Source organism: Lontra canadensis, unplaced genomic scaffold, assembly GCF_010015895.1.
Source record: "Lontra canadensis isolate GAN:19392208 unplaced genomic scaffold, GSC_riverotter_1.0 scaffold71, whole genome shotgun sequence".
NCBI classification, from domain to species: domain Eukaryota; kingdom Metazoa; phylum Chordata; class Mammalia; order Carnivora; family Mustelidae; genus Lontra; species Lontra canadensis.
Window position 1 is genome coordinate 449891 of NW_022631065.1, and position 70559 is coordinate 520449.

General features: G+C 47.9%; 3 protein-coding genes across 5 annotated transcripts in view; 1 reads left to right on the top strand and 2 right to left on the bottom strand.

Annotated features, from left to right (window-relative positions):
• Positions 1-5875: 5875 nt before the first annotated feature.
• THNSL2 (threonine synthase like 2) lies at positions 5876-19855 on the bottom strand. Of its 2 annotated transcripts, none has more exons than XM_032880606.1 (9): positions 19795-19854; positions 17652-17886; positions 16151-16345; positions 15555-15707; positions 12471-12701; positions 9320-9468; positions 9092-9217; positions 6580-6731; positions 5876-6168 (listed from the first exon to the last, which is right to left on the bottom strand). In XM_032880606.1, the coding sequence occupies exons 2-9, from the start codon at positions 17872-17874 to the stop codon at positions 5958-5960; spliced, it is 1440 nt and encodes a 479-aa protein (XP_032736497.1). In that variant the 5' UTR covers positions 17875-17886; positions 19795-19854; the 3' UTR covers positions 5876-5957. The 2 variants fall into 2 exon arrangements, with proteins under 2 accessions (XP_032736497.1, XP_032736498.1); XM_032880607.1 differs by lacking the exon at positions 5876-6168 and adding an exon at positions 6320-6471 and having other exon boundaries at positions 19795-19855.
• A 28827-nt stretch (positions 19856-48682) lies between these two features.
• On the top strand, positions 48683-53593 carry FABP1 (fatty acid binding protein 1). Its single transcript, XM_032880608.1, has 4 exons — positions 48683-48848; positions 50455-50627; positions 51938-52030; positions 53473-53593. Exons 1-4 carry the CDS (start codon positions 48782-48784, stop codon positions 53521-53523), a joined length of 384 nt encoding a protein of 127 aa, XP_032736499.1. The 5' UTR covers positions 48683-48781; the 3' UTR covers positions 53524-53593.
• A 6922-nt stretch (positions 53594-60515) lies between these two features.
• SMYD1 (SET and MYND domain containing 1) overlaps positions 60516-70559 on the bottom strand; it is a 39048-nt gene continuing 29004 nt past the window's right edge. For both annotated transcript variants that reach the window (XM_032880610.1, XM_032880609.1), the window contains 4 exons: positions 65773-65865; positions 63493-63656; positions 62287-62455; positions 60516-60981 (listed from right to left, as the gene is read on the bottom strand). In XM_032880610.1, the coding sequence (XP_032736501.1) occupies positions 60823-60981; positions 62287-62455; positions 63493-63656; positions 65773-65865 (585 nt within the window). In that variant the 3' untranslated portion in view covers positions 60516-60822. The remainder of the gene's footprint in view (positions 60982-62286; positions 62456-63492; positions 63657-65772; positions 65866-70559) is intronic.

Below are 70559 nucleotides of genomic sequence, written 5' to 3' on the forward strand. Positions count from 1 at the left end.
AGATTTTATTTATTTATTTGAGAGAGAGAAAGCACAAGCAGGGGGAGCAACAGAGGGAGAGGGAGAAGCAGGTTTCCTGGGGGGTAGGTAGCCCAGGGCTGGAGTCAGTCCCAGGACCCTGGGATCATGACCTGAGCCAAAGGCAGACACTTAACCAACTGAGTCACCCAGGTGTCCCCTGTTCTTGCTGTTTGAGAATTCTCAGCCAGTGGTGTGGTTTGTTGGTGTATGCTCTTGTGTGTGTCCAGCCACCTTAAAATTAAGTCTTACGCAGAATTCCAGTGTCTGCATTTGCCTATGTGTATTTACAATCACAGGTGACAATACTATCTTGATTGTCACATGTCAGTGAGGCAGCACTGACCACGTGATAAAGACATACAGAGTTGGTGCCAAGCAAAGGCTGTATGACATCACAACGTGCTGTGCTTGGGATGTTTCCAGCTGGTTGGAAACGAGGAAGGGTGGAAGAAGGAAGTTATTCCATCACAAACAGAGGATAAATCCTACTCAAGGACTTCAGGGCCCCAGTCTCGTGGCTCGGGAGGCTTGAGCAGGACATGAGATGCCTCACATACATTCCGCAGATTACTTTGAACCTGGATTTCGTTTGTAGATTTGTTCTCCTTTAATTTGAATTTTTATTTCTGTTTATCTTTGTATGGGAGTTATCAGTATAAGGAGTTCACAGGTAGTTTTATGTTTGTACATGTTTGAGTAGCATTATTACAAAACAAAAACTACTTAAAACATTGGAAGCATCTGCCATCTTTTTTTTTTTTCCACAGGAGAGAGGTCCCAATATTAAATCTGAGAATGAACTAAAACAAAAAACACCTCTGCCCCCACCCCCACCTGACCTTCAGGGTTTCTGATTCCTAGAGAACAAAGTCAGACCTGCATGCCCCTAGGGGTGGGGCTGGGGCTGGGGCTGGGGTCATCACCTTTGGAGGGAGAGGGCCTGGGGGGGTGTTCTGCTGCCCTCTGCTGGCCATGTGAATCCCTGGCTGGGGGATCACCCTGGGCTTGGAGAATTGGGAGGGATTTTTTTGGTCCGAGATTGGGGTGAAAGGGGGCAAAAATGACCTTTATTTGCAGGAACATGGCACAGAGCTGAGCCCCAACCCTTGCGATCCCTCAAGACCTAAACTGAATCCATTCCACAAGCAAACACTGTCTCTTCTTGGGGACCAGGCTTGGGTAAGGGATGGTGGATGGAAGACAGTGATTCAAGTGACCCCAGGAGTTGAAGGGGAAGCGGGAGAGGTGACACTCCATGGGTCTCCCTGGTGGCCACACCAGGAGAAGGCTCTATTTGTTTCACCCTGGCCTGAAGGACCCAGAGCTTTGTCTGGGTTCTTAGTTTTGTACCTGTTATGGGAACTTTGCCTTGGTTACTTAGATCCTAAGCATTCATTCAGAGGCAAGGAGGTCCCTCCACCTTCTTATAAAAGGTTTTTGTGATGACCAAACTATTGAGGAGGAGAAGGAAACAGTCTGAATCAAGGAGGACTGCCTTGGCACCTAGAAGACCTCTTCTCCCCCAGCCCTCCGTCTCCTCCCGTCGTTTTTCCTCTTCTGGGTCCTGCAGCCCTCCAGCCAGTTCTGTTCCCTTCAGCCTTTCACTGAGGCCATACTCAGGAAGGCTAGGTTTGGGGGCTAGGTCTGTTTGATGGAGTACTGGACAGCAGTCTTCCAGAAATGTTTATGTCTCTAGCGAGCAGGTCCCTAAACCCGTCGTTGCAACACTGTGGCTCACCGCTGGAGTAGGACCTGGTAGAGGGGGCCCAGGAGGGCTGCCGGGCTCCTGCATTCAAGAACCGGTCACTCACAGCCCTGGGGTGTGGGGGTGGTCACAAATCTTTATCCTACGTGGGTCAACCCCAGCCCCATCTTTTCCTACTCCTTCTCTCTCCCTTGGAACCCAACATAGGGCCTAACTCCTGGTAGGTTGAAGGGTGGTTCTGGGCAGAAGCTTTCTTGAGCAGGACAGAGAGACGTCATCCTTCTCCTCTTTCAGGAGGCTAATGGCCCAGCCCTCCTTGTGTCGCTCACCATTTGTTCATTTGGGGACCCAGAAAACTCAACATAGTCTTCCCAACTCCATCCCTCTGGGTCTTCCCAGTGGGGCCCGCCAGGCGGAGGGCCTCTCTGGCGACAGCTGAAAAACCCCTCAGAACCTCTGTCACCCACTTTCATCCTGGGACAACACCCACCCCACTCAGCAGACCACTTGCTCCCAGCCTTCCCCCAGTGAGGAACCCACTCCACCAGTGGGAACCGGAGCCAGGGGCAAGCCTCCTGCGAAGGTTCTGTCTCCCTGCTTCCTCCCCAGAGCACTGGCCATCTTCAGAGTCACCCATCTCCCCATCTAACCTTCAGATGACTGCAGACTCTGATTTCAAAAGAACACAGAGGGCTTTCTGCCCAAAATGCCTCTCCCTGGCTCACACGATGTTTGAGCTGACAGACCCTACACCCAGCCTCACATCTCTCCTCCACCACTCACTAGCTGGTGTGACCTTCTGCAAGTGACTTAACCTCTCTGAGTTTCATTTCCTCATCTCTACAACAGAGATCCTAATAGTACTTTCTCATACAGTCCTCGTCTGCATCAAAAGAGTCAATGTCTGGGAAGTGCTCGAAAAGGGCTCCGCCGGTCATTGGTGCTCAAGAGAGGGCATCCTTCCATCACCATCATCTTTGCAAATTAGCAAGCCTTGTCAAGGAGCGAGCAGAGCTACGACTGACCAATCCGTGCCCTTGAGCCGCAGAATGAGGCTCGCAGAGCCTGCTGCCACGCACATAGGCTGACGAGAGCATCTCCAACCCAGTGCCCAGAGCTATGCCAGCCTCACGGGGCCGCAGACGAACACTGTACTCCAGGAAGAGGCAGTCTTGTGGCAAGATAAGACTAATTCACAAAGCAATTAGTAAAAAATACAAGATAGCTTAAAAGTACTAAATTGTTCGGTGCAGACTATAATTGTCTTAATAAGAAGAAACATTTGTGTAGCATTTTAGCATTTACCTAGCACTTGGAAATACATTATCTCATGTAATCCTCAAAACAAACCAGCCAGGTAAGGACTGGAATTAGCCCACAAGGAACCAGAGGCTCACAAAGGTGAAAAGGCTTGTAATCGTGCGGCCAGTAAGTGGTAGACTCAGGAAGGAGCACTTTGGCTTGTTCTAACTTCACTGGTTCCCGTGGGATGCGTGTGTGTGTATGGGTGTGTGTGCATGTGTATGTAATTGTGTGTTGGGATAGCCAGGTTGAATGTTCATGGAGTGGGTGCTTCTTTGGATTTTCCATTCAGAGTTGCCCTGCTCCTCCATTGGCCCCCAAGATCTCCGGTGGCCAGGATATCCTGCAGTTCATGTTTTGCCTCTGTTAGCACTGTGTTCAGTGGCATTATTCTGGGTCCCTTCTTCCAAGTGTGGTGACCTCTCAGAGTTGGAGGTCTCTGAGCCATCCAGAGGGCAGGGATTTTGGGGTCCCTATGACCCCAGCACGGCCCCAAGGCCCTCAGAAATACAGGAGCCAAAGGTATTGAGCTAGTGGCTCAGGCCAGCCCACACTGCGCCTGGGAGCCGGAGCCAGTACCATTAGACAGACCCGCCAAGCAGGGCTGCAGCAGGCCCCCAGGGCCTCTCAGAGATGCAAAGCCATGCTCCCAAATCCATGTGAAAGGGAGAGTGGAGGAGGACCCAGAAGCAGGACCACAGCCTGGGGAAGGATGGGAAGCGGCGGCCCCCAGACCAGCTGTAGATGACACAGAGTCATGGAAACTGTCCATTGAAACACAGTACCTGGGTTCAAGTCCCAGCCTCTCTGCCCCCTAGTGGTGCCACCCCAGCCAAGTACTCACCTTGGAGTGCCTCGGTTTCTTCATCGGCAAAATGCGGATAATAACCATACCTCTGTCACCGGGGACGGGTTTCAATCAGCCACTTTGTAAAACATTGCCTGGCTCAGAGTAGGTTTGATCAGGCCCATGTGATGACTTCCGGGCACTTTTGCTTCCTTGGCCTTCTTCCTCCATCACAAATGTTAAAAATTCTCCTGTACAAGTATGCTGGTATAAAGCTGGATTGTAGTCATTGTTTTTGATTTCAAAAGAAACGGAAACATTTTCATAGGCCTCTAAATGTATTGTGACTCCTGAGCATCAGACCTATTGTGCCTAGTGGATAAAAGGGGCCCTAGGGCTCCATCCTGTTTGCTAATGTAGATATTACAGTGTCTCTGAAACTGCCTGGTGCTTTGGCCTGTAAGGGCCATTGTCATTCCTTTAGGAATGCTCTGTCCATCCTTCTGTTTTTTTTACAGGAGGATGGCCCTTCCCTCTTTTTACTGAATGCCATGCTTCAATGACAAATTTCCCAGTAGGAGGGTGTCTTCCGGCCTCTGCCTTCTCTCTCTCCCCGGGCATCACAGAGCTGTGGAGCGGCATGTTCTGCTGTGGGAATGACAGGCAGGATCAACGTGGGTGACAGGCTCCTTTAGACCTCAGGGTTTGGGAAGAGGCCTCTGGAGGCAGGATGCCTTCTCCAGGCAGCCCTCAGAGTGGTAGCAACAGCGTCCTCTAGTGGCCCCCAAACTCCCTTCATGCTGTGCCTGTCTCACCTCTCACCGGTGTTCCAAAGTGCCCCTTGCGTCCCCCATTGAGAGCATAAGGATTTTTTTAAAAGATTTTATTTATTTATTTGGCACACAGAGAGAGATCACAAGTAGGCAGAGAGGCAGGCAGAAAGACAGGCAGAAAGAGGGGGAAGCAGGCTCCTCGCCGAGCAGAGAGCCCAACGTGGGACTCGATCCCGGGACTCCAGGATCATGACCCAAGCCTAACCAACTGAGCCACCCAGGCACCCATTATTCAGGGAATTTGTAAGAACATTATTCAGGGTGGCTCAGTGGGTTAAGCCTCTGCCTTCTGCTCAGGTCAAGATCTCAGGGTCCTGGGATGGAGTCTGGTGTCGGGCTCTCTGCTCAGCAGGGAGCCTGCTCCCACCCTCCTTCTGCCTGCTTCTCTGACTACTTGTGATCTCTGTCAAATAAATAAAATCTTAAAAAATAAAAAAAAAAGAACTGCAGGTGTCCACCCCATTCCTAGAGATTTGCATGTGAAGGTGGCCAGAAGTGTGCATTTTTGAGACCCAAGGACCATACATTGAGAACCATCACACAGTTTTTGGGCAGATGGACAATCACAGGGATGCCGCACCCCCAGTTCCTGCTGGTTACAGAATGTGCCAGGCACCAAGCTCAGTTAGGACTGTCAAAGATGGTCCACAAGACAAGCCACTAGAGTATGTGGAGGTTCTTAAAAACCTATCAATGTAGGTTTTTATCATTAATTAGTCCTTTATTCCTATTCTTATTTTAGCATATGGTTTGTGTGGCTTATATATACTTTAGTATACATATGTTGGGAGAACAAATTTTTAAAATGTTTTGGTCAATAGGGGCCAACCCAAAATGTTCCAGCCCATTGTGTTAAACAGGGGTTCTTGTCTTCAAGAAGCTTCAAGATGAGGAGGTAATGTCTAATGTGGAAAACCATAAAACAGGGTAGAAGGGAATAAACGCCTTAGGAAAGCTACTGTTGATGATTTTGCCAGAATCAAGAGCCCTTATGTCCATCCAGGCTGATGAGGGACAACTCCACGGTCGGTCAACAATTTGCAGGAACTACGACTCATCAAAGGACTGTCCCAGAGGCAGGGTGGAAGGCACGGAGAGGGGATAGGGGGCGTCATAGTCTCAGAGGAATGGACAGTATGACTTCTCTGGGGCAGCGTAGTTATGGAGGTACCCACGGAAATGGAGGCACTTCGACTTTATTTAGTGGTGCCATGACACCCGCCCTGGCTTCACAAAACAGGGGACTCTGATACAAGTGCAACAGAGCAACTTGACTCAAATCAAATCCAGCCTGGCTATTCCGGAGCACTCAGGAATGAGCCCTCTGCTGCCAGCTCAGGCCCTCAATGGTGTTCCGAAGCATTAGCGTCCAGTCGTCACCCTTCCGCATCGGGGTGCAGCGCGTCTCCTTGAACTCCAGGGCCAGGATCTCCGTGGGGGTCTCTGGGGTCAGCCCGGCAGCCAGGACAGCTTCTGGGAACTTGGCTGCAGAGGCGGGGGCCAGACAGCACCGGGGAAGGCTATGGGGTGGGGCAGGTGGGAACAGGAGGGCAGGCCAGAGACCAGACAGAGAGATGTGGAAAGGAGGAGGCGAGGAGGGGAGAGAAGGAACAGGAGACGTAGGAATAGGGTGGTGCACAGAGAAGAAAGGAAGAGAAAGAAAGAGGCAGATGTTGGGTACTTTGAACTCATCTCTGCAGACACTGCCAGGGAAACTGCTCCTCTTTGTGGGAGACCCAGCTCAACCACCACTTCTCCGTGGCTGCCCCCCAGAGGGCTGTCACACACCCTCCTCCGGGACCACAGTTCTCAGGGCACAGCTCCTGCTCGTGAAAGCCATTTGTGCAGATTCCTGCCTCCCCTGCTTGGGGAAGAGGAGGGTCCCCCAAAAGCCAGAGTACCCCGGTGACCCAGGCACCCACGGCCCGTACCTGGGCTGCTGCCGGTCAGTCTGCTGGTAATGGTAACTCACGGCCACAGCCGAGTGAGGGCACAGCAGGTACTGGTTCTCTTCCCAACATCGACTCATGGTCCGGGTGATGGCCTCATCCGACACTGACTCAGATGTCATGGCCTCTGAAAGCTGACAGGTCCCAGGGTCAGAGGGGTGGGAATCAGGGTCCAGGAGGCACCCAGGAAAGCGAGCCAAAACACAATACATAACATAGGCAGCCAACACCAGACACTCGGAAAGAATCTCCAGACTAAGTTGCTCAACTTCAGCTCAGAGAAAAATCTGGTTCCCGTGTTTCTCAGTTTTAAGTTGCTTCCCTCAGCTTGGGGGAAGGATCCTTTGAGTTTCAGGCCCATAAATTTAGTTCAGATTAGCTCATGAATTAGCAAGTTTGTATATAGTTTGTATATAGTTTTGTCAAACGGACAAAACACAGAAGGTTAAGGGCATTCAAACATTCCTGGTGCCCTGTCGTTGGTACAAACCCTTCCAGTGGGCGCAATGAGCTCCCACCCAGTCCAGGTCACACCTTCTCCAGGAAGCCTCCCTGCAACCAGCAGATAAAGGCAGACTCCCTTCCCACTGCCCCTTCAGCGGGGAGGGCTGATCGTTCTCTGAAAATTTATTGTGTGCTATCAATGTGCCCATCACCCCGCCTATATATGCGTACAGTAGAGACCACAAGTGCCATAAATCCTTTGTACAGCTACCTGTCCCATTAGGGTTTACGGTGGAGAGAGAATGTGTTTTCTTTATCTTTGTTTATCTCTAGCACGTAGCACGGTTCCTGGTTACAGGAGACATGTTGAATGAATGAAGGAAGGAAGGAAGGAAAGAGTGAGTGACAGCTGTTCTAGCAGATGGACAGTCTTGTAAAGCCAGGGAGAGAATGAAGCAGGGTGGGATCTGGTGACTATGCTCCTGGAGCACCTCATTTACATGAGGAGAATGAACCATTAACCGAGTAAGTTGATCTTTGTGTTATGGTCTGAATGTTTGGGTCCCCCCATCCCGCCCAAATTCATATGTGAAAAACTGAATCCCAGTGTGATGGTATCAGAAGGTGGGACTTTGGGGAGGTCATTGGTGGGGGGGGGGGTGCCCTCGTGAATGGATAGGTGTCTTTATAAGAAGAGGCTGGAGAGCTAGCTGCATGCCTTTCCACCATGCGAGGCTATGACAACACATTGACTGGCCACCGTTTCCATGGAAGTTGCTCCCACCAGAACCCAACCATGCTGGCACCCTGATCTCAGACTTCCGGCGTCTGGAACTGTGAGCGATAGATGTCTACTGGTTATAGCCAACTCAGTCTCTACTTTGTTATAGCAGCACCAATGAAGACAGGGTGTGTGTCACAGGAAACATCCAAATTCCACTCCGGTGTGCATGGCTGGCTAAGCCCAGAGAACTATATCCAGTTCTGGAAACAACCTTTAAGACAGTCATTGGCTAGGTGAAATTTGGTCACATAAGGGACAGCTAAAGGAACAGGGAAGACTCAGCGGAGAAATGGAAATTCTCTTCAAATATGGGAATCACACGGCCTCCCCCATGCAGAGTTCAGTTGAAAGGAGGAGATCCCAGCTCAACATACAGAACTTCGTAACGATGAGAGCTGGTGTGAGGTGCAAGGTCCTGGTCCCTGGACATAGAGTCTGGACGACTTGGTGGGACGTGGTAGAGAAAATTAAAGGCAATGTCAACGTACAAAATCCTTTTTCTTAAGGCAAAATAAGTGGATCATCACCAGGTTGCATTAAAATAAAAGCAACGAGGGCACCTGGGTGGCTCAGTCAGTTAAGGGTCCAACTCTTGAGTTCGGCTCATGTCATGATCTCAGGGTTGTGAGATCAAGCCCTGCTTCAGGCTTCGTGCTGAGTATGGAGCCTGCTTAAGATTCTTTCTCTCCTTCTGCCTCTGTTTTCCCCCAACCCCCGTCCACTCGCACGCACGCTCTATCTCTCAAAAATAAATAAAATAAAATAAGATAAAAGCAACCCTTCCCAACTAGATTCCTATCACTCTGAAGAAATAACATTTCTCCTTTTCCTTTTAAAAAGACAGCTCAAGAGGATAATGTTGCCAATTGTTGCTACTGCTGAAAATCAACAACAATAATAGAAATAATAATAGCTAATGTACCAAGCATGTACCAAGCCCTATATTTCCAGGCAGTATACAAAGTGCTTCATGGGCATTATTTGACTTCAATCTTCAACAGTGGTAGGCATTCTCGTAAGCCCCACTTTACGTATGAGGAAACTGAGGCACAGAGTTTAAGAAACAGGCCCTGTCTCTAAACCAATGCTCTCTACTGCGTCTCCTCGTTAATAAATTAATCCATAGAAAGTGACTGCAGAGGTGCCCGCCTCATCGCAGGTGCTCAAGAAACAGGTGCCCTCTTCCCTTAACCAGATCTCCAAACCCAAGCTGGGTTTCATGGCTGCACCCTTTGCTTTCTCTGTGGTGTGTGGGTGGTGACTGACCTTGTCATGCAGTTCCTTGGGTAGACTCGTGCTTTGGGTCCTTTCAAACTGCTCCATGAGAGCTCTCGTTCCCTGGCTGTCAGAGCCCGACAGCAGCCAGAAGATCCTCTCCATGTTGTAGGGCACCTAGGCAGGAAGGCAAGGTGCCAGGACCTCACGGACCTCAGCCCTTGTCCATCCCACCCAGTCAAAATCTGGGCCAAGCACACACTTTCCCACAGGTCCTACCTGAATGTCCATAGCTGAAGCCAAGGTCAGTTCAACGGCCTTGGACAGAGAGAAGTCTCCCCGCTGCACGGTCCTGTGGATGATGTCATTGTGGTTCACAGCCACGACCAGGCGGATGGGCAGGCCCATCTTCTGAGCAAGGCACCCAGCTTAAGACAGGAGAGGAGAGGACCAAAGCTTTCTCAGACATGATGCCCAAAGTACAAGAAATAAAAGGAAATTTAGATAAATTGGATTTCATCAAAATTAAGAAACTTTGGTGCTCCTTGAAAATTTTGGTTTGTGCTTCAAAAGGGTACTATCAAGAAAATGAAAAGGCAGCTCATGGAATGGGAAAGAATATTTTGCAGATCTTATATCTGATAAAGGACTGGCATACAGAATATGTAAATAACTCTTACAGCTCAATGATAAAAATGCGAATATGCTAATTTAAAAATGGGCAAAAGACCAAGACAAACATTTCTCCAGAAGATATACACATGGCCAGTGAGAACATAAAAGATACTCAACATCGGGGAACTAGAAACCGAAGTCACAGGGACCTACCATTGCATGTCCATTCAGATGGCTAGAATAAAAGCGCTGGTGGGGCTATGGAGAAATTAAAACCCTCACATGTTGCGCTGGGATGGGAATATCAAATGATGGGAATATAATATGGTGCAGCTGCTTTGGAAATGTCTGACCGTTCCTCAAAAAGTTATGACTTTTTTTTTTTCTGTGACCCAGAAATTCTACTCCTAGGGCTATGGAGAAATTAAAACCCTCACATGTTGCGTTGGGATGGGAATATCAAATGATGGGAATACAAAATGGTGCAGCTGCTTTGGAAATGTCTGACCGTTCCTCAAAAAGTTATGACTTTTTTTTTCTGTGACTCAGAAATTCTACTCCTAGGTATACATACTCAAGAGAAATGAAAATACAGGTCCACATGAAAACTTAGACACCAACGTTTACAGCAGCATTGTTTATAATAGTTATGATACTGAAGCAATCCAATAATGTCCAATAATGATAAATGGATTAACAGAGGTGGTGTTTGCGTACAATGGAGTATTATTCAGCCACAGAAAGGAACTAAGTATTGATTACAATGTCAATGAAACTTGAAAACGGTAAGTGAAAGAAGCTAAAAAAGGTCACTTATTGTATGATTAAATTACTATAAAATGTCCGGAATAGCCAAATTGATAGAGACAAAATAGATCAGTGGTTGCCTAGAGCTGGGGAGATGAGGGGAAATGGGGAGTCACTGCTAGAGGGAACACGGTTTCTTTCCAACATGATAGAAATGTTCTGAAACTGACTGTGAGGACGGTTGCACAAATCTGACATATACTAAAAACTATTCAGTTGTACACTTTAAACAGGTGAATTGTATAGTATGTGTATATATATGTGTATGTAAAATTATGAGTTATACTATATAACAATAAAGCTCACACACACACAGAAACAGAAAAGAAGAGGAGATGCCACCGTCCCGATACTCTTCTCCACCTCCATATGTCTCCCCGCCTCCCTTCCTCTTCGCCTCTCTCTCTCACATACATACACACCAGGCATACCTGCTCGCTATCACTTGAGAAAATGAAGGTTCTGGGAAGTTGAAATGACCCACCCCAAGCCTGCTGGGTGGCACACGCACTAGCCCCCGACTCAGCCTCCTAGCAGCGGCCCCTTTGGACACCCTGTCCCTCCAGCGCCCTCGGCCCACCCAGCCAGCAGCTCCTGTTTGCATGGAACAAACAAAGAATTCCTCACCCTGGGAGAGGGAGAGGTAGTCATTTAGGAAGGTTTTACCTACTTCCATGAATGGTTCCTCTCTGGTGGGTCGTTAAGAGGAGTGGGGGATCACTACCCCACCCCAACGTCACTGCCTTTTGCAAAAAGCACTTTCACATTCTTATTTTCCACTTGATCCGCCTGTAAACATCACGCTCTCTGTGTATGGCGGAGGAGAAAGGGACGCTCACCAGGGCCCAGGGGTTTAAATTTCCACAGCCAGTTCCTGATGGAGCAGAGAGGGATGGGAGCACTCTCTGCAAACATCTGTTTCATGCCAGCCACTGTGGTGGGCCCTGGGATGCGTGCAGGTGGCACCATCCACGGGAGGCTGATGCAAATGGGGAGCTCAGTGGGCTTCCCCACCGTGGGTGGTGAAGACGGTCCCAACCCCGTGGGAGTACAAGAAGTCAGGAAACCCCTGGACCACTGAGCTGCTTCTGCGGTCTCACAGAAGCCGTCCTTGGCGCCCATCAGAAGCAATGCCGCCTACAGAACCATCCGAAATGGTCATGCTGGCGAGAAGGCAGCCGTGGAAGCTCACAAGGGGCGCAGACTCTGGAGGAGCGGTCATCCTGGCTGTGTCCCCAACCGGAGTGTAAGCAGGGCCCAGCTGGCTAACTTCCCTGTGCCTCCACTTCCTCTTCATTAAGTGGAGACAGCAGTACCGTCCTCACAGATGCGTGTGAGCATTAAGTAAGTTGACCCGTGAAAAGCACGTGGAGAGGCACCTGATGCATAGGAAGTGCTGGAGACATGCTTATTCTTATTCTAGAAGGTGGTTTTATGGCCACGCAGAGGTACCGCGCAGCACCCTTGCAAAGCTCATGCTCAAACGTGAAGGATCTTACTTGCACTTCAAGGGAGCCCTGAGAGATACGATAAGCTATCCAGTATTGCTTTTACAGCTGAGTGGCTGGGTCTAAGGGACTGCCCCCAGGGCGATTCTCTGGGGTCAGACCTCCTTCCACCTCACGCGGTCTCTGGGTAGGGACTCTGGGGTGGGAACATGTTGTGCTGGCTGCCCTCACAGCAGGCCTCTGGCTGAGGCCGGGAACAAAGTCCGCCTCTCTGGAAGCAGGCCCTGGCAGGCCAGCAGAGCAGCTGAACCTTGACCGCATCTCTCCACACTCTCCTAAGGGGGGTTATAGCCCGTCCTTCCCTCCTGCAGCAAGCAGCGAGCTGTCCTCCCAGGGAGTGATGGGGAGGTTTGCTGGGGGCTTCTCCTGTGTGGTTGCCTGTCACCTTCAGAGGGAGGACTCGAACTGTCTCCTCACAGTTGCAGCCGAAGGGCAGCTGGGAGGACGAGGGCTACGGGCATTTTTCTGGAAAGCCCATCTCTGCCCAGGGGCCTCCTTACCTGCAAGGTTACCGGCAGCCCCTGTTGGCACAACCACCTCCACGGGGGGCAGGGGGTGGGTGTCCAAGGATGGCGCGCACTGGAAATAAGCGAAGAAGTGGTGGGCCATTTGCACGAGGACCCGGGACCAGTTGATGGAATTCAGACTCATCAGATTGTGCTTCTTGACAAAAGCCACGTCAGCAAACACAGCCTTGATTGGCTCATCCAGCTCATCGCTGTTGCCCTCCACTGTCAGGAAAGAGAGAGGAGGGGAGCTATCAGGAGCACGGAGCACCCCCAGTCAGCACTTATCTGCAAGCAGGCCCTCCCGCACTGGGCCCACCCAGCCGGGACCTTCAATTAGCCTTGGTTTCTGCTCTCCCATGTCGTGGCCTGGCTTTTTAGACTTGAAATTAAGCAACTCAAGGAAAGAAACCATGTCTTATATTCTTGAGGTCGTACTTCCAACATTTCTACCATTACATAAAATTAGACATAAACCGTCAACCTTCTGGGATGTTGGGAAAAGGCCTCCTCCTTGGAGTCCGTGCCCGCTAGCCCCACTCTGTAGGAATAAGGAGAGATGGTTTCTGAGGCTATGGTGTGGCAAGAGGCCGATCTTTTCTTTACTCCTTGGTCCTTTACCAGGACTTGGGGGTACAGATTATCTGTTCTCATATGCTCTGCCCTTCTCTCAGTTAGATGAAAGAGAGGCATTCTGCTCTCTGCTCCCACGTGGTAGGTAAGCTGTCATGGACCTTTCCTCCCTGAGCTGGGTGTGGGCACAGTTTAATTTATGGATGAATTACTGGGTCAATTTACAGGTGAGTTGGCTACTAGTCCAACTTGCCCTCCTCAGTCCAGCCCAACTAGGCACCAAGCCAATATTGATCTCTTATCTGACATCTGGGTCTATTTCTCCACCAAACTTGATCCCAACTTGAAAGACAGGGGTAAGATTTACTGCAGGAAGTGCCAGAGTAAGCCCCAAGGTTGTTACTCATTCCACTTTGCACTGTTTATCGGCAATGAGGCTATGGGGCTGACCCCAGATCCACACACCAGCAGGATGTTTGCTGGGGTTCTAGGAAAAGATTCACTGCTCTTAAGACAGAGGCCCAGGAAGAGAGACTTAGTTACCTGAAGTAAGCATCATAAGCCATGAGGGAGATGAGCCTTAGGATTGGGAAGGCAGAGCAGAGAATGCAAATAACCTGGGTCTCTGCTGAGGGACGGCTAAGTCGCTGAACCAACTCTTCAGGAACCCATTCGGGGACTTACACAACTATTCCAGTTATACAAGCTGGAAAATACTCTGTTCGAGCTGGTCAGAGTTAGGTTTTCTGTCACCTCCAGCCAAAAATATCCTAAATAATATATAACTAGCACTTGCTCATTATTCTGTGCTTAAGAAGAACCAAATACAAAATACATATGAAAATTAATGTCTTAAAAAAACCTCAGTGTCCAACGCACAACAATTCAGGTGGCCCATCCCTACTCCCTGAGCTCCCTGGTCTAAGGGAAAAGACATGTCCACTCTTAGCTCCGGAAAAAACATCCATCCTCCTAGAAACCAGGTCAGAAGATTCCAGAAAGGAAAGGAAGGACCTGAACAGGTCTATTTAGGAACAAAACTTAATATATGTAAAGTCCGCTGTCTTATTTTCTTGAAGCTCATAACACGGATAAAACAGAAATGTCCCTTGGGCTCCAGCAAGAAAACATTTATGACATAGGGCACTCATGACCATCCACATTTCTCCTACTATTTTGCAAATGGGCACTGTTCTCTGCTCCATGGTCAATAACGGAGCTTACACACAAGTCCTCGTGTAAAAGCCTTCCAATACCTGGTATAAGGCAAGAAGGGAGTAGGTGGCAGGACAGATGTACAAAATGTTGTTCTCTGCTTCGATTCTAGGCAAAAATAGTCCTAGATCTACAACTAGCAATCATAGTGCTTAGGGTGTAACAGGGACCCTCGGGAGCCCAGATATCACACATCCAAATTTTGTAATGAGTGCGGGAAAATGCAGCTGAATATGGGGAGCGACCAGTGCTAAGGGACATGTAAGATTTTCCAACACCTGCATTAGCTAAACCCAAAACTTTTCACTGGAACATGTAGGTGCTTATTAAAGAAAAGAGGAGAAGGGGCTTTGGGCTTACTTTTGAACTCATGGACAAAGGATCTTCATGCTACCCCCATGAGTAAGGTCTGTCTGCCCTATGCTTTTGCTCCTTGACGAAATCCGTGTTCTATGAAAAGCACCCTCTGAGGGGTCATACCAGGAGCCTGGGTGAGGTGTAGGAGGAATGCCTCCTGCCACCAACTGCTCTCCTGCTAAGTGAGTGACCAAGCCAGGCCAGGCCTCCCGGACAGCTTTCCCAGGGCCACAGTGTACAAAACCTCACCAAGACCCCCTACTCCTCATACCCCCATCCCTGCTTTGGGATTACCTAGGTTCTAACTAGGTGTGAAAAGTGGAAATAAGCACGTACGGCTCTCCTCAAGCTCCCTCTGTCCTTCTAGAGTCTCGATTTCTACAGAACAGATGCCCAGTGGGTACTACTGAGTAGTTTCCCACACCTGCTAACCAAATGCCTGACTGAGTAGTTTCTAGACCATAACGGAGGGCATGAGCTGTTACCATGTAAGGGCACATTCTTTTAAAATTATTATTGAATGTCTTTGTGTCCGCTGAAGTTCAGGGCCCTGGAACAAAACCCAAGTCACTTGGCTTGGGCTGTGGGTCTGGTGGCGGCCTGAATATATGGCACCAGTAGGGTGAACCCACACAGAAATGGCGTTCTTTGGGGTTTGGTGTTCAACCGCCACTTCTTGGGTTATACCATCAGTAGCGGTTTGTGCATTTGTCACCTCCAATAGCTTCTGAAACTGTGTTGTCAAGAGCTTGCCCAGAGCTAAGCCAAGGCATATACCAACCTCATGACTGATGAAGGAAGCGAGGGGCAGAGAAAAGGCAGGAGGAAGGATGGTCAACTCATCAACTGGCCAGTTGTACTCCAGCCCATCTCCCAAAACAGATGCCCTCGAGGTGGCCACGCTTTCCCTGGAGCCTCCATCCCAGCTCTCACCTCTGAACACATGGACGTTCTCCCTCAGCACCGTGGTCATCTGGAGCTCTTGGATCTTCGTGCAGTGACCCTGGGGCAGCAGAACGATGATGTCCACGTTCTTTGCTCCTTGAACACTCTCAATGGCAGCACTTCCTGTGTCCCCAGATGTTCCTGGATAGGAAGAAAAAATAACCCTCCCCTGTACAACAAGGGCAATGGAAAAGGAAAGAAGGGTCCCTAAAGCAACCCCGCCACAGGAGGCAATGTTTACTTCAGATACCTGGAGAGCTGGAACCTCGTACTTAATCTGGGGTCCACTCACCTCCTAGAGACCAGGGGACAGAAACCAAGGCATCTGTGAACTGGGTACCATATAATCTTACATATTTTGGGTACTTAAAATATTATTCTGAGAAGGTTCCATAGCCTCCACCAGACTGACAAAGGGGTCCACGGCACAGGAGAGGGTGACAAACCCTGCTCTAGAAGAACCAGTCACACACGCTCCTCGAGCCATCCATGCGGAGCAACCTATGGTAGACACTAGCACATCAGGGTGCCTACGGGGCTCGGCCCTCATGCCCACGATGCACACCTACAACCACGGTGCACACCTACAACCACGGTGACGTGCTTCTCCTTCTTCTCCAGAAAGTACTGCAGGAACTGTGCTGTGCAGCCCAGGGCCAAGTCCTTAAATGCGTATGTGACCCCATGCCACAGCTCCAACACGTTCAGCCCGTTCCTCAGTCTGGACAGATGGACCACCTCTCTGTGGCGGAATCTGTGGAAGGCTCGGTCGATCAGATCTGTGCAGGGAGAGATGTGGAACAGCAGGGGAAGGCCTGAGCTCGGCCTCAGGTTCTCCGGTTCTCCCCCCAACCCCACCCCGTCTCTCCATGCTTTGAAGGTCAAGTTTCTCTCTCCTGCTACCCAATATGAGAACCGGAAACGTTTACCCCAAAGGAGACTATAGATGAATAGAATTACTGAATCCTAGGCAAAAGTCTGAAAAGACATGAACCACACTGTTTGTAGATTCCTGAGTGATGCCCCCCAGAGAAGAGAAATAGTCTAAGACTTCAATCTTTCACTTCATAAACGTCATCATTTGGATGTCTTGTGGGCATGCACGCCAACTGAGGTTCAATTCAACAACTGTGCAACAAACGGATCCATGTCTCATCTCTTCTAATGTTCCTTCCTAAAGACCAGACGTTGTTTGTTTTTGCTGCACTGAATTTCACACCTGTGATACCAGAGACTGGGGTTGGTTTACCTATAATCCTGCCTAAGGCAGGTCTATCTTGGGTAGTGCTTCTCAAACTTTAACTGACAAACCAATCACCTGGGACCTTAAAATGCAGATCCTGGTTCAGAAGGTCTGAGGAAGGCAGAGAATTCTAATAAGAGCTTGGGCAATGCCAACAGTGCCATTAGACCACATTCCTGAGTGGTCCTCTTCTTCCAGCCCTGAACTCTCACCACCACATTGTGGATTCGTTCCCATGTCTGGCCCATGGACCAGCAGCACTAGTATTATCACTAGCAGTGATATCACTAGCAGCATTATCACTAGCAGCACTAGTATTATAGTATTGGTCGGAATGCAGAGTCTCAGGCCCACCCCAGACCTACTGAATCAAAATCTGCATTTTAACAGGATCCCCAGGGAAATCGATGGGCACATTCCAGCTTGAGAGGAGTTGGTCCAGGACACTCTCCAAGTCCCTTCTGGAATTACCATTCAAAGAAACAGAACAGTCATCTGGGTCCACGTGCTTTATATACAAGTAGGAAACAGCCCAACATTCAAGCATCTCAGGATGTTGGTGAAGTCTCTAGCCTTAAAGAGGTTTTTGAAAAATAAACTAAAGGAAAACATTATCTGCAGATCACCATGGCATTCATCTCATTGGAGATGGACGGTGGAATGGATAAATTCTCTGAGAATATTGCCATTTCTGGGATCCTAGAATCTGGGGAAAAAAACTCCAACATTTGGGAAATAGGACTAGAAACTTTCTAGGGGTTAAGTGATGGATTCGCAGCTCTGGTGGGGGCTGGACTGGCAGGGGAATGAGGTGGGAGAGTAGGGAGGCTGGGGATGCTCACCGTTTAAGACATCTCGTGGAATGAGCTCAGGACCAATGAAGAGGGTGCACAGCTCCTTTACCAGACTGGGGTAGGAGAGCGAACTCCACTGACGCAGGGTCTCTATGCCCAACTGTGGGAGCTCCTCGGGCATGAAGAGACCGCCATCGGGAGCATAGCCAGAGAAGAGGGCCCCTTCAAAGTCGACCCGTGGGGCCATCCCCCTAGTGCTGACATACCACATGATCCTGTTGGCCTGCAGAGGGAACAGTCCCAGAGGCACCTGATCTCCAAGCTCAGTACCCCACAGGAAAAAGCTGAAGTGTACACACACCCTCAGCTACCCCTTGGACCACCACTCATGGGGGTAAGCATCCCAGCCTGAGAGACTGGAGCCCTGTTGAGTCTCAAGCCAGCTTCCTCTGGGACAGTCCAAATCGTGACCTCTCCAGTCAAAATGAGGCCAATTCACTGACCTTGGGAGAGGGGTTGCCAAGTCATGTCAGGAAAGGAGAGAGTTTGGTCCTCACTGTGGAGGAATAAGGGAACTGGGAAAAGATCATAGCAATAAGGCAAGTGCCATTTTGATAGCCCTCTTGATAAACAGAGGACCACCACAGTTGGTCAGGCACCCTTTTGAGAGATAACTGGGTCCACGTCTGTTCAAAAAGTAACCACTTTTGATGGTTATACAGCAATGTTGCCTATAACCTAGTGGTTCCTCACTCTGGTTGTTTGTTAGAATTAACTTGGGAGCTTTTTTTTTTTTTTTTTAAGATTTTATTTATTTGACAGACAGAGATCACAAGTAGGCAGAGGCAGGCAGAGAGAGAGGGAAGCAGGCTCCCTGCTGAGTAGAGAGCCCGATGCGGTACTTGATCCTAGGACCCGGGACCATGACCTGAGCCGAAGGCAGGTACTTTAACCCACTGAGTCACCCAGGCGCCCCAGCTTGGGAGCTTTAAAGAAAGTATTCCTATCTGGGACCCTCCCTGGATCAATGAGATTAGAACCTCTATGTGAGAGGCTCCATTGGTGATGTTACTGTGCAGTGAGGGTTAAGAAGACAGTAACCAACTTGTCCCACTCTTCTCAGGACCTTCCCAGTTTTAGAACTGAAAGTAGCATGTCCCAAGAAAACCCATCAATGCCAAACAAACTAGAATGGTTTGGTCATGTTAGTTGAGAACCAGTGCCCTACCTCTCGGCCTAATCCTAGAATCATTAGAAGCGCAGGCAAGCTACCCTTAAGACTGTCTAGCCAAGGCTAACTGGTCCTGTGTGGGCTCAGGACTCTGACTGGGGTTGTGGGAAGGGGAACATCCAAGGGCGCCCAAGGCCTAACTCTGGTCCCAGTGCCCCCTCAGTTAGGGTCCCAGGAGCCAGGTGCCAGGTCTAGGAGCTGAGCTTAAGCTCTGAATACCTTTCTCTGGCCCCAGGAGCTCTGGTTTTAAAGCCCCAAGGCCAGGAAACATTTCAGGAAGGGCTAGCAGGTAAAGAAATTTTCTGACAAAAAGTGGGGCAGGGCAGGAGGGCCTGAGGGCCTGGAGCTGAGGGCCTGAGCAACTGGCCACTGATCGCACACAGATCCCGTTGGGGGCGGAGGGCCCCCATTGGTCTCAAATAGGTCCCGGCTTAAGGTCCCCGGGCACCAGTCCTCCGGCTAACCAGGCCCTGGGTCAGGGAAGGAGGTTTTGATAAGGGCCGCAGGATAAGGCACGCTCCCGGCCTCTGAAAACACGTTGGACTTCTCAGTTTCGGCTCCCGGGGACTGCAGAAACCCTACAGACCGCGCAAAGCCTCGGAAACCCTGGACCCGCCCCGGTTCCTCCGAGCGTGGGCAGAGCGCCGCCGCTAAGAGGTTACGAAGGGGCGGCGAGGCGGACAAGCCGCGCGGTAAAGTCAACCGCGAGTTCAAGAGCGCAGATAAGCCGCTACCGAGGACCCCCCCGCCCGGCCACCGCGATCGCCGGAAGCCGACGGCGGCAGCGGCCCCGCCGCCGGCCTGTGTGCGGGGAGCTTGGCCGCCGAGACGCAGGCTCCGTGGGGCTCCTCCCCTCCCCTCCCCTCCCCTGCCTTCCCCCCCTCCAAGCCCGGGGAGCGGGCGGCCGGGGCGCGAGGAGCCGGAGGGGCTGCCCGGACCGGGGGTTGCGGGGGCGATTACCGGGTCCGCGGCGCGGGCGGCTGCGGGGGGCGGCCCCGGAGGCGGCTGGCGGGGCCCAGGCGGGGCGGAGCGCGCTGGCCTCGGCGGCGGGGTCGGGCTTCCGCCGGGAGAGGGACGAGGACCGCGGGGCGGTGAGGCTGAGCGCGGGAGGCGGCGGCGCGGGCAGAGGGGCCAGCGGGAGCGCAGCCCTTCACCCCTCACTCGGCACGGGGGTGTGTGTTTTAAGTTGGCACGTGTTTAAGGCACCTCGCTAATCACTGACGGTCGGTCTCTTCACCTTCACTGCCGTCCTGGAACCTTATTTTTCCGATTAGAAGACAGGACAAGATGGAGGGAAGAACCCCTTCTTTGGGCTTCATGCTTCTCACCTGTAAAATCAGGCTTCTGGACGAACTCCTTGCTCCTCAGATCCTAGGGCTGGTACATCCTGAATTCGGAATCCACGGGGATACCGGGCACTGTTTAAGCCCTGACAGTTCTTCGTAGGAAAACACTTCTTAATGAAGTACAAATCTATTCTAGAGTAAAAAATCCTCCTTCCTTCCTTCCTTCCTTCCTTCCTTCCTTTCTTTCTTTTTAAAGAAGCAAGACACTTGGGAAAAATGTCCTCTGGACACAGCAAATGCCTCTGGATTCACATTCATCCTCCTGGGTCCCAACTCCCTTAGGAGGCAAAATTTGAGGAGCTAAACTGGTGTCAGCTAAGGTTTGGTTTCGTGCCTCTCTACTGGACCTGGTCCCTGTAGTGGACCCAACTGGGACTCACGGGGCCAGAAGACGCAGATGACTGCCCTCTCTTCCTCCCATTTATGACATTCTCCTAAACCTGTGGTCTCTGCTTATTGAAGTCACCTCTCTCCAACCTCAGCCCGCATGCGCTCATTGGACATAGGCACCCAAGCCCACATACCTGCTACTGACTGACTCCAGTCTGGATGGCCCTCAGATTCCAGAAAGAGAGTCTGACTATTTAGCGGATGGACTTTTGTCGTAGAGTTCAACCAGAAGCCAGGGAGCCATTCTTAGAGAGGGGTCCAGGCCAGGCAGGACCTCCCAAAGGGTATCTGTTCCTTGTATCAGGTAAACTTTATCACTCAAAGGCCAGGGAGGCTAAGGCTCCTGGAAAAAATGCCCTAAGATGCAGCCATATATGTTCCAATGCTCATCACCAACCAGGATGGAGTCTCAAAAACCCCAGAAGAGGGCTGCCTGGGTGGCTCAGTGGGTTAAGCCTCTGCCTTCAGCTCAGGTCATGATCTCAGGGTCCTGGGGTCGAGTCCCGCATTGGGCTTTCTGCTAGGCAGGCAGCCTGCTTCCTCCTCCCTCTCTCTCTTTCTGCTTGCCTCTCTGTCTACTTGTGATCTCTCTCTGTCAAATAAATAAAATCTTAAAAAAAAAAACACACACAAAAAACAGAAGGACAAAAGTACCTTCCACTGAGTTCTTCCCTCAGGCCCCTTGCCAGACTTACAGAGGTCTCAGGAGTTCATTATTCTGTAAGTAGAAGGGAAGGCCAGAAGTTTTTGTAAACCATCTGACCCCCTCAGAAAGGGGCGGAGCAAAAGGCTTGGGGAAGAAGAGGTTTAATTTACTAGGAATCCCTGCCCAGGACATTCAGAACAACGCAGCTCTGGAAAAGAAAAACTTCTGCATGGCCTACGAGAAGGAGGACAGAATTCGAAGTGCTGAACAGGATAGTAGCAATGTGGAATTCCCTGAGACTTTTACACAGGACCGAAGTTGAGTTTTTATAAGATTAAAAATTGATTTTATGTACTTATTTTGCTTTTTGACCTTACGGATTAGAGTGCTTAGCTGTCTGCGGATTTGAAGCCAACACGCTTCAAAGCAGAGTCCCAGGGCCCCTTGAGGTGCTATTTTCTTCCATGTGTCTCTACAGAGCCAGCTGAGAGAGGCTTCTACAAGACTATGCGCTCAGACGGTTTACTACGGTCTCCCTGCGGTGGGATGTAGGAGCTAGGGGCCAGAGCCCTCTTTAAAGGTTAGAGAGCACACAGGAGCCAGGCTACCAGAGGAGCACATGACCTGCCAGAAGCCCGCCCGCCATTTGTGCAGGCCACAGGCCAGCACTCGGTCTTTTTCTGGAGTTCTGGTAGGGCAAGGGCAGCAAGGCAAAGGGGAGAAAAGAGGGCATTCAGAAACAGGACACGCCTGGTCTCTCAGAGCATTTTGACTTCCTAAACTGATAATCCATTGTTTTACTTAATGTGTCTGGTGGTTGAGGAGATGGGGTGGTTAGTATTTATGCTCACATACTCTCAGTTACCTTCATTACTCCGAGTTCCTGACTCTGGAACAAGGGGTTCAAATAAATAGTCTCAAATTATCAAGAAAAAACTTGACTAGTATCATCCCAACTATTTTTTTTTTTCCCAGAAACAGACAAGTGGATCCTAAAATTTACATGGAAATGCAAGGGACTTAGAATAACCAAAACAATCTTGACAAGAAATTACAAAGTGGAAGACTTATACTTCCTGAGTTTAAAACCTAACTCAAGGCTGTAATAGTCAAGACAGTGTAGAACTGACATCAGAATAGACATACAGATCCATGGAAGAGAGCTGATAGTCTAGAAATAAACCCATGCACGTACTGTCAACTGATTTTTACAAAGGTACCAAGACTCTTCCATGGAGAAAGAAGAGACCCTAAGCAAATGATGATGGGATAATTAGGCATCTACATGCAAATGAGTGACTTTGGACCCCTACCTCATACCATATGCAAAATTTATCAAAATGGACAAAGATGTAAGTGTAAGAACTAAGAAAATAAAACTCTTAGGAGAAAACAATGGAAATCTTCATGACCTTGGATTAGGCAATGGTTTCTTAGACATGGCCCCCAAATCAAAAGCAACAAAAGAAAAAAAGAGAAATTGGGCTTCATAAAAAATTAAAGCTTTGGGGCACCTGGGTGGCTCAGTCGGTTAAGTGTCTGCCCTCAGCTCAGGTCATGACCCCAGGGTCCTGGGATCGAGCTGTGCATCTGCGCATCGGGCTCCCTGCTCGGCAGGAAGCCTGTTTCTCCCTCTCCCACCCTCCCCCTGCTTGTGTTCCCTCTCTCACTGTGTGTCTCTTTCTGTCAAATAAATAAATAAAAATCTTAAAAAAAAATTAAAGCTTTTGTGCATCAGGGGAAACTATTAAACAAGTGAAAAGACAATCTATAGAATAAGAGAACATTGGGGCACCTGGGTGGCTAAGATCTAACTCTTGGTTTTGGCTCAGGTCTTGAGCTCAGGGCTGTGGGATCGAGGCCCACATGGGCTCCGTGTGGAGTTTGCTTGAGATTCCTTCCCTCCCCCTCTGCTTCTCCCCCTGCTCATGCTGCATGCATATTCTCTCTCTCTCTAACATAAATAAATAAATAAATAAATAAATAAATAAATAAATCCTTTAAAAAAAAGAATAGAACAGATTTGTAAATCATAAATCTGATCAGAGTCAAGTATCCAGAACATGTAAGAACCTCCTACCACTCAATAATAAAAAGATAACATAATTTTAAAATGGGCAAAGGACTTAGAGACATCTCTCCACAGAAGAGCTATGAATGGCCAGCAAACCCATAAAAAGATGCTCAACATCATCAGTCATTAGGGAAAGGCACATCAAAACCTGTATGAGATACCACGTCATGGCTACGAGGATGGCTTGTATCAGAAAGATTGTGCTGGTGGAGGTGTGGAATAATTGGAACCTTCATACACGTACCGAGACCCGTTGCTGGGGGGACAGTAAACTGGAGCAGCCGCTTTGGAAAACAATTTGGCCCTTCCTAGGGATGTTAAAGAGTTTCCAGATGACCCATGATGTGCACTCCTCGGGGCATCCCCAAGAGGATCAAAAACATCTTCCTACAAAATCTTGAACACGGATGTACATAGCAGCCTTATTCATAACAGCCCCCAAACAGGAAAAACCCAGAAGTTCACTAACAAATGAATGGATAAACAAAATGTGGTATATCCAAGCGGTGGAATGTTACTTGGCCATAAAAGAAATACTATAGTGTGGATGAACATACTATGGCATGGATGAAACTTGGAAACATTCTGCTAAGTGAAAGAAGCCAGACACAAAACTCCACGTCTTGTATGGTTCTCTTTATATGAAATGTCCAGAACAGGCAAATCCTCAGAGACAGAAAGGAGATGAGTGGCTGTAAGGAGCTGTGTGAGAGGGAAATAAGGAATGACTGCAGATGAGGACAGGGTTTCTTTGGGGGATGATTTACTTGTTCTGGAATTAGTGGTGATGGTTGCACGAATTTGTAATATACTAAAAATACTGAATTCTACACTTGAGAGGGTAAAATTAATACTCTGTGAATTACATTAAAAAGTTGCAAAAAAAAACACCACACATAAAAACTGATTGGCTAGGAATCAAGGCGCATTAACCAAAACAGCTACCCAGAGAGAAAAACTCCCGACGGCCGGAAGGGACAGACTGACTCCTGAGAAGCAGCCCGTTGCTCCCCATGAGAGTACAAAATGAGAGGAGAGTGGTGCTGATTCAGACACGATCCAATTCATCAGTAAACAGCTGTAGAAATCATTTCAGGAAAGGACAACCAAGCCTTTTTCAATGCTAGAAGTTCCTTCTGTGTATTCATTATGTATTCTTTGCTACTGTTCTAAATAAATTTCTTCCATTGCTGAATTTGTTTGGAAGAGCAGTCAATGGTGCATGACTGAGGCAAGTCAGAGATGCCTTTTAACAGCCCGATATCTGGGTTTTACTCCCCAGGTTTTGAGAAACCTGCAGAATCCACTGGGAAAGAGTACACACAGTTCCCTAGCTGCTGTCCCTTCAGGTGCTGCTCTCCGGCCATCGGAGCTGAGTGGGTATTCACAACAGATGTCTGTCCTAAGGGCTGGATGCTGGTTTCTCATGGATGCGTGTCTTCTTCCTTCTCCTGGCCTGTGATAAGCATTTCACGCTCTGCAGGCATGAAAGCATCTATGCCAAGTTCAAAGGTACTTTTGCTCAGGCAAATAGGAAATCCTGCCTACCCAATTATCTCCACTGAAGCAGAACTAAGTAAAAGCCTAGACCCATGTTCCCTTATCTCAAGACCGTTGTCCAGACTGACCCTGTGAGCTCTGCCTATTTCCACAGAATGGTAATAATTGTAAACGGCCTGTACAGTTCAGCGGTCATGGGTATTGTTGGCTGTGAGGTCCTGTGCCAGTTTTCTGTGGACTTGGATACATCACGTCACTGCAGCAGGCTCCTGCTTTGTTCTGGGAGGGGACTTGGCTCCACGCTGCCCGGCACGTGCAGGACCTGCCCTTTGCTCTTCCACTCTCTTAGCCAGGACTCACGTGCCCTAAGAATCTTCACATATATCAGCCCATAGATTCTCCCAGTCCCCACCACTTCATTTCCAGTTTTCAGGGGCTGAGACTCAGCAAGACCGTAGCCTACCGAAGGGCATACCGTTAGAAAGCAGTGCAGCTGGGACTCTCCTTAGGTCTCCTCATTCCACCTCCCATTCCCTTCTCAACCTGGCACAATTATAAGTTGCTTGGAACTTGGAAACGAGTTTTTCCATTAATGAGAAATGATGAAAACCTGGGAAAGATGGCAGTGTAAGAGCAGGCTTACAAACATCCCAGGACAGAAGGCTGTGAGAGGCTTGACCAACATCCACGCTCATCTTCTCCTCTGATGTGGCAAGATGGGCAGCTATGAAACTGACATGTGTCCTCAAACTTCTCTGCCTTGAGAAGTGACCAAGTGACCAAGTTCCAGTCAATGCGATGTAAGATGGAAATCCTGGGAAGGGTTCTAAGACAGCTTTTGTAAGGAATAGACCCAACTAGCAAGGGCACCTGGAACTTAGATGGGTTGCCTGATGTGAAGTCAGAAACCATGAAGGGTCTGAGATGTTACCCTGCTTGGAAGCTAATGTTAGCCTGCCACCCTTGACGTGTATCTATTGATAGGAGATGAGGTTTTCTGGATCAAACAGCTGATCATTCCTGGCAAAAGCAGCTGGAGCAGCATCTTAGACCAGTTCCCCAACCCCCAACCTCCAGGGGAGGACATGGTGAGAACTGGGTTAAACCTGTATATACAGTGGGGTTGGCATCACAGTAGAGGAACCCTGAAATTTGGAGTTTCTTAGGCCATTGGTACAACTGCCCCCTGGGATGACTCATTAATCAAGCCTCTGGGCAAGAGGGAATATATATGGCTAGGTTTATTACCTTGGAATGTAAGAAATGTCTCCAAGATGTAGAAGGAGAGGGCTTTAACTTTCTAAATCTCTCTGGAGGTCCCTATATTTAGGGAGACACTATCTCCAGGTTCCCAGTCCTCTAATAGTCAAACATACCCTTGGTACAGAAAGCCTGGACCAGGCAAAACAAAAAAATGTCCAAAACTGGACATTTCTCAATGAAATGTCCATCGAGAATTTGTTCCCAACACCTCGAGGCTCAGCAGCCACTTTGCACCATAGAGGATGACCCTGGTGGCATCCTTGAGCAGCTGACCCAGACCTGGACTCAACTTGTTTAAACCTTGGTTTCCCAGGGTTTCTAGAAGCTAGAGCCAAACAACACCCTAACTGCTAGTATCTTCTATCACAAACTGATAGGATGAAAGAGAAGCCCAAAAAGAGGGGAGTGGGTGGGCAAGTGAGACAAAGAATCATTATAAAACTAGAGTATGGGAAGATGGCCATTTCATCTTCAATACAACATGCTGTATACAGACCTTTCATCCACCACCCACCCTTCCCTCTCTCCATGGATGGCCCCTTATGGGCTCAGTTGCCAAAAACTCTCAAGTAGGAATACTTCATTTTTCCTTTTCCCTTATCCCCCAGATCCAATCCATCAGCAGACTCTAGGCTGTGTCCTCAGAATTGACCTCCTTGGTCCACGTGCCACTGCCTCCACCTTCTCCCCACCAGCCCACTGGTACCTCTACCCTCCCAACCCACCATCCCCTCTCTTGGCAGTAGGACCACTCCCAGTACACTAGTCATTAAATCCTCAGTAATTCTTGTCACTATTAGAATTTAGTTCTGAGCCCATGTGGCCTGAGAGTATTCTCCAACCTCACCTTGAAATATTCCAACCCTCACCTACTGTGATGACGGGGCAGCACTAAGCTTTCTCCCCTTTAAGAACAAGCCAAGCGTTTTCATATCTCTAGGCATTGCCATTCCCTCTGACAAAATGCTGTTCCCAGTCTCTTCCACGACTGGCTTTTTCTCACACCTGAGGTATTTGCACTCAAGTCCTCTTCTCCCAGAACCCTCCCTGACCACCCTCCCTTTCCCACTATCCTTACTTTCTTTATAGTACTGACCAGATTCTGAAGTTCTCTTGCTTGTTGCTGTTCAATTTCCTGTCCATCTACCCTTGTCTCACTCACCGTTGCATCTACAGATCCTGGGCCCAGCACCACCCACTGAACCTTTTAATCAATGTGGGCTGGGGTACATGTGACAGCCACATCTATTTTCTAGGCGTGAGAGAGTAGATGACCTTCGAGCAACCCTCTCAGAGCTCACCCTTCCCCAGCCACCACCATAGGGCCCCATTCCATTGTCTTTTCTTTTTTTATGTTCAGTTAGACAACCTCTGATCCATCATTAGTTTTTGATGTAGCGTTCAACCATTCATCAGTTGTGTTGTACACGCAATGTACATCACCACACATGCCCTCCTTAATGCCCAGCGCTACTGCATTGTCTTCACAGCACTTCCTCCGTCACATTCTTGAGCTCATTGGCTGTTTTCTCCCCTCTCTATTCTAATGGAAGCTCTCTGAGGACACAGACCTTATGGGCTGGCTCCACCCCTCTATCCCCGGCACCAAGACAATTCCTAGCCTCCCTCCATGTGTGCCTACTGAACGAATGAGTAAGATGCATAGAAAGCAAAATTGACTTGCTTCAGTTGTCAGCCACCTAAATGTCACAGGTTACTCACTTAGCAAAGGCCAGCCTGCCAAAGTTGGCTGGAGCCCGATAAGAAATTCCATAGCTGGTGGCCAAGCTAACCATCCCTGGGACACCATGGTCAGCAAGGACAGGGTGAGAACACGCGTTTGGCAGATGAATACATTGAGAACAAGAGAATCTGCATGGACTGAAGTGGTCTCAAATGTAGAAAAGGAACCGGCAGCTAGCTGTGTAACATTCTTCCTCGGGGGGAGCCAACCAACCCTTTCCTGGGGTTTCAATCTGAGCGTAGACCCTATTCTGAGAATACTTACTCTCACCTGTTGAGAGGGTTAGATCCATAGTTCTTACCCTCCAGGACATATAAATATCATCTAGCCCTATGCTTCTCAAGCTTTAACACCCAAAAGCTTCCCCTGAGGACATTTCTTAAATGTAGATTTTAATTCAGTAGATCTGGGATATGGTGGAGAGTTTGCATTTAACAATTTCCCAGTGAGGGACGCCTTGGGGGCTCAGTTGGTTGAGCAGCTGCCTTCAGCTCAGGTCATGATCCCAGCGTCCTGGGATCGAGTCCCACATCGGGCTCCTTGTTTGGCAGGGAGCCTGCTTCTCCCTCTGCCTCTGCCTGCCACTCTGTCTGCCTGTGCTCGCTCTCGCTCCTCTCTCTCTGACAAATAAATTAAAAAAATCTTTAAAAAAAAAAAAGTTTCTTAACTCTAAAAAAAAAAAAAAAAAAAAAAACTATTTCCCAGTGAGACCAATGTTGCTGGTCTGAGGACCACACTTTGAGTAGCAAGTACCCAGAAAGTTTGTTTAAAATGCAGATTCCTGGGCTCAATTTCCAAACTCCTGCTCCAGAAGGTCAGTAGGAGGGGCTCAGGGATCTCTGTTTTTAACCAGTGGCCCAGGTGATTCTGATTCAACTGGTCTGCTGACACACGTAGAGACGTTTTGTCTTTGACCATGGTCGTAAAAAAAAAACTCAAGGAGAGTGAGGCACTAACAAGCTGCTTTGAAGAAAGGTAGCAAATGGCAGCTGGAGAGATAGCAGAAGGGTCTGGGCCGTAGTAGAGAGGGAGCTCTTTGCGGATACCTTCTCATGGGTGGTGAGGAAGAGCGACACAATATAAAGCTTGCCATGCAATGTTGCAAATCGCCCTTGTTCAGACACCTGAAAATGTCTAGCCCAGAAGCTCAGGCACGGGCCACTGAAACCTTAATACAGAGCATGGCATCATTCATGACAATGGGCCTGGGTTCATATTTAGGGAAAAACTGAGCACCCGTTCCTTTTCACGGGCAGCGAGAAATAGGGGAGTAACTAGTCTAACTCCATCCACTACACACTCCCTTTTGCTCTCTCTGCTCTAACCACAATGGCAGTTCCTCCAAGTAACACATAACACCATCTTGCGTCTTTACACTGGCTTTTCCCTTTGCCCAGAATGCTCTTTCCAGAGAGGCAGGCAGGTTTCTGCTCCATGGTCTCCTAATTAGAAAGGGCTTCCATAATCCCTCAGTCTAAAGCAATGCTTGTTATCCCCCTACCTTGCGTTATTCTTCTGCATAAACTTATCGCCCCCAGACACTGTGGAGGGCCATTGGTTTCTCTTCGCCATAATGGAAGCTCCCAGAAGAGCAGGGACTAACTCTGTTCCATTCTCCCGATTTATCCCCAGGGCTTAGAATAGTGCCTGTCATGTGATACGTGTGTTCAGTAAAATATTCGCTTAAGGAGGAAGGAAGCCATGACCCTGGTGACAGAGATGCCCGGCCCTCTCTGCACACTGATACATTTCCTTCCTCCCGATGCCTCCAGGCCCCAGAGTTCTTACCACCACCCTGCCATGGATGAGGAAAAGCAGTCAACTCTCCTTAATGACTCATGCTACTTTGCGTGTGGTTACATGTGATTTTCCACAAATTTGGGAGAGGCCCATTAGGTTAAGGTCAGCATGGAATTTATTACTTCAGGTGAAGAGAAAACTACAGGTGAGCTTCAAGCTGGCACAGGTATTGGGACAGGCCATTTGGACAGCACAGGTCTGGGTCACACAGAACAAGCCCGAGATAACATAGGACAGGGGTCATGGGAAGTTAAGAAAACACGAGTCAGGCAGGCTAGCTGTAGATTGAGCCCAGGTTGGGAGCAGATTTTGACTACTTAGGAGAGAAGTCAGCAAACTAGGGCCCCCAGGCCAAATCTGGTCCATGGTGTGTTTTTGAGATGACTTTTTCCTGGAAACCAGCTGTGCCCACCCACCTGAGTCCTGTAGGGACTGTCTTTGCACTGAAAACAGCAGAGTAGGGAGACCACGACAGGGACTGCATGGCTGGCACAGCCTAAAAGCAGGCCCTTTACAGAAAAAGTTTACCCACCTTGGATTAGAAGATTTTTCCTAAGTAGAATTACAGTCAGGGAGGCAAAGGTGGGCAGTACTTATGTGAACACTTGGGAGGATTCTGTTTCTCGACAGGACTTCAAGAGAAGAGTCGGGAAAACATCTGCTCAGGGGAAGGAAGGCAGGCAAGGGGACCAGGAGACAATGAGAGTCACACAGGGACTCAGAGGCAAGGGGAATGGTTTACCACACAGGCTCCATTTAAATATTTTATTTACTTATATAAATATTATATAATATTTACGTATAAATATATATAATATATATAATGTATTATGTATTATATATTATAATACTATATATATATATATATATATATATATATATATATATATATACACACACATATATGGGGGGCAGACCTCAGAAGCACCCAGGCATCCTCAGGAATTAGATGTGATTCTGTAAATGCGGGCCTTTGCCCTCCCACATTGGTTAGTCATTGGATTAGGGCTGCCCCGGAAGGAGGTGTGACCTTGGGCAAGGCTGGTACAATCAGTGTCTAGTGTTGTGTCTTCAGCTGATACAATCCCCGAAGAAGGCTGGGGGCAGAAGGACTTCTCCCTGTGCTTCCCAGCAGCTTTGGAAAAAGCTCTTTCTTCCTGACAGAGGATATGGTTAGAGTATTACAACAGCCATGGCATTTAGAAAATGATTTAAGAGGAGTGATGTCTCATTCTCTTGGAGCTGACATTAGGAAGGTGACAAACATTTACTCTGTCATTCATCCATTTTTATTTTGCTAGTTATATATAATTGTACATATGATGTCTGGTGTATAATTATGGTCCATATGTATTGTGCATCTACAGATTAGGAGGCTCTGGGCCAGGCTATAGACATGAAACAAGACCTCTGCCCTTCAGGACCCCATACTCTGGGGAGCAGCGGGAGAGGGACACTCACAGCTCAATTGAGCAAGGCTCTAAGGAAAGAAAGTGCAGGCCTGACTCAGCACAAAGTGTTGGGGCTCAGGAGTCACACCGAAGGCTTCCTGGAGGAGGTGACCCCTGGTCCAGCGCTGTGAATCAGGTCTGCAGCTATAGGTAGAACAGAAGAGGTCTTCTTTTCACCCATTCATAACAGGTAGGAAGTTGGCTGATACAGAGCATTTGGCTCCCTCCTCTCTTACCTGGTACCAACACCCAGAACACTACCTCCCTTTGCTAGTTCCATCATAAACCATAGTGTCTCATTCGGTGCCGCTAGATGGCAGTATTGGGTCAAAAGTGCTGTCACAGAGATGCTGCTTTATTGCTAAGTCAGCCCCAGGGCCCGCTGTGGTTTATCCTCCCGGTAAGCTAGTTGGGAGTGGTGGTGCGTTACTGGGACTGGCAGTAGGATTTTTCTGGTTTTTCTTTCTTGTTTTTTTAACTTTAATTTATCAAATTGTATATGGCATATATATTCATGTGCCCAAAAGGACTGAAAAAATCAAGCAAATAGTAAGAGTATTGCTCTCCACCGTAGACTGAAATTACTCTTCCAGGTTTTCGAGAAAATGGGTAAACTGGAATTTTCATGGGAACGAGCTTTTCTTACTATGCCCTTCCTACTTCCTGGCCAGGTACCAGGTGTACACATTGGTGATGCTATACTTAATTTCCTTGGTGACCTCCGTTTGACACCATCTTCTATCACTTTCTCATGTTCCTCCAGCTTCTCTAAGTAGATGATGATTGGAAAGCGGCTGTTGTCTGAAATGCTTATGATATGTTAGAATCAGAAGATAGGTTGGACTTCCCTGATGATTTACAGACGTAAAACGGGAGTTGGGAGCCTCGTCTCCAAAGTCACCTGGTTTATGTCCAATAATCCCCCTTTTGATGGGATTAAAACTTCTTATTAACTAAGCCAGTATTGTCTCTGTGTTTCATAGCTTTAGGAAAACTATATTTTAAAGAATACCAGCAGATATTTTGCAGGACAATTTTATTCATTCAACAAACATGCATTAGACATTTGCTAGATGCAAAGCACTGCACGAGGGCTGGAGAGTCGCAGCCGACTGATGGTCTCAGCCTTGCAGATGCTTACCGTCAAAATGGGGGAAGCAGAGGCTATTCCACGATCAAGTGCCTTTATGGAATGACCTTTAAAAAAAAATGAACACAAATGGAAGAACAACACATTAAAAAATTATGAATAGTTCTATCAACTTCACATGAATTGGGGAGACAACAGAGAGGAAAAAGGGTGCAGGCAGAAGAATGAAGCCTACACTGGGGCTTAGGGCTGGTGGCATAGAGGCAGCCGGTTGGCATTGCAGCCCAGGAGAAGCAAGGATCCCCTCTCTTACCCACATGTGCCTGGAAGGAAGGCACAAGAATTTTAAGGAGGATTTCCAGATTTCTTGAGGGTTCAGAGCAGCAGTGGAAGGAGGCAGGGAAGACAGAGCAAGGACCACGGCCCCTCTCCAGCGTCCCCCAGGGGAGAGGAGGATAGACTTGCTGTGGCCAGTGAAAGGTTTGTCAATTCTGCGTCTAGAACATTCATCAACCAGAGAAATGGCAGGGGTGAGCCCAAATGGACAGCTGGAAACTACCAAACAGGTCTCACGATCCTCATCGCCCACGATAATAACTTAGCCGGGAATATCTATGACTGAAAAAGGAAGGAGAGAAGGAGGACAAGAGAAGGAAAGATCATAAAACAGTGTTATTTAGAAATGTGAAAAAAAGTGCCCGGAAAAGAAAGCCAAAAGAGTTGAAAGTGGTTGCAGTAGTCTCATTATCTTACCATTTAAGTGTGGTTTTTGTGTTGTTGTTGTTGTTGTTTTTAAGGTAGCTTCCACGCCCAGTGTGGAGCTCACTGTGGGGCTTGAACTCACGACCCCAACATCAAGACCTGAGCTGAGATCAAGAGTCAGGTGCTTAACTGACTGAGCTACCCAGGTACCCCTAGGGATGGTCCTCAATTCTCAAAATTTAGTGTGCCCTAAAACCCTGAGGGAACTTGCTAACCCCCCGGCCCCACTCTCTGACTCTGAGCAGGCCTGTAGCAAGCCCAGATATCCAAATGCTTAACCTGATACTGGAGCTCAGACGACCACTTTGAGCGCTTCTGCTCTAGACTCTGAGCATGGATAGAAAGCGGGATAGAGCCAAGCCCCAAATTCTCTTCCAGGCCCACTGTGGGAGTTTGAGTCAACCACTCCACTTTTCTGTCTCCCCATCTTAGCAAGGGATCGAATTAGTTCCGAGCTTCTTTAATTTTTTGAGAGAGGTTGAGAATCTAATTAAAGCATTATCAGAAAAACTCAGTATATGTTGCACACAATTTTAGGGTGTTCCTAGACTGTTTGGTTAAATTTTTGGTTACAGTCTTTTGGAAAGAATGTTCTCCAAGAACGTGTCCTTTTTAGTTCTGATGTTCGAGGCTGATCTGGATTCTGGAGGCTGTGGGCAGGCTAGCTGGGGAGAGAGGGCAGGACTCCCACCTGAACAGCAACTTTGTAGTCCTTGCCTGAGGGTGGTCTCCTGCATTGCATGGGCACCTCACACTCCATTTTATGGGATCAAAGAGCTGGTCACTAACTTGGCAGATATAAATCTCTCCCACCTTGACCAAGACACTGGTGGCCAAGTCTCCTGGGAGTAATGAAGGGCCAAGGACATCCAGGGCTATAAGAAAGCAGAACATCTCAGAAGAGTGCATTTAATCAAAAGCTGACTCTAAGAAAAGATAAGTCGGCTTGGGGAAGGGGCCCCGGCTGTACCCTTCTCCTTCAGATCTGAGAAAAAAGGTCTTTCTAGATAAGTAACGACTTTGATAATGGCCATGGTGCTTATTCCTCATCCAGTTCATGGGCTCAGATGCTCTGGGAAGGCGGAGGACAACCCGTGCACTTGTGAGGCCCAAAAGTCTTCAGTCATCTTTGTCAAACCTGAGAAGACCTTTCATCCAGACCAGAGCCAGGGTACAGTTCTGCCTATTATCTAGAGGCGATCAAAGGCCTCTAGAATGAGTGCATGAGTGCTGAGTTCAGACCATTTCGGGCCTAATCAAAGGAGCCATTGGCTCCTGATGCTTCCCTAATCTCAATGAGATTAATTGAATCGGTGGCACATAGCCAGCTGGTCGAGGGTCACAGGGCCAAGTTCTTAGATAGGAAGAGCAAACTCAGGGCCACTGAAGCTTTGAGCCACTCACAGGGACATGTGAGCTGGCAAGAGACTCCTGACCACCATCTATCATCCTCCTTACCGGGAGGAGAGGCCATACATGCAAGGCTGGTGTGACTTGCCTGCTCAAGATACCTTTGTCCTGCGTCAGCCTACTGTTCCCCTCTTCTCGTTCCAGGCTCAGTATCCCACTGTTAAATGGTGACAGGTTATATAATGTAGCAGAATAAGGTTATCAACTGTTCCGTCTGAAATTATGCCTTCTTTGTGTTTGTTTTTGGGTTTTTGTTATTTACGGTATGACTTGATTATACTAAATTAGTTGTCAGACAAAAACAAAGCATATATCTGGTATGACTGCATTTATACAAAATTCTAGAAAATTCAAACTAACCCAGTGACAGGAAGAAGATCAGTGGTTGCTTAGGAATGGGGGCAGTTGGGTGGCAAGGAGTGAGGAGAGGATTTGCAGTGGGCCATGAGGAAACCCTAGACTGTGGCGAATACTTCCTTAACTTAATGGTTGTAATAGTTTTAAGGGTTCATACATATGTCAGACTTATCAAATTATATCTTTTAAATATGTGCAGTTTATTACATGTCAGCTAGACGTCAATAGAGCTGTTAAAAAATTAGTCTTTTAGCATGAAATAGTTCGACAAAGTTGCAAGATTTCTGCCAAGAAGAACAACAAAAAAGCATTTACCTATACCAGCAATAATCCATTAGAAAATATAAGTGCATCTACAATATCAGCAAAAATCGCAAAGCATCTAGGAATTGACTTTATATAACATAGGATACCTCCATGGGGAAATTTTTAAATTGTTTGAACTCTGTTGAAGAATTTAAGAGGATGTGCATCCGATGGGATCATGCAATATTGTAAGGATGACCAATCTCTGTAGATTGATGTAGCCACAGACATTAAGTATAGAAAATACTCGATTTATCAGAAATGCACAGAACTCCACATAAGAGAAAGTACAGTACCGTTTGAACAAGGCTGGGTTTTATTAGCAAAGGAAATGTTAGGATGCAATTGAAGTGTCTGCAGCATTATTAAGCATGGTGTAGGGAGACATTTCTGATTCGGAATCAAGAGCCTAGGGTTCAAATACCAGCTCCCACACAAGAGCCCTGGAACTTTGGGTCAATCTCTCAACATTTTTGGCCTTTTACCATCATCCATAAAAGCAGAGTCTAGACCATTTGATCTCTATAGTATATTTAGTTCCACATTTTCCCATTGAAACAACAGGCTTCAGGAAGGTTGAGTGAGTTGCTTATTCCCCAGCTCCCTGTCCCCACACCTTCAGGTTTTGCATAGCAACCCCCCAGAGATCCTTTACAAAGGTATCTACAGGGTTGATGTCCATTAATCCTCTCAGCAGGGGTGCCTGGGTGGCTCAGTCAGTTAAGCATCTGAGTTAAACTGTCTGCCTTTGGCTTTGGTAATGATCTCAGGGTCCTGTGATCGAGCCCCATATGGGGCTCCCTGCTCAGTGGGGAGTTGGCTTCTCCCTCCGCCTCCCCAACTCCCTGTTCTCATGCTCTCTCATTCTCTCTAAAATAAATAAATAAAATCTTAAAAAAAAAAAAATTCCCTCAGCCAAGCCAAGGGACAGCCCTGCTGACTCATGGGTTGATCAAAGCTCTGCAAAGTCCTCCGGCACCATGGCTGCAACGTGTTAATATCTCGGATGAGCAAAGTCCTGGCACAAGGTAAATGCTTGATAGATATTTGTTGAATGAGTGAACGAGTAAATTGCTTCTTATTCTACAAATGGGAAAACTGAGGTCAGAGAAGCTGACGCACCCCCAGGCTGATGTAGCCAGCGAACCATGATGCATGACCCACAAATCCTTCCATTTTTTCCATGGATGGCAATGCCTAGTTCTCATGTCCATTAAAGACTGGGAGCAGAAGTGGGAGTAAGAAGCTGGGACCCTCCCCAAGGGGTAAAGGCTGCAGTTTGGCTCTGTGAATGGTTCAAGGTACAATTCAAGGCAGGCTGGTTATGCTCACTTGGGGGCTGGAGTGGTCTCCCGAAGCCAGGATGTAGCGATCTCTGCTGGAGATTTGAATGGCAAGGATGGTAGTTAATTTGCAGAGCTAGTGGGGGCTTTCCAAAGGGGATGGAGAAGGTAGGAAAGGGGCCCCCTGGGGAGATCCAGGGTGCTTCAGACAGGCCTCCAGCAACACGTTCAGCCCTATCAGTAGAGTCAAGAGTCAAGTAAAGTCACGCTTTAATAATGAAGTACGGAAGTTTCCTTGTTTTTTTTTTCTTTTCTCTGATAATGTGGATTCAAGTTTCTTTTTATGATTATGGGACACCCATCACTTGGTCCTGATCTGCACCCCTGAGGCTGAGGGAGAAATGGCTCACACTAGAAACCGGGCAGGGCAATGTGTGTCACTTGTGTGTGGAAGCAGAGGGCAAGGTTGAAAAGCAAAACCACTTGCTGCCATAGAGGCCCTGTGCCATGTGGCAGGGGGGGGGGGGGCAGTGGGCGGGGCTAGGCACTCAGCTTGGCTCTGAGAGCAGCAGCCAAGGTGGCCCAGAAGCAGTGGTGCCTGGGGCAGACGGGGCCATGGGAGCCAAGAAGTCTGCTCCTCCCAGAGCAGCTCCGGCCTGGGCTCAGCCTGGGCCTGAGCTGAGCTCACAGGAAAGGCTGGGGGGTGTTGTTGCAGCAGCATGGAGGCTTCTGAAATGGTAGTAAAACCTCATTTGTTCATTCATTCATTCACTCACTCACTCATTCAATAAATATTTCTTTAGCACCTGTAGTGTGGCACACACTGATTTCTCTGGGTCTTTGGTCTGGTAGCCAAACTTGCTGCTGATGGACTAAAAGAGAAATTTCCAAACTCTGAGTATGCATACTTCATTAAAACACAAAGTTGTTTTGCATTTTAGAATGAAAATGCAAAGAGAGGCATCTCTGGCACAGAGGAGACAGTTCTAACATTACTCCCGGAAGGGCTGCCTTCTTTGCAGTTTCCTAGCTGTGCAGCCTCGGACAAGACACTTTCCCTCTCTGGATCTCCGTTTTCTCTGGGTAAAACAGGAGCAGTAGTACACATCTTGCCTACCCAAGGGGTGCTTGGAGATGTGTATGTCCAGCTGAGCTATGCTGTGCAGATTATTGTCTGGCACTTTATCCTAACCTTTGGCCATCGGGATTCTTTTTGAATCAGTCTCCCCAACTACAATGAAAAATATCAACCAAAACCAGAGTCAAGAGTTGGTCCACTTGGGCCTATTTGGAAAAGGAGTCAAGTAAAGGAGTCAGTTTGAGGCATCAGACTGGTCGCATTCAGGCTCACATGTCCTTCTCATAAAGGTTTGATTCCTGCATAACACGGCCAGTAGTGCCCTTTCTCAAGACACCAAGGTTTCCTTGGAAAATTTTGCCTGATCTTGGAAAACAACTCCTAGCAGAGCTATTTTCAGCAAAGACAGCCAAAGAAAGCTGACAGACTCCAGGGCCCTGACTTACAAAGGGGGAAGTTTAGTTAAATAATATTTAGTTGAAATTTAACTAAATTGTCAAAAGCTTTGGTCAAAGGAGAAACTTGGGCCAGAGCTGGACATGTGATTAAAAATGTACCTACCCCTGAAACAAACACACATACACACACACACACACACACCACACACACACCTGTCAGCAGATGGGGCGATCCCTCCTTTCAGTGGACAATCTGCATGTCATGAGCTCTGCCCACATCATGGCATCCTATAACTTCCCCATGCTATTTTTCAAGGGTGGTGGGCTGTAGCATTTCTGTGAAATGTTTATAAAGATATTGCTTAAACAGACCTGATGCCCTTTCTCATAGATGTCTAATCACATCTCCGCTCTGTGCAAGGCATTTGTTCCCTGTGTAATTGAAGATCCTGCCAGAGGGCAAATGCCAGAAGACTTGTCACCTGTAGGCATGGTTTGTGGCATTTTATTCCTTTATTTTGTTAAAAAGATTTTGTTTGTTTATTTATTTATTTAGAGCACAAGCAGGGGGAAGGGAAAGAGAGAATCTTAAGCAGGGTCCATGCCCAGTGCAGAGCCCGACCTGGGGCTGAGTCTCATGACCCTGGGATCATGACCTGAGCCGAAATCAAAGCAGGACGCCCAACCAACTGAGCCCCCCACCCCACGTGCCCCACACTTATTTTATTCTTATCCGTTCACTTGGTCGTCCCACAGGCAGGTCCTGAGAGCTCTCTACTCTCCCTCAGGGACTTTGCTAAGTTTTAAAGATACACATCAAAACACAGTCCCTGCCCTCAAGAAAGTTACACATAATAAACAAAAGAATAAAGAAATAGAAATGTCATTACAAACCTCAACCCTCCAGTTGTATCATTGTGCTCCTGGGTTAATATTATGATTATCATTTCCTCAAAGTTGAAATCCTCGTAGTCATAGATCAATAGACTGAAAGTAACGAGTTGAAATTTTTTGGGTTTTGGTGTTTTGTGAAAACTTTACTTCTTAATCAGATTTCCACAAAATTTAAAATTTAATAATTTCACCAGAGTTTGAAGTCCAAGAGAAGAGAGAATAACTCAGGGAGCCCTGAGATTTTCCCTTTAGCCTCAGACCAAATGGAGCCTTGGGCATCCCTGTGCTTAGGGACAGTGCTGGGGAATACCTCAGGCTTAAAACCTACCACTCTTGGAGACCTACCTAGGTAGGCTCCAAAACTCCACAGAGCATTTGGGGAGGCATCCCTCATGGTGGGGCAGTCCCAAATGTCTGGAGAACATTTGTGGGAAACATCCTGATGAAAGATTAGCATGGTTTCTCCACTGTGGACTCACACCCAGGTCCAGTATTAACAAGAAGATCTGAACGATTTTGACATTAATAAATCCTTCGGCCCTGAATTCCACCCAAGTTTCCTGGGAAGTCGGTGAGGGTAGGTGGGTCCCTATGAATCAGGACGCACCTGGGAAATAGGCTGGAGTGCGACTCCTTATCTTGCGTTCATGACACCCATCTGGGCTGTGCAGCCAGACTCTGTGCATTTGAATCCTGGCTCCTTCCTGCGTTTCTCACCTGGGAAGAGCTTAAGTTCCCTAGCTTCTCTAGGCTCAGAGGTCTCATCTCTAAAAATGGGTTTTCATGTGTTACGAAAATGGGAAATTCCTACCCATGTGCCTGGTGACAGTGAGTGTTCAGGAGGTCTTAGATGGAACCGCAAGGATATGTGGGAGGGACGAATGGGTCTGCAGCAGTGCCAGGGGGAGGCATCTGTAGCTTCTCCACCCCCCACCCCTGTGCCTACAGTGGACCCCCAAACGCTCTCAGTTACAGTTGCACAACAGTGTTCCACTTCCCACCCACCTGCCTTCTCCTGAGATCAGGTCCTCCTCATCTCTTCCCACAATTTTTGCAGGAGTTCCCTAACCCATTTCTCCCATCTCCAGACCTCTCCTCATCTCCTTCCACCTCCAGGGTAGTTGTCTAAAATCACAATCACACCTCTCTTCTGCTTAAAACTTTTGTTGACCGCCCATCCCCTAGCACAGCAATATCCAAATGCTGTCACTATCATACCAGCCTCACGGGTTTTGTTTTGTTTTGTTTTTTTGTCATATCTGCAGGTGTCCCTCGTGCTAAGGTTTTGCCTCTGTCTCTCAGCCCCTCGCCCTCAATTACCACTCAGCTCTGTATTTTAGGGACTCGGAGTCTACAAGCTACATTTTCTGAACTCTGCTGCCTCCTGTCCAGACTTCGGGCATGCAGACGAGCCAAGCAGACGCATAATGTAAGGCAAGAGGAAGAGGCAGACTTGCTGGGCAGCAGGAATGCACCTCTCTTTCTGGCTCACATCCCCAGGTCCCCTACAGAGACACTTCCCTTTTCTTCTCTACTCTTCCTCCCTGAATCTCATGCTTTGTTCAGCAACAGCCTTTTTTTCTATGCCTTTGCATGCTTTGTTCAGAATTCATGGAAGCCAATCTTTCATGAATCTTGACTCCTTCCCTGACCAGAAAATTCCTTCTTACTCTTAATTCAATCATTCCCTACATTTTGAAGTTTTATTCAAACTTCATCCCACACCAAAGGCATTTAACTCTCATCATGCTCCCTCCTACAGTGAATTCCTTTGTAGGTTCAAAACATAACCCCCCACCCCACAAATTTCACAGAGGAGGTCAGAGTATTTGTTGAGCAAATACCCAAGACACAGATGAATTATCTGATGCCTGTGGCTTTGTTGGGCTAGAAGCTGGGGAAAGGCTACTCTGGAGGAGGGGACAGAATCATGGGCATGATCACAACTGAGCACAAGGTGTGTGCCTGGGATAGCTTAGGAAATTGAATACAGGAAGAATTGTAGATGCTAGCTTTAAGGAATTAGAATTTAGTGATATACTCTGCCCGGCATCTCCACCAAACATAAGGGCCCAGCAGCCACCTCAGGATCTTTTATTTCTTTGAGTTCTCTCTTCATGCACCTGCATGGTGAGGCTATTTGGTCTAGAGTAAGAGGACACTTCTGAGCCAATAGTCAGCCAACCATGAATGACTCAAGAGGTCAACAACATCTGGACTATTATCCTACCAACATTTTCTAGACACGTACTCCATGAAAGGTACAACACTAAGCTCTGGTTTAGAAGAATTTTCAGGAAAGTAACCAAGATATTCCTTTAAAAATTCTAACACAGGAATAATAAAGGTCGAAAAACATAAGCTTTGGAGTCCAACAGACTGGGCTTGTGCTCCTCTTTGGCAAATTACTATTTGCATAAGTGGAAGTGGTTATTGACCTTTTCATACTTTAGTTCTCTGATTTGAAAAATGGTAATAATGGCCCCTTATAGTATTGTTTTGAGAATGTGATGAGAGTACAGAAAAAGCACCTACTTAGTGTTCAGTTAATAGAAGCTATTGTTTTATCGCTATGACTGTAATAGAACTGATGGAAGAGAATAGAAATTGGCACTGGGGACATTGGTCTAGGAGGGCAGAGAAAGCAGAGACCTCAGGAAGGTTGTATGGGGAGGGAGTGTGGACGGAGCCTTCGGGATGTCAGTGGAGTGGCCTTCCCAGGTCCAAAGGGCTGACTCACAGCTCTAAAGCAGAGAGAATGCAAGGTTGGAAGGTGAGGGTGACAGGGCGGCCAAGGATCGCTTGGAAGAGATTTTTCTTTGAAGCATCAGGCTGACTTTGAAGCCAACTGGGCTAGCTTTCAACCCTCAGAGGGCAAGGGACACGAGGACACAGGGATACAGGACAAGCAAACACTATTAGCTTTACAGCCAAAATAAGAGCCTTATAAACAGCCTTAGAGATAAGTTCTGAGTTCTGTTTTGATTACATCAGCCTGTAAATCCTCCCCACTGCCTGCCATGGAATCCACAGGATTTTTCCCTCTACCGCATCACAGTAAAGCAGAACTCACAGGGGTCCTTAACGCAACTCATAGGAAGGTCTCACTTTCCACAATGAGGATATTCCTAAAAGTTATTTGTAAAAGGACATTCAGTTGAGTACACTATTCAGGTTAATCTGTGTGGTATGATTTTTTTTTTTAATATAGTGCAAACCACCACCTACAATGTTAGTTTACCATAGTTGCATGCCTCCCCCTCCACCATTGGTTTCTTCAAGCAGGCAGACCTCAAAAAATGCCAAGGATATTGGATGGTTTTAAGGCAGATTCCGTTCTAGGTACTGGCCCTAGAAGGGACTGTAAACAACAGGGGTTTCTTTTTTTTTTTTTTTAAGATTTTATTTATTTGTCAGAGAGAGTACACACTAGCAGACAGAGTCGGCGAAAGAAGCAGGCTCCCTGCCGAGCAAGGAACCTGATGCGGGACTCAATCCCAGGACCCTGGGATCATGATGACATGAGCTGAAGGCAGTGGCTTAACCAACTGAGCCACCCAGGAGTCCCCCAACAAAAGGGGATTCTTTAAAGAAATTCAATGATCAAAGACGCAGAATACACATATGAAAAACAATGCTTAAGAATGTCTTCTTAGGGGCGCCTGGGTGTCTCAGTGGGTTAAAGCCTCTGCCTTCAGCTTGGGTTATGATCCCAGGGTCCTGGGATCGAGCCCCACATCGGGCTCTCTGCTGAGCAGAGAGCCTGCTTCCTCCTCTTTCTCTCTCTGCCTACTTGTGATCTCGATCTGTCAAATAAATAAATAAAATCTTAAAAAAAAAAAAAAGTATGTCTTCTTAAATTTTCTGTTGGGGCACCTGGGTGGCTCAGCCGGTCAAGTGTCTGCTCTTGGCTCAGGTCATGATCCCAGTATCTTGGGATGGAGCCCCGCATCAGGCTCCCTGTTCCGTGGAGAGCCTGTGTCTTCCTCTCCCTCTGCCTGCTGCTCTGCCTACTTGTGCTCTCTCTATCTCTCTGCCCAATAAATAAATAAATAAAATCTTTAAAAAAAAACAATAAAATAAGAAAATCATAAAATCATAAAATAAAATTTTTTGTTGAAGTAGGTACATCCTGAAATTCCACAAAAAGGATTTAAAACAGCACATAATAAAAACACAAGGCTTCCAGGCCCCACAACACGGTCCAAGGAACTAAGGCAAACCCTTCCCTCAGCATGGCTAAAAGGTGCAGATTGAGCCATAAAACAGGTTTTCAGAAATAGAGGTGGGGTCACAAGAAGGAAAGAAAGAAAAATCCCCAAGTGTCAGAAGCACAGACGGATCTGAAAAGGCAGTAAACAGTGCAATGAGGCTGGGGCACCTGGGGTGATCGCCAGATCTGGAAATAGGTCCCGGGGGGCAGAGAGTGTGGATTTCCATACCCCCCCGGAGCAGGCGATGAGGCCTCAGGGGCACCAAAAGACACGAAGTTGGCACTGAGATCCCTGGTAGGCCACTGCACCTTAGCATACCAGGGATGGAAGACACTATCCACCAGCCCAGGGAGACGGGAAGAAGCTTGATCCCAAGCCCAGAGATAAACATAAAAATCAGTTATGAGCTAGAGAGAGCTCTGAGACACCTGGCAAAAGCCAGTGCAAAGCGCTCGGATCCCCTCTGGTAGGGGCTTCACATTGCTGAAGGACTGGACAGTTTACACAGGGCGTTCACAGGGCAGAGAATGTCATGACTTCCCAGATAAGGACGTGGAGGCTCAGGAAGGCTGAGTGATTTGTCCAGATCTCGGGTCAGGTAGAGAAATCTGGGCCCAAACCACAAATTCCTTGCTCTCCAGAGCCCTTTCTCTAGCAGGAGAATGGGCAGCTCAGGGCACCTCCAGCAACACCCAGGAGGCAGGCAAGTGGGCCGACGTGGTAGGGTCAGACACAACCGGAGAGTGGCCTGACCTCAAAGAATGCCAGGCATATTCTGCTCACCAAGAGGCATGAGTCACCTCTTCTCCCCGCCCCCTCCACCCCTTGCTCATCTGGGTAGGGAACATGAGGAGAGAGGACATCTAGTGGGAACCGGGGAGGCATTACACTTTTGGAACTGAAAACTGTTCCCATGAAGGGAGAGTCTTTTTTTTTTTTTTTTTTTTTTTTTTTTTTCTTGAAAGCCACTTGAACTTTGTCATTGCAATTAAGCTTATCTCTTCTTGTGTTTGCTTGGCTTGTGGGCTGGAGATGTCATTACCCTCTCCTAATTTTATGGAAAACTACTTAACAAGGGTTAAGTTTTGAAATGGCCACTAACCTCCCCGCCCTCCAGCCTCACACACAAAAATCTGGCCCGAAGGAGGCCATCGCAGACTGCCTGAGAAGAAGAAGAGGAAGAGGTCCTTGCCTCGTGTCTGTCAGGCTGTCCGTTTGCAGAGAGAGGTGGCAGGTCTTACCACTGTGCCTGCCTCTTGAGCTGCCTCTGAGTTGACTCCTGCCCAGGTGTTGCCTGGACTGGGTAGGGAGGGAGTGAAGGGCCAGGGAGAAGGGTCTGGAGGGAGTCGGACGCCAGAAAAGGAGGAAACCCCCCAGCCTTCCTGAGAAGGCTCTGGGTTGGGTGCTCACTTGCCCTAAGGAGACAAATTCATGGCCTTCCTTCCCACCCTCCTCCTTAAAGCCCAGAGAGCAGTGCCGTGGGGTGGGTCCTTTGACATCGGTGGTCAAGGGGAGAGTGTCTGAATGTGGACCCGGGTATCCCTTTATCCGAGGAGAGATGCTGGGCGGCAGCAGCCACGTGGGACAGCGTGGTGTGCCCATGGCACTACCCATACAGTCTCCCAAATTGAGCCCTGCACGGCCACAAGGGAAATGGTTAATAGCCTCATCCTCACCATTTCCTTAGTGATTATTTCACTGCCTTTAAAAACTCCCAAACTCCTCATTGAGGCAAGTTCCTACTGATTTGCTCCCTGATAGGTGTTTGGAAAGCTCTTTGGCGAGGTGGTAGGTGAGGTGGGGTGGGTGGGTCTCGGGTGGGACTTGAATTTAGTCTGGCCACAGAGGTCGTTACACAGACACCCACCAGCTAACAGCCTGTGGCTATTAGTTTGCGCCACCCAGTACCATCTGGGATCACATGGCACTCTGGGATTTGGGTAAAATTTGTTTGAATTCCTCCAAAGACCTCGCTAAGATTTTTGGTGATCCTTGAGGAGTAACGTGATCCTATAAACACCCTGCTTCCTGATACAGCCAGTCCCGGATTTACGTTCAACTTAGGGTTTTTTGAGTTTACCCTGGTGTGAATATGATATTCATTCAGTAGAACCCATACAGTGAGATTTTTGATCTTTTTCCCAGGCTAAGGATCCACAGTACGATCATCTCTCGAGATACTGGGCAGCCACTGTGAGCCTTGGCTCCATCAGCCACATGATCATAAGAGTCAACAATCAATACACTTACAGCCATTCTGTACCCGTGTAAACTTTGTCTTTCGCTTCCAGTACAGTAGTCAATAAATTACATGAGTTATTCAATACTTTGCTATACAATACACTTGGCGTTAGATGATTCCGCCCAATGCAGGCTAAGGTAAGTGTCCTGAGCGCATGCAATTGAGGCTGGGCTAAGCTATGATCTGTAGGTTAAGTGTGGTAGACACATTTTCCACGCACGGTGTTTTCAGCTCATGATGGGTTTATTGGGACATAAAGCCATCCTAAGTCAAGGAAGATCTGTACGGTTTCACGTGTGCTATCTCATCTCCGTGACATCCATCCAGAAAGGAAACTCAGCCCTTCATCATCTTCCTTTTGCACCTGTCCTGATTTATGAATTACACTTTTAAAAATTTTTTTATTTTTTAATAAATATATAATGTATTATTAGTCCCAGGGGTACAGGTCTGTGAATCACATGATTTACACACTTATGAATTACGTTTTACGAAAGCATCTGAGGTGGTTGGGGAGGGAATTAAGGAAGGATGGTTGGGGATTCACTTGACGGCAAATAAGCAGCTTCAAAAGCAACAGGAGTTTCCTGAAGCTCTCTGTGCCTTACTGCCACTGGGGGTGTCTTCGTGCCCATCACCCCACACCCACTCACTGGTTCCCCTCCCCCAGCACTGCTCTCTTTCCTTTCCTGACCTCCAGCGGGGAGAAAGATGGCCTCTCTGGCATGCTGCACAGCCCAGCAGGACTTCCACATCACCACCCGAGCCCTTGCTGATCACAGATCTTGGGTTTCACTCACTCTCCCTCCCAAGAGGATTCTTCAACCATTTACACACACACACACACACACACACACACACACACACACAGTTTCCTCTCCAGAGAGGAATTCCAATGCCAATTTTTAAGATAATGGATTTTTCACTGCCTTATATATACATATCAAAAATAAAATCTCGGGCACCTGGGTGGCTCAGTGAGTTAAAGCCTCTGCCTTCAGCTCAGGTCATGATCTCAGGGTCCTGGGATCAAGCCCTGCATCAGGCTTTCTGCTCAGCAGGGAGACTGTTTCCCACTCTCTCTCTGCCTGCTGCTCCGCCTACTTGTAATCTCTCTCTGTCAAATAAATAAATAAAATCTTAAAAAAAAAATAAAAAATCGTTGTTCCTGGGGCCCCTGGGTGGCTCAGTTGGCTGAGCATCCAGCTCTTGATTTTGTCTCGGATCATGATCTCAGGGTCATGGGATCGAGCCCCACATCTGGCTCACAGCTCTTCTTGGGATTCTTGCCATCTGCCCCTTCTCTCTCTCTCTCTCAAATAAATAAAAAAATCTTTAAAAAGTCATTGTCCCACTTGGAGGAGATTAGGATCTACTATGAGTACCTTGATATGATGAGGTGCATAATTAAGGCTTAGAACAAGATGTGCCTGTCATCCCTTGAGTCGGCTCTCCCACTGCCAGCTGGGTGCTAGGGCATTTGCAGTGCCTAAAAATTCTGGGCTTCCAAGGCTGCTTAGCGCTCTCCAGGAGCCATCCTGACCCGTGGCCTGGAAAGCACTCTGTGTCCTGGGCACTGTCAGAGGGGGACCGAGCAGAGAGGGCAGATGGGAGCACCCCTCTGCCCCCGAGGGACAGGCTTACTTGTGCTGGGATCTGTGTGATGGCCATCAACCAGTGCCCTTTGCCCATGCTGCTCAGAAGAGAGTGATCTTTCCGTGGCAGGATGTATGCTGACACCACCCAGCAGGGACACCAGAGGAGGGCTTTGACATTGAGCACATGGGGGATGAGAGGACTTCTCAAGTGCTTTGCTAGAGCCGCAGGTCCACATTCTGGAAATTTGAGAGAGTACGTGAGAGGGAGTTGGAGATAAAGAGCATGGCTCTCCTGTGGACTGACACACTCGTGTTAGCGCTGTGCTCCCCCGGCTTGTCTTCCTGTGGTCAGTGTCCCTGGGACGAGCCCTCATACACTCATGTGTCCCCTGAATCCTATACAGCCAGAACCTGAGGGTTGCTGGGCTTCCAGAGCAGACACTCTGGCAGAATGTTGGCACCCAGAATGTTGGTGGCTGAGTGAGTGAGTGTGCAGTCATCCTGGCGATTGTGCTGGCGGTAAGGACAGACAGGGTCCCCTGGTAGCGGAGAGCCCTGTCCAGGTGACAGAACCAATCTCCCACCATCTACCCCAGTGCGGGCTGGAATAGCAGAACGGGACCTCGGAGGAAGGAGAAAGAATGGACAGAGGTGGGAAGAGAGTAGCCGGCTCTCAGTCCCAGATTTCCCATTGCCAACCCTGTTCACTGGAATCTCATCTATGCACTTGCTTGGTTAGACACACACGCACACCACACACACACACACACACACACACACACCCTGATCCTGGCTGCCCTGCTCCAATGACTCAGTGATGAGAGGGGCTGTGCCAACCTAACTTTCCATATTTCTCATTTTCCTTCAACAAGGAGATCCATGGCCTCATTATCTTTTGATGGTTTTTTGTTTACTGACCTATCACGGACACCTACTAGGTGCTACGTATTGGGAATACCAAGGAAGAAATGAAGAAGAAAACATGGAGAAATAATCCCAGTAGGGTCTGGAACATAGGTATTTATAAAGTGCTCTATGAGCCCAGAGAATTTCTAGAGGAGGTGAGCAGGTGGAGAAGGTGAGGGAAGGGCAGAGGGTGCAGCGAGAAAGCAAACATGGGGCATGGTGCCCCCTTGACGTGTTTTGTTGGCCCAGCTGGTACTACCTGCTTCCTCTCTCCTACCCCGTCTCTGCCTCATAAAATACATCTCACTCTCCGCACACCCAGTTTCCGTGGTTCCCACCTGCCCTTCAGGAAGCAGTGCTTTGTTTAACACCCTTAAATGGAGACTGATGTTCATAGTGCAGAGCTTGGAATCATCAAGAGGAATCCCAGAATATGAAAGAGCACTAGGGGCTTGTGACAGCTTTGTAAATAATAAGTTTGTGTAATGATAAAGATGGAAGAGATGGGGCACCTGGGTGGCTCGGTCATTAAGTGTCTGCCTTAGGCTCAGGTCATGATCCCAGAGTCCTGGGATCGAGTCCCGCATCAGGCTCCCTGCTCCGTGGGAAGCCTGTTTCTCCCTCTCCCACTCCTTCTGCTGTGTTCCCTCTCTTGCTGTGTCTCTCTCTGTCAAATAAATAAATAAAATCTTTAAAAAAAAAAAAGATGGAAGAGATCATAAGGTTATGTAAATAAGGAGAAGTTTTGAGTTTAAAAGGATTCTTAGGCATTTTTCTTTGTGTCTAGATCTAAGTACACACATGGATATGAGCACACACATACGTTTATCAGCACATATCTCTGGGCACACGATCATGTGCATATGTGTACAGATATGCACACATTCACATACACACACACACATTTAATGGAGGATTGGCACATTAAAGGCTATAGGAACTTAGGGCTTTGCCCTTAATGGACAGCCACTAATGTTTACTGAATTAGAGCAAACCTCTGCTGTGCTCATCCTGTTTTTTTTATCATTGACCATTGCTCTTAGCAGTTAATGTTTGAACCTGGCAGTAAAGGAGTCGACAGCGGCTGACCTATGTCCGACATCTGAAGCGGAAGGAGGCCCCTATAAATCAGCCCACACTGGGCAGCCCAGCCAGCAGAGCTGCCAATCCGCTTGGAGCCAGCCTTGTCGCCATCATGAACTTCTCCGGCAAGTACCAACTGCAGAGCCAGGAAAACTTCGAGGCCTTCATGAAGGCCGTTGGTGAGTGTTGGGCTGGGCACCAAGGGTAGGGGTCATGGCGGCGAGGGTCTGGCCCTGTTGGCTGTGGCTCATCAGAGTCTTGATTCAGGGATGGGAGGAAGGTTCCAGGCTTTGCACAGACCAGAGGCCATGTGATGCATAGGATTCTTGTAGTCATTTGCAGCTTGTGCTATTACTCACTGGACAAGGCCATTCTATAGGCAATCTCTGCTGGTCCCTCACTGTGTGACCTCCCTCCCCCATTCATTCATCCATTCATTCGTTCGTTCATTCATTCATTCCTTCTTCTAACACACGTTAACTCGGGCCAACCACATGCTGCTCACTGTGCTGGATGGATACCAGGGAGACAGATAACTTGGAAATGAGGCCATTTCCAAGTCACAGTTTAGAGATGGGAAAAAAGTAGAGATACAGTAAAGCATCTCCTAACCTCCTAACCTGACTCACTGCCAGGCACTGTGCGAAGCCCTTAATATACAATACCCCATTGAATCGTCACCAAAAATCTCTGAGTTGGGTAGTAATATCATTCCCATTTCACAGTCAAGACAGCTGAGGTCTAGAAAGGTTAAGTAATACAGACCAAGGTCACACAGGTAGGAAGCATTTGCATTGGGATGCGAAGTGGACGCTGGTTCCAGAGACCCCACTTTACTCCTCTGTGCTCCCCCAGAGTCATGTGCAGAAGGATGAGAGGCTCATGGGAGGGCGCAAAGGGGGGCTTGCTCACGGTGAATGTGAGCTTCGGCTGGGCCTTGACAGGTGAGTAAGTGGTCCCTAGGAGATGGAATGAGGGGAGTGTGCTCCAGGTAGAGGGAATCCTATGAGGAAAGGAGCAGTGGGACAAAGAAGGGTGCCAATGGGGAAGAGTGTGGGGAAAACAGCAGAGGCAGAGAGAGGAGGACCTCCAGGGCTAGCCGAGAGCTAAGCTCTTCTCCAACGGGGTGCCACGCACCTCTGTTTCGAGTCCCTTACTCAGGCCATAGGACCCTCTACCCCCACTGCCAACACACGGGGCCCTCACTTCATAGAACAGCATACCTGTGCCCTGAAATGTGTAAAGGTCTGTCCCAGGGCAAGAGTCCCCCTGCACCTTCCTCAAGAGCCTCGACAGCAGAGGTCGAGGGGGGACCCGTGGCCACAGAATCGCCGGGCGCTGTCCCGGCTGGCCCGCATTGTCCTGGCATATTATTCATAGCTCCCCCTCTCGCTCTCAGGAGGGACCTGGCCGGAACACAAACTGTGTGGTCACTCTGGGTGTAGAATGAAACACTGACACTCGGAGCAAAGTCTGGCGTGAGATAGAAGAGCGAGCAGGAACCAGGGCGCTCGTTAGAGTAAAGGTTCCTCAGGACACAGGAGTGTCTTCTTTTATAACACCCAACAGTGAACTAGTGGACCGCTAGGTCAGGCCAAATCAGGACACCAACCTTTCCTTTCAGAGGCCCAAGCCCATGTTGCTCACAGGACTCAGTCCAGGCCTCTGGCCTCTGGGGAGACACGGCCCCTCCCTGTCTGACACCACGCCACAGAGTTTCTCTGTGACCGCTGCCCTGGAGCTCCCACCTCTGCTCATCTCTAAACCTCAAATGGTTTCCACCAGGTCTGCCTGACGAACTCATCCAGAAGGGGAAGGACATCAAGGGGGTGTCAGAAATTGTGCAGAACGGGAAGCACTTCAAGCTCACCATCACCACGGGGCCCAAAGTGATCCAAAATGAGTTCACCTTGGGGGAAGAGTGTGAGCTGGAGACCATGACTGGGGAGAAGGTCAAGGTAGGAGGTGCCCCTTCACACCACCCTCTGCTTCTGGAACTTTCCCTGAACCTGGCCCCAGGGCTTCATCCTGCCAGCCTCCCACCTCACAGTTCCCACCACGGATACCTTATCTGTGGCTCCACTTCTGCCGTGGGAGCCAGAGAGACCAAACAGCTTCAGGGACGAAGCTCCAGGGGTGCCCTTCTTGTTGCGATGTCATCCTTGAGCGCAAAGTAAACCAGCCTTGCTGAGCCTACATTTTCTGGTCATGGGCAGAGACTTCCTGGAGGAGGTGCTGGCAACACCAAGAACACCAGAATACCAAGGCCCTGGGCAGGCCCTCAGACCAAGCCTTCAGAGGTCACTGAGCCCCTGGCCTCAGGTACCTCATCTGTAGGCATAGCCTCCCCTCCCTGACAGAAGGCAGTGGGCAGGGCAGCATCACTCTGCTGGGCTGTGGCTCAGGGTGTGCCCTGAGAGCTGGGGTGGGGGCCCTGTGGAAATGGCCAGAAGATAATGGCAGAGAGATCAGAGGCAGTGGGGTGCCCACTAGAGACTTCTTTTCCTCCCTGGGAAACTCCACACACCTAGCACAGCCAACACCACAGAGCAGCTGTCTTCACCCCTCCCACTCTCGACAACTTTGTGTCTTGGCCTCAGCGTGTTGGTCTTTTTACCTCTACTGACAGACTTCTATTTCTGCTTCCCTAGATATGACATTACAAGCCAGGAAATGTGTGATAAACTTTGGGAGGGAAATTCTCTTGATATGCCTGTAGGAAGGGGCAGGCCATTGTGGGTTTTACCACAGGCCTTTTCCAGTTGTCCATCTTGGAGGCACATTCTTAACCTTGGCCAGGTTCTTCTGGTTCTGCTGGGTTTTTGCTGTCTCTTCCTGGATGCATAAAGCTCGAAAAAGAGACCACAGTATGCAATATATAAAATGTGCTGGGAGGAACACATACCACAGCTAGATAGGTGTTCTCCCAACCGGCTAGTATTTGGAATTTTGCTATTCCCTCTGTCCATCAGCTTGGAGAATTGGGATTTTTCTAGTTTTATCTTAGTGCCTGCATTTGAGACCACTTAGGTGTCCTACGCTCATTTCTAGTTCACGTACCATAAATTAAAAGTTTGATCAAAGGAGCCCTGGCATTTTCTTTAGCTTTTAAATGCACCTCCTGTCTTTAATCCAGAGGACTGGGGGGCGTAAGTGGCTTGGCTGTTGTCAGCCAGGACCTGGGGGGAGGGGGGAGCCCGTGTTACTGGCAAGAGTCCTGCTCCCTCCCCAGACTTTCCTCACAGCTCATCTCTTCTCTCCCCTGCAGGCGGTGGTCCAGATGGAAGGTGACAATAAACTGGTGACAACCTTTAAAGGCATCAAGTCCGTGACTGAACTCAATGGTGACGTGATCACCAATGTGAGTTGGCACTCTGAGCTGGTGGCTCCCCATGCTTGAGGGGAAGGGAGAAGTCAGGGTGAGGTGCAGCTCCCCCACCACCTTTCCTGTGCTCGACCTTGGCTACCACTTACTGAGGACCCATGATGTACTAGGCAGTTTACACACATGGTCTCTATCTTCCCACCACCCTGACTTTTCTAAGTGGGGAAACTGAGGCAACAAAGAGCCAGGAAATGGCAGAACGAGGGCTCCTCTGAGCGGGGGCTGTCATCCACAGCTGTGCACTGTGCAATCCTACAGGGAGCCACTCCCATTAGAGATGGTGTGGGCTCATATACTTAGGACCATCTTGGAGTGGATGTGGGCTAGCCTCCCCCTCTTCCTTCTCCCCTCATTGCTATCCCCCTTTCCTCACTTATACCCACATAGGATGGGTAAGTGGGTGCTTGGTACAAGGAGAGACAGGGTCCTTCAGAGCCACCAGTATGACCCACCTTTCTCAGTCTCCACCGGGATGTAGCCATAAGACTTGCTCACAGGCTTTTACAAGGAGAATCACATTCAGAGCAATTTTATGGCAGCTTATGAGTGGCACTCTCCAGATGGGCAATCCTCTTCGGTGCCTGGTAGTCAGCCATGTCCTGTCCCTGATTTGGGGGTGAATAGCACAGTGTTTCTCTAGCAGAAGAGGAGGGTCCTCTGGATCTTTTTCCCTCAGAAAGTGCTTTGGAGAGTAACAGAAGGCAGAACACTACCCAAGGGTCTGTCACACCACTCCTTGTTCAAGCGGGAAAATCCCTCAACTAGGTAGAGTGTGAAGGTCAGCAAGGAAACATGCTGTCCCCACCCCTGCCAGGCACATTCAGAGCACAGCAGGAAGAAGGTACCAGCAGGGTGGAGGGAAACGAGCCTGTTCTGGTCTCAGTCCCGGCCAAAGTCCTTTGATAGGCTTTTTGTCTGTTTGGATATGCTTTTGATATCTCCCCTAATCTTCCCCTCAGCTGTGAGGGAGGCAGGATGAGGGATTTAATAGATAGGTTTGACCTGTCCAAGGTCATCCGGCTAATGAGCTATAGAACCGGGGTTCAAACCTAGATATTTTCATTCCATTCCATTGCTGTTGAAGCTAAAGGGCTCCTTTGGTACATAGTAGGCACTCAATGAACCTTTGGGAAATTGGATTGAACTGGACTCATTTGGACGGTCTTGCTTTCACAGCCATCGATATAGAAAGGCATTCACTAAAAGGCAGGACAGTTCTTCATATGAGGAAGTGAAGTGGGAAAGACCTGGCATGGGATTTTAGAAAAGATCGCCCGCCCTTCCTCTGATCTAACAGAAAACAGGGAAATCTTTGGGTTGTTTCACATGCTAGCATATTTTGGATGATTTTGTAGCCTTCATTACCTTTTACAACTGAACATCAGATGAACATTTTATGATTTTTTTTTAACTTTCAGACCATGACATTGGGTGACATTGTCTTCAAGAGAGTCAGCAAGAGAATTTAAACAAGTCTGCACTTCATATTCTTTTACTGTGTAAAATTAATGTAATAAAGAGAACTTTGTTTTAAAAAAACATCTTTTCTTCTTGATGGCTTGTCAATGATGGTGCTATTGGTATCAATGGGCCCTGATCACCTATGTGTATATTATTTTATTTTTTATTATTTATTTGACAGAGAGATAGATAGAGAGCACAAGTAGGCAGAGCAGCAGGCAGACGAGAGGGAGAAGCAGGCTCCCTGCTGAGCAGGGAGCCCGATGCAGGGCTCTATCCAAGGACCATGGGATCATGACCTGAACCAAAGGCAGACACTCAACCGTCTAAGCCACCCAGGTGCCCCCTGATCTCATGTATTTTTGTAAATCTTGATGATCTGTATGTTCTATCCCACTGGGTCAGGTCCGAGGGGTGATCCTCACCCTGAAAGCAGACCCCAGGCTGCCCACTCAGGTGATCCTACAAGAAACATGAGATGTGGCTGGATCTGTGAAGCCGCCCTGGAATGACCTTTCCCGGTCAGCCGTACAGGCAAGGAGCTGGATGCCCCCCTCTCTCTCATCTACCAATCTCCACGAACAGCCATCTTCTGTAAAAACAGCACTGATCAGAATGCTTCCTACAACACTGCCTAGCACATAACAGTCAAACTCCTAAACCTTCAGGTCTCTCTAACAGGGGTTGGGACACTTCTGCTGTAAAAAGCCAGACAGAAAATATTTTCAGTGTTGTGGGCCATTCAGTCTCTGTCTCGACTCCCCAGTTCTGCTTTTAGAGCATGAAGCAGCCACAGGCAATATACCAATGGGCATGGCTGTGTTCAAACAAAACTTTATTTATGGACACCGACATTTGAATTTCATGTCATTTTCATATGTCATAAAACAGTTCCTTCTTTTTTTTTTCAACCATTTAAATACTGGATACCATTCTTAGCTTGCACACCTTATAGAAACAGATGGCAGCCGTATCTGACCCACGCACTATAGGTTGCTGACCCTTGCGTGATTATAGCCTGTCCCACCCTATCTAGCTGCAACCCTTTCCTGTCATATGTATTCCAATCAAACTAAACAACTTCTCATTCCCCCAGCAATTTAACTGCCACCTCCTTCAAGAAGGCTTCCTAAATTGTACCGCTGAAAGTGCTCTTTCCCTCTCTCTGGCATTTATCAGCACAGGTCTATTGGATGAAATTCTTCCTGCCTTGCACTATCCATGTATCTACCATAAGTTTTCCCTCCTTCTCCTGTGTGGAGCAGGGTCTTGGGAAAAAAGGGGGACCATAATTTGGGGTACTAAGTACTAAGTACTAAGTTACCCTTAAGGAAAGAGTTTCAGAGCTTCAGTAAGAACTCAGAGATAGAGGATACAGAGGGGAAAATCCTATAGCACACTACAACATACCATTCACAAAAATAAATTCCAGATGAACTAAAGAACTAAGAGAATAAATGGGAAATATTAAAAATAGATACTGTAGATAAACAAGTATATATCGATGTATAGATAGACCTTCTTAAAGGAGGTGCAAAAACCACAAAGGAAAAGGTTGATTCAATATTACTACCTCAAAAACAAAGTTTTGCATGAAAAGAGGCAGTATAAACATAGTTTCCAAAAGAAGCAAAAAAGTGGAAGAAAATATTTGTGACTTACTTAACAGAGGTTAATAGAATATCAAAACCAGTAAGAAGCCCAGCAAGTCAGTGGGAACGTGGGTTGAGAATATTAATGGATAATTCACAGTAGGAAGCAGGCTGCGTCTCAAAGTAATCAGGGAGGAGGGAGGTAAGATGAGATATCGTTTTACAAATCAAACTAGTAAAAAGTGAAAGGATTGATAACAGGGAGTGTTTGTAAGGATGTGAGGAATGACTCTCCCATCAGTGGTACAGGTGAAAATTGTTACAGCCTGTGTGGCGTGCCATTTAACAATATCCACTAATATTTTCAATGTGAATTCTCTAACACCTAGCAATACCATTGTTGTATGTCATCTCCCTAGAGAAATGTTTAAACACATACAAAAAAAAAAAAAAAGCATATAAAGAATACAATAGCCAAAAACTGGAAAAAAAATGCTCAGGAGTAAGAAAAGGTTAGATAAATCGTGGTATAGTCATACTTGGAAATAACACATGGTGGAGTAAATGTACAAGGTAGGTCTCTAAGTGTTGTCATAGAACTCTCTCTCAGACAAAGCTTAAAAAAAAAGCTCAGTGAGCACCTACAACCCCTGTCTTGGTGAATGAGGAAGAGAAAGCAGGCAAATTGCACGTGGCTGCAATGTGATGCAAGGGAGGGAAGACTCATTAAGGTAAAGACCTTAAGGTGGGGAGATTATCCCAGCTCATCCCAGGGGGCCCAAGGTATCCTGGTAAGTGAAAGAGGAAGGCAGGAAGATCAGAGGAGGAGTGATAAGGCTGCTGACTGGGCCCATAGACCAAGGAGTGTGGGCATTCTAGAAGAAGTTTCTAGAAGCTGGAACAGGCAAGAAACAGATTCTTCCCCCAGAATCTCCAGAAGGAACCCAGATCTGCTGACACCTCCATTTGGCCATGTGAGACCCATTTTGAACCTCTGACCTCCAGAACTGTCAGATGATAAATCTGTGTTATTTTAAGCCACTGAGGTTGTAGTGATTTGTTACAGCAACAACAGGCCACGGGCGCCTAAGGACATCTGGGAAACCATAGCCCTGTGCCTGGACCAGACTGTTCTCAGACCAAGCTGAGCTGGGGGTGCTGACAAGGAGAATGAGTTCATGCCAGATTACTGACCACACGTGGCAGCCCCCGGTTGTGCTGTGTGTGGGGCTTCTCTGAGACTGATGACGTACTCCCGGGGGCCTTATGCAAACGGACTGGGTGATTTGTATGTAATGCAGGACCAGGAGTGGGCGAGGGAGCTTCCAGAAATGCTGTTCATCCTCATGCCCTGGATGTTACCACCTGTTACCATGTGCACACCTCGGGCCGGGAGCTCGCACCTCTGACTGCCCTCCCGTATGTCGCCATTCTCTCTGCTGCGCGCCCCAACTCTCCTTATTCCCTCCTGCACCCTTACAGAAGAAAACCCTGAGCAACTGGCCCAAGCTGTGGCTGTATCTGGCCCTAAATACAGGTGTCTGTTGACACACTGGTGGTGCCGTGAGCGGAGGCTTAGTCAGAAGGGGAGGAATCAGAGGTCCTAGACTGGTTAGTCATGGTCTGGGGCACAAGCTTCAGAATGCAGATTTCACCCCAGGGTTAGGAAAGATTTCTTTAATGGTGTTTTTAACTATTCGTTCTGTTACTTTCATGTAGCAAACTCCATTTTTATAGATGGACAACACCCCAAAATTCATGTGTTCTTCTAAAGTTAAGCCGATTGCCCCAGTATAAATATTCCTACCATGGCCAACATCGAGCTATCAACGTGATGGTGCTGAATGCAGAGTCTGGAAGAGAAGGGCACAGTCAGCTCTCCAGAGCTGGCGGCCCACTGCTGCTCCTGTCTGCCCTCCACCCTCACCTTCTCTGCAGGGGGAGGGATCCTCGACAGAAGCATGGCTGGAGTGCCCCTGGAGCACTTAGGATGGGCCAGGCATTGTTCAAAGGGCTTTCACAACAGCAAGTCCGTGTGGTAGGTAGAACTGAGGAAACAGGCCTGGGTGAAATCACCAGTCCTATGTCATCCAGCTGACATTAGGAGAGCTGACATAGGAACGTCACTGGTCTCAGTGTCCATAATCTTAACAGTACCCTCTTCTCTAAAACTGCATTGTCTATTACAGCAGCCAGTAGCCACATTGTCTATTTAAACTGAAATTAAATATAATTTAAAATTCAGTTCCTCACTCACACTAGATACATTTCAAGAGCTTAGTCACATGTTGCGAGTGGGTACTATATTTGATGACACAGACACAATATATTTTCATCATCACAGAAAGTTCTATTAGACAGTGCTGTTCTAAATAGACTGTCACAAAGAAAGAAGCCGTACACATTTGCTTGGAAATACAGATGATTTAATGGCCTTTGTTGACTGCTACAACATAAAAACTCAAAATATGCAGTTTTATGTCTCTTCTGCTCTGAGATAAGCAAGTTCATTCACTTATTCATTCACTCAACACACATTAACTGAGCACCTACTATATTCCAGGACCCAGGCTAGGTTCTGGAGATAAAAAAAAATTAAAGGGACACGGCTTCTGTTCACAATCTGATGGAGGAGGCAGATAAGTAAAAAGGCAACTGTGATGCCATGAGGAGAGTGTTCTGGTGGGGGGTTTGAAGGTGATATCAGAGACTCAGACAGGCAGCTAGCAGAAGCTAAGGCCTTGGCGAAAGGCTTCACTGAAGGGGTGATTTTCTAACTGGATGTTGAAAGATGAACTGGAGTTGGCAGGTTACAGATATTTTAGATAAAATGTTTCAAAACTCAAAGAGAGGCCCAGGAGAACATGAGTCACTCAGGGACCCATGAGTGAGCAGGTCAGATTGGTGTCTAGGATGCAATGGAAGTGAGAGACTAGAACAGAAGTCAGGTGTTCCTGGCGGGGTGTTGAGGGACAGATGTGGGAGAGGGGACAAGGGAAAGAGAAAGAGTTTCAGTTTGGATGTGCCAAGTGTGATGTGCCTGGAGAACATTCGAGAGAGCATGTGGGGCTGAAGCTCACAAGCAAGGCCTGGGAATAGAGAGTTAAGAACATCAGCCTCAAGGTAGTGATTCAACAAAGGGCCTACCCGGGATCATGCAGGGAGTGTGTGCAGAGTGAGATAAGGACAAACCAAGAGTGACCAGAAAGAACAAACCCAACCCCAGGAAATGCCAATGTATCGGTGGCCTGTAGAGAAACGGGGTTAGGGAAGAAGATGGAGAAACCACGGATATCAGAGGTTCATCACAAGGAAATGATACTCAGAAATCAAGGGTTGGGAGTGTCACCTGATGCAAGGAAGCCAAATATGGACGAGAAGCTACGCCACCAGAGGTGACCTTGTATGAGCCATATTCGTGGAGTTCAGGAAGCCAGCCTGCAGTGGGTTCAGGAAGAAATGGAAAGTGAAGAAAGGCAGATGATAACTATGAGAGACAAGTCCTTTAAAAATCAATACTTAGCTGCGAAGATTATGATCCAAGAATCCTCAGCATGTTTGTTGATGAAGAAGGCAGGGGATGGAGGAACATCAAGGTGGAGAGGGTGGAGAGGGAATTACAGGTGAAACAAGGCCGAGGACATCAGAGGAGTCCAGGGCACAGGTGGAGCGTTAGTTTTGTGGGAGGAGAGGGGCTCCTGACATGAGAAAGAGGGAAAGAAGGTCAAGCACAGACAAGACGTGCATGAATGTGGGAAGAGAACTGAGGGCGTCCCATCTTCTGACCTCTGTTTCTCTACGAAGCAAGAGATGAGCTTCTGCTCAAAGCACAAGACTGGACAACAGAGGTGAAGGCCTGAAATAGCTACTGGGCAAAAGGGAGAGAGCCAATGAGGGGCACATGAAACACTTCCGGGCTGCACCCAAAGGCCAGCTGAGGTTGGCAAGGAGTGTGGAGAAGTGCCTGTGTTCAGAGAGGTACACAGAGGATGGTGACAAAGAAGGGAAGAGGCTTGGAGGGCAGTTTTACAGGAAGTCAGGAGAGTGATCATTTGAATGTGCTCTGGGTTTCTGGGAGAATGCTGTAGCCATCTCTAGGCCTATTAGAATGAAGGCTTGGAAGACTGTCAGTCTTCCTGTGAAAGCTTCTAGAGAAGGGGATAACCTTGAAGAACAGTTGAATGCCAGGCATGAGTATTCTGTAAAGAGGTAGCACACTCACAGAGCTTTGGACCAGTTTTTGGCATATTTGCAGAGCCACTGGAGAGGTTAAGAGGGAGGCAGCGGGTGGTTCTGAGGATGAAGTGGGGGATGGAGGAACTAACATTTGAGGCAGAGGTGACAAATATGGGGCCTGGTGGGATCACTTCAAGATGGTAGCTGGAGCTCTGGGGTCATGGTTTGGAAGACTTGGTGACACCCCCTAATGGAGAGCTTTGCTCCAGGATTCCCCTAAAACATTGGTGAGAATTCTAGAACTCCAGAAGATAACAGGACAACTAGATTGACTGATTCCAAGACCCTCACTCTTGGGTGGAAACCACAGCAACCTCCCAGGACATGATGGCAAGTGGGTCACATTACCAAGGAGATCCTAACCTAGGCGTGCAGAGTCTGGATTAGACATTCTTCTAATCCAGAAGAGAGGTGAGAGAGCAGAGATCCCAGGGCATGGGCAGTGAAAGAAATTAAGCAAAGGAAATCATAATTATTCCTTACCAAGAACAGGAATTTACTGAGGGCCTATGATGATGTCTAAGCCGGTAAAGACCATCCAGGCACATGTCAGCAAATAAAACTCCCCAAAACCAATTCTGCTGAACCCAAGACCATCGCACAAGTTTCTCCCTCAGGTTCATCCTGCTATGACTTCAATCCTAGTTGGCCAATGGCCAGGAAAATCTCAGATATTGTCCAAGTGGCACCCACATCACAGGGAATCAAAGCTTGGCAGTGAAGGTGAGGGAAGGAGACATTTTCTGGGTATTTTAGAAATAGTTTCTGAATAATACTTGCAATCCAGGCCTTAAACTGAGGCCTCCAATGGCTAGGGCAAAGCCACACATCTTTCTGCATATTCACCTCATTCTCATGTTTACTAAGAGGTTTTGGTTCTCTGAGTAGAACCTAAATGGTCCAAACATGGCCCCTTCTTCTTAGTTCCATGCTAACCTGAGGAAGCCGGACGTCACCCATCTTCGTCGGATAAGACCTGAGTATTCCAGACCCTGAATGAGACCAGCAGCCCCAGAGATAATGCAGATCCGTGAGCAGCCTCCTGAGGCTCCAGGCACCTGCCACCCTCGCCTCAAATGTCATCTCCTCCATAATGCCCCTCCCAATGCCTACACACCCCGCCACATACCATACAAATGCCCTCCACTGTGCCCCCCATACAGTTTACCACTGCATTTATTACACTTTGCTTTAGCTGTTTACATTTTGCCTCCCCAGCGACACTTGAAGCTTCTTTATCCCTAGGGCTTTCCACCCAATAAATATTGGTAGGATAAGCTGGGCTAGGCGGGCCTGGGATAGGGTTCAGCTGAACTGAACTAAGTTTAATGAACCAAAATGACCTGAGGAACACAGAACAGTACATTCCCACAGCAACAAGAGTGAACATACTCATCAAGGGTCTTCCCAGAAACCCACTCCCTCCAGAATGTCTCCCCAGTTCCCCAGGCACGGAGCCCGCCCCCACCAGACAGGGCTTCATTGCTTCTTATGGAACAGAGCCGGGGTTGGCTCACTGCTGGGCTCGGCCATGACCTGCATGGGCTGGTTGTTCAGCGCAGCCTCGCGCATCTTGTGGTACATGAACTCATTCTGGCGGAACATGCGCAGCTCCATCTCCGTCTGCACCCGCATGGCCTGTGGGACACAGATACACCATCATCAGTGACAACAGGCTATAGGGACATACTGGCTTCCGACCTACCTTGGTCGTTTTGTAAAGGGCAGACAACAGAGTAAATGACTCCCAGTCACTGAGATTCAGCTGCACGCACTCAGAGGACACACTCACACACACTCAAACATACTCGCATACAGACACATACAGTCATACACACTGACACAGACACACACACACACACACACACACACACACTCACTCATCCTCTGGGGGCTTAATGTCCTGGGAGTGGGCTTGGTTTGTTAGGGAGAGGGAGTCAGATGCCTGAGAGAGTCGCTCGAGGGAATGTTCTTGGCAAAGAAGGCTTGTTTGCAGGAACGGTCCAGAGGGGACCTAGATTTGAACCCTGGCTCCTGCACACAGGTCCCCACTAACGTTCTGGGACCTTAGGTAACTGACAATCCCTTGAGGGTTCAGTTTCCTCATACATAAAGTAGGTGAGATTCCTTCATACTTCACAATGGACCAGGAAGAGTATAGTATGTGACACACAGAAAAGCCCCAGGCTCCCACATTTCTATTCAAGCACTATTTCTCAGGCATCACTGAGGGGTTGAGGATACAGCAGTCAAGCTTAGTATACTAGGCATAAAGTTAGTCTTCTCAGACATTTTATGACACCAAAATCTATCCTCTTTCCCTGTACTATACTGCCTGAGGACAGTCCTTTGAACTCCGTCACCCTCAAACAAACCAGCCCTTCAAAGCACAAAGGAAAACAGCAATTATTACGAGCATGCCACTTGCTAGGCACTGTTCTGAGTGCTTTTCACACATTAACGCACGGAACCCTTATCACAACCCTACCCTTTTGTCCATTTTACTGCTGAGGAGACTGAGGCGCACACATTCCATGTCTGTGCTCACACAGCAGGAAAGGGGTGAAGCTGGAGTTTAATCCCAGCAGTCTGACTCCAGAGTCTGCGCTCCCCAGCTCCATGCTACACAGCACGTCTTGCAACGTACGTGGGTGCACGCACACTGCTGGGTGGGCTTTCTCCAGCCACGCTTGGAGCAGCTCGGGCTTCGAACCTCAACTTTGCCATCCACTCGCCATGGGACTATGGCCAGGCTAGGCCCTTCCGGGGGCCTCAGTTTGCTCAGGTGTAAAACAAGGCGAGTGGTCTAAAGCATTTCTGAATTTCCTTCTGCTCCAGTGGGCAATCTATGGACTTTCCAAAAAGCAGAGTCCAGAACCCAGCTCCCATCTGTAGAGAGAGCTCGGACCAGAAAAGGAGGCCCAGCCCCGACATGCTACTTGCCTCTAGGTCCTTGGTGATTGGGTGGGAGGGTCCGTGGGTCACCAGGAGAATGGCGTAGGCTTTGCAGATCATCCCGTGCCCCACCTCGATGTTACCAGCATGCCAGTTGGTCAGCCCTGCCCGCATCACAGCCATCCCCAGTTGGGCATTATTGGGGTGGTAGAGCTTCCTGTGGGGACACAGCAAATAATTGTCACAGATAATCCCAACCTTCTTTACATCTGCACAGCATCTGACAACTTACCAAGTACCCTCATTGACTTGGTCCATCCGCTCTCCCACCAGCGCCGTGAGGCATCTGCCTCCCATGGAGCAGGGACTGAGCCACAGAGAAGGGGAGAAGCTACCAAACACCCCGTACGGTGAGGCTGTGGGAGCTGAGACTCTGCCCTGGGCCACGAAGCCAAGTCCTCATGGGCAAAAGAGTCAGGACTCCGCACGGGAAAACAGGAAGAGGGGAGCTCTCAGGGACACCCCAGCCCTCCTCCTGGAAAGCAGAAGTTCAGAGGAATAAAAAGAACTTGAATGTCCTTCTTGGGACAGAACTGTATTCTCACCTCCTTGGCACCCTCCTAATAGTTTTCTTTTAGCATATTGCACCATTTTCCTGGCTTTTGTTTATGAATAACATTCTCGCAAAAAAAGGGAACCTGCTTGTGCCAACTTACTCATTTGGCCAAAGATACAAAGTCACATGCCAATGTGGACATGGAAGGCAAGAGAAGACACTGGCAGAGGGATGGCAGGGGCTCTGCATTTTATAGTTTGAAAGCAGGCTTGGCTAACACCTCTTCTATTCATTCATTCACTCATTCATTCATTCATTCATTTATTAATAAAAGAAAGGTTGCCTATGCTGACTGCTGGAGAGACAAACCTTTCTGAGCACTTAAATTAAGTGGGACTTAGCCTTAAGAAAACCAAAAGCAGAAGCCACTGCCCAAGTGATAGATGAGCTGGAGGATGTGGGAAAGACCAGAGATGACAGATAGGTTTCATCGCAGGTACCAGCCCTGAAGATCTGGTTATTACTACTCAAAGTACTGCGGTAAAAATGCTCAGTCGTAAAGATAGAGAGAACCAGAATCGATTACTGATGCCTGGGTGTTACAGGAATGGGAAGTAGCAACGTGTGTGCTGTCTATTTGCCAACCCTGAAACAGACACATTCCAGGGTACTTTCTGAGACCCAGCACTGCTACCTACATATAGCCATCCACCATCCTCCTGGCGTAGAAGGAGGCCTCCTCGAAGGCCTGGAGGTAGGAGAGGACCTCGGAAACAGTGCTCAGCATCCGCAGCGTGTAGAGATTGGTGTCGGCAAACACTGGCTCCTGCTTCTGCAGGCACTCCCGGCATAATTTCACAACCTGGAGGAGACACAGGCCCCGTCCATTACCACTGCCCTCACGCAGGGGAGCGTCACCATAACCCTGGACACCCCTTCTTTTAAGGCTCAGGACATTGCTGACAGGGGTGGAAAAGCCCAAGTTTGTGATCTGAATAACAAAACGGTCCTATTTTGCTACGAGTGGGGATGAAGAGGGTAACAGCCGGAGATGTGGCTGACATGGCAACAAGCAAAGAGAGGTGTTCTCATGATCAGTAGAGAGCAGAGAGTTATGAAAGGGAGAGACTGGTAGACTGTTTGATTCTCACAACAGTACAATGACACAGATACTACAAATATTCCCATTTTGCCAGATAAGGAAACTGAAGCACAGAGAGGGTAAGTACTTGGCCAAAGTCACACAGGTAGTAAAACATGGAGCAAAAATTCAAACTAAGCAGTTATGCTTTATCTTAACAACCATTCCTGTGATTCTCCACCCTGGTTGGGCTCTGGAATTACCTGGAGACCTTTTTAAAAACGGCATGGTGTGTGGGCCCTACCTCAGACCAAGTGAAACCAAATATCTGGGGCTGTGTGGAGACCGGGTGGGGGGTGGTCCCTGGCATCCGTAGTTTGTACAAGCCCCTGGGTGGTCCTTATGTGCAGTGAGGTTGGACAATCATTCTCCGAGGAAAGTGTGCAAGATGAGCTGGCAGAGAGGCTCCCAGGAGGCCAGGAGACCCAACAGGAGGGTGTCGCATTGGTTCTGGTGAGGAATAAGAAGGGCCTGACACCAGTCAGCTTGGAGTCAAGCTTTCCTGCCTGACTCATGTGTCTACACAGGCTTAGGTTGACCCTACAAAGTCAAATGGTCTCTGGATTTTAGTTGCTCATTGTTCTCTTCTTGCCTTGCCACTGTCATGGGAGAAATGTCACATAATTCTTCCATTTCAAATGAGCAGAAGCTAAATTTGCTCTGAGATTCTCCCAGTCCCATGAGGCAACTGGGTCGGGGTGTGACAAAATGTGGGCCCACATCCATTCATCTCAAAGACAATCCTCTTCAACCCATGGGACCAGTGTCCAGCCCTCCACCTGGCCCTGCTAAGTTTGTACGGAAGAGAAAAAAATCAGAGGAGGGAGCCAGAGCAGTCCTTCTGGTTGCTCCAGCCCCTATATCAGGCCTCCGACGCAGGGTTTCCATATTGTACAATAACACACATCGACGTAACCATCTCCCCACCTGACAGAACTCCCGGAAAGGAAGGAGCAGGTCTGTGTTGGTCACCCCACTAAGGGCTCAAAAATGTGCAATGAATGAGTAAATGAGGAGGATGAAGATAAAGGACAAGCAGACAGAAGTGAACACAAATTGTTCTCTCACATTGCCATGCCTTAGTGGTTTCCAAGCCCGGCTACATGCCTGAGATGTTTAAAAAGCTTGGAAACGAAATGCTGGTTCGCAGTCTGTTGCAGACTGGATGAATCAGAGGGGGTGGGACACAGGACTGTGCATTTCCAGCAGGCTGCCCCGGTGACTTTGATGAAATGCTCTGCAGGTCAGTATTTACTTGGGAGGGGGGTTGGGGGGTGGTTGTCTCAACTTTGGGTGCCTGTTGAGATCGCTTGAGAGCTTTAAAAATCCTGATGTCTGGGCTCCATCCCAAGAGATTTTGATAAAATTGTCCTGGGTCAGTGTCTGAGCATCAGGACTTGTCCATGATTCTAGTGCACAGACAGTTAATAACTTCTGCTTCTTTGAGAGCCAGGGCTGAATACTCAGTAGAGACTGAAAACTGTAGCCAGGACATGCATTCAATTATGAAAAAGCAAGCAATCCACTGCCATCTCCATTCCTCCACCTCTGATGCCAACCTGAACTATCACAGATCCCCCAGGGACATTTGTCAGGCTGCCTGTGCTCTCCCCAGACCCAGTTTCAGTAGGCTGAACAGTCCCTGACAACATACCTCTAAGAGGCTGTGAAGACAAGAAGAGTCACAGTCCGAACCAAGGGACATCCTCCAGAAAAACAACCTGCTTGGTAGTCTCCCCATCTCCACCCACTCCATCTCCCCCCGCCCACTGCCCCGCTTACCAAAGAACCTTTTAGCTCTCTTCCCCATCCCATCCCTAAAAAAACGAATTCTTACCTCATGGTACAGACCCTCAGAGCGAGCCTTGTCAATTTTTTCCAGGGTATCCTTGGAGAATTGTATCATCTCCTTTACCACCTCCTGAGATGGCTGGGAAAGAGAGGGATGATGAGTTAGACCCCCCCTTCACAAAGCAACCCATTGCATCTCTGCAGAGTCGCCATCTTTGACATTCCGTGTCGTGCAAAATGGAGGCCTTCCTCATTCTGAATGCTTCACTTCCATACAGGAAGCTCCAGATCCCTACAGCCTTTGTAGCTCCCTCATCAAGCTTCTGACTCAGGGGCACTTTCCACTGACCAAGCCCCAGAGCCTTGCTGGCAGCCAGTCGTTCCCCACCTTGCACTCACGCCTGGGTTTTTGGACCCCAGGGCCAAATCGGACCTTGAACTCTGTGGTATTTTCTCTGGCATTTTGGATTTTTAGCTATCACCTGAATATTTACCATTGTTCCTCATTACTTCAAGTCAACCACATATGCCCATGCATTTTAGTCTTTGCTCAACTCTGATTTACATACTGACCAGCACAGAGCTGAGGACTGAAGCTTAAGGCTTGACCAAAAAAAATTCTACTCCAGTTTGCCACTGGAATTCATTAAAAAGGGTATTTTTGGCTGTGTGCATTTAGATCCTTCTGAAGTATCTTAGCATCCAGTTCCTAGTTGTTTGTCTTGACCAGGTTGTATCATAAGAGAGTTTGTCAGCTGTCTCTATGAAATCTGGATTCATTAGGCTTATAGCATTTACCTGAATGGTCTAGTGATTTTTTTTTTTTTTTTAAGATTTACTCATTTATTTGAGGTGGGAAGGGGCAGAGGGAGAGGGCAAATGAGTCTTAAGCGACTCTGTGCTGAACAAGGAGCCTGATGCAGGGCTCCGTATCATGACCCTGAGATCCTGACATGAACCGAAACCAAGAGTCAGATGCTTAATCAACTGTACCACCCAGGTGCCCTTCTAGTGATCTTACTTTTTTAAAAGATTATTTATGTATTTATTTTTTTATTTATTTATGTCTCAGAGAGAGAGAGAGTGAGGGTGAGCGCACAAGCAGGGCAAGAGGCAGAGGGAGAAGCAGGCTTTCCACTGGGCAAGGAGCCTGATGTGGGACTCAGTCCCAGGACCCTGGGATCATGACCTGAGCCGAAGGCAGACACTTAACTGACTGAGCCTCCCAGGTACCCCCCTAATGATCTTATTTTTAAAGAATGAGGTTTTGCTTTTCAGGGAAAGAGGTATCTCAATTAAAAAGCCCATGAAGGCATCACAATTTTGAAGAAAGAAGTGCCAAAGTTCTCAATTTCCAAAGAAAAAGTTTACTTGCTGTGCTTGTCCATATGAGAAACTCCTTTCTGGAATTAACTTTTTCTTTTTCTTTTTTCCTTTTTTTTTTTTTTTTTTTTTTTTTTTTTTTTTTTTTTTGCTTAGGCATATCTGATAAAACTTTTTTCCAAAATGAAAATACTTCATTATTTATTTGGGCCCCACAAAACTGATAGATGGAAACTGTAAAAAATCAAAACATATGAAAAAAGTAGGGAATAAAAATAGAAATTCCTACAATCCACTCCACGATGAACACACCATTTCAAGGAACATTTTCCAATGCATACATATAGGCATAATATTTAAAATATTTAACAACTGGCCAGGAAAGGCACTGACCAATCAGAACAGACACTGACCATAAACAGGAAGCATGTCGATTACGGCCTTATCAGCACCTACTGGCTGAACTGCATTCCGTAGGTGTACACAGGCGTGTGTGTATATGCCAACAGCACAAATAGTTCTTCCAACTGGAAGTGTACCAGATTTCTGTCTATAGTCTGTTCTTTCACTCAGTAGGTATGGATATTTTCCCATACCAATATAAAAACACATTACCACTTTGATTAACTGTAGAGTTTTCCACTGTATAAAGCCAAAATAATTTACTTAACCAGTTCTCCAGTTTTCCAAATTTCTCACTATAAGGAATTGAGTTCAGAGGCTTCATTTAGATTTTCTGCCTACATTGTTTTGTGAGGTCACCTTCACCACGCTATCAAAAAGTAACAGGAGGATGGGCATTCGTTCCCTTAAAAACACACTCCCTTAAGAGATGGAGATCAGGATTTTCCCTCAGCTTCCCAGGTGTCCTGAGCCAGTGAGGCAGTGTCCACCTTATAGTACGAGAGGCCCTGGCCAGGACGGCTTGCTTCTGGGTCAGGATCTCCTAAAGGAATGGACTTTCTACTTAGGCCTCTATTCACCTCACCTACTCTGGCTTCTCTGAAATTCTTATCCCTTCAATTTTGACTATCCTCTTTTCCCTCTGTACCTGGCCTCCTTGGAATCCTGCATATCTACCTGCCCTTGTCACACGGCCTGACTCCACCACTGAGGTAGCCACCGCTGCTGTTACTTCTGCTCACAGGCCTCACTCCTGATCTCACCTTTGTCTCGATCTTTAATATGGCCAAGATTTCTGGCTTCTGGCTATCTTCTAGTCCCAGAGTGCTACTTAGTCTTCTGTGGGCTTGGACCTTGTCTTGGTTATAGACAAGTCATTTTAGGGCATATTCACTTTCCTAAACTCATTTCAATCAAGCACATAAGTAAAAGGGGGTCCACATCTCACCTGGTTGTAGAGCTCTGTAACTGGTAGTCTAGAGGTGTACCACTAGTCTGCCAAACCTAGATTTTTTGTAACATCCATAGCTTGTTGCCCTAACAGTGGCTCATAGAATCAATCTAGTTTACGACCACCGGTCTCTAAGTTCCATCATCTTTAAAACTCAAAATTCTTAGTGAATCTTCTGCAGTAATCGGTAGCTTGCAGGGTAGAGTTGGAGAATACCAAGTGGTCAGATGTTAATAAAAAGTCTTGTTCGATTTGACGTTGAAAGGAAGAGTGTTACTTCAAGCTCTGGAAGTGAATCAAATTTTTTCAAGGAGGCAACTGCCAAGATTCTCAAAACAACCTGGTTAGAAGCTTGTTAATTACATGTGCAACCTGTGATAAAGCTATTCTGAGAAAGGAAATGGGGCTGTTCCACTTGGCTCCACTTTTCAGAGTAAAGGCAAGAGGAAAGCATGATCCACAGCTAGGATTTAAGGAACCCTACAGAGAGAGATTCCCCTCCCTAGAAACACAAAATAGACAACCAGGAGGGAAAGAGTAAGGAACTGGAGCAGGGGGAAATGACAGTGGAGGAGGAGCCAGAGGAAGACAAGAGGAGGAAGGGGAGGAGTCAGCAGAGGGGGAGGAGTCACTGAAGGGAGAAGGGCTAGAAGAAAAAAGAGGGACGCTGGCTCCCCAACCTTGAAAAACTAGTACCTTCCTATTGTGAAAACCAGGGGTGAGTGCTGGGGAGAGAGAAAAGAAAAACCCAAGCAACCTAAACAGGGAGGCTCCAAAGCTACAGTTCAGGGGAATGTTCTACATTGTGGTGTTATTTTCTCATTTTTAAAAATATTTGGTTTTTATTTTTATCCAGGTTACCACATACATTTAACTTTGGAAGGGAGAAAAGAGTCTGGTTTCTTAACAAAAAATTAAGTAATGGTGGGAGCAAGTTATGAAACAAATACCCAGGGCCACACATCAGGAAGGAAGACTGGCTGGATTACAGATAAAACACATTATCCCACAGGTTCTAGAATGTCAGGACGAGGGTGGACACAGGAGCTTATTCTTTCCTGTAGCTCCTATGGTACTGTTCCTTGCTCTGCATACACGTGCCAGTATACATTTCCCAGAATATAGAATGTTTGATTTGTGAAAAACAAAAATCCCGTATTGGGGTGCCTGGGTGGCTCCATCGGTTAAGCCTCTCCCTTCAGCTCAGGTCATGATCCTGGAGTTCTGGGATGGAGCCCCTGCATCAGGCTCCCTGCTCAGCAGGGAGTCTGCTTCTCTCTCTCCCTCTGCCCCCACACCCCCTGCTCGTGCACGGGCTCTGCCACTCTGGTTCTCTCTCTGTCTCAAATAAATAAATAAAATCTTTTAAAAAACACACACACACACATAATAATTCATGGGTCCCAACTCCTTTGTATCCTGTCCGGGAAGGGTGACTCTCAATTTGTCCATACCAAGCATCACTGATGTATTGTTTACAGCCTTCTCCTCCTCCTACCATCTGTATCAAGCCTGACTATGCTTACACAGGCATATGTGTGCATGGATCTGTGTGTGTGTGTGTGTGTGTGAGAGAGAGAGAGTGCGTGTCCCTTTTATTTTTTATAAATGGTAGTATTTTTATAAATGATAGTTTATAAACAGTGTAATGGATTGAATTCCATCCTCCCAAATTCATATGTTCAAGTCCTAACCCCCAGTACCTCAGAATGCACCTTACTGGAAATAGGTCACTGCAGACTTAATTAGTTAAGATGAGGTCTTAATGGAGTAGCGGGGTCCTTAATCCAATATGACTGGTGTCCTTATAAAAAGAATATCAGGTGAAGACAGAGAAACACACACTGTGAAGAGACGCAGAGAGAAGACAGCCATCTGAGAGCCAAGGAGAGAAGCTGGAGCAGAGCCTCCCCTCACGGTCCCCAGAGGGAACCAACCTGGCCTACATGCTGATTTCAGACTGCCAGGCTCCAGAACTGGGAAAGAGTACATCTCTGTTGTCATCCGCCCACTTCTGGGTACTGTGTTATGGCAGCCCTAGCGAACCAATGCAGTGGCAGTGTTTGGCCCTTAATTCTTTTCCCTTAAAGAGCTTACATTCTTTTCTCTTAAAGAGCTCATTCCAGGGGCACTTGGGTGGCTCAGTGGGTTAAGCC

Excerpts from the sequence above, each read along its gene's own strand:
- FABP1 (XM_032880608.1), top strand. The coding sequence starts at position 48,782 with ATGAACTTCTCCGGCAAGTACCAACTGCAGAGCCAGGAAAACTTCGAG. Across the intron at positions 50,628-51,937 it reads TGACTGGGGAGAAGGTCAAG|GCGGTGGTCCAGATGGAAGG; the intron begins GTAGGAGGTGCC and ends TCTCCCCTGCAG. Across the intron at positions 52,031-53,472 it reads ATGGTGACGTGATCACCAAT|ACCATGACATTGGGTGACAT; the intron begins GTGAGTTGGCAC and ends TTTAACTTTCAG.
- THNSL2 (XM_032880606.1), bottom strand. The coding sequence starts at position 17,874 with ATGTGGTATGTCAGCACTAGGGGGATGGCCCCACGGGTCGACTTTGAA. Across the intron at positions 9,469-12,470 it reads GGCTGCCGGTAACCTTGCAG|CTGGGTGCCTTGCTCAGAAG; the intron begins GTAAGGAGGCCC and ends TCCTGTCTTAAG. Across the intron at positions 6,169-6,579 it reads ACTGACCGGCAGCAGCCCAG|CCTTCCCCGGTGCTGTCTGG; the intron begins GTACGGGCCGTG and ends CCCACCCCATAG.